The sequence below is a fragment of the Heterocephalus glaber genome, unplaced genomic scaffold (assembly GCF_053883595.1).
Source record: "Heterocephalus glaber isolate CG9 unplaced genomic scaffold, H.glaber_assembly_v1.0 deba00001504, whole genome shotgun sequence".
In the NCBI taxonomy this organism is placed as follows: domain Eukaryota; kingdom Metazoa; phylum Chordata; class Mammalia; order Rodentia; family Bathyergidae; genus Heterocephalus; species Heterocephalus glaber.
Window position 1 is genome coordinate 72601596 of NW_028258324.1, and position 67369 is coordinate 72668964.

The 67369-nt window shown below is 55.0% G+C and overlaps 5 protein-coding genes across 23 annotated transcripts in view; 4 read left to right on the forward strand and 1 right to left on the reverse strand.

Moving 5' to 3' along the window:
* The window catches only part of LOC101717781 (putative serine protease 45), an 8371-nt gene extending 5377 nt beyond the window's left edge, over positions 1-2994 (forward strand). For 3 of the 4 annotated variants that reach the window (XM_087186844.1, XM_087186846.1, XM_087186847.1), the window contains 4 exons: positions 391-541; positions 975-1249; positions 2056-2219; positions 2520-2994. In XM_087186844.1, coding sequence (XP_087042970.1) covers positions 391-541; positions 975-1249; positions 2056-2219; positions 2520-2771 — 842 coding nt within the window. In that variant the 3' untranslated portion in view covers positions 2772-2994. The remainder of the gene's footprint in view (positions 1-390; positions 542-974; positions 1250-2055; positions 2220-2519) is intronic. The other variant, XM_087186845.1, reaches the window with a different exon arrangement.
* An 8783-nt stretch (positions 2995-11777) lies between these two features.
* LOC147825448 (serine protease 46-like) lies at positions 11778-29755 on the forward strand. Its single transcript, XM_087186848.1, has 5 exons — positions 11778-11924; positions 14247-14424; positions 14618-14877; positions 15608-15768; positions 28052-29755. The coding sequence occupies exons 1-5, from the start codon at positions 11840-11842 to the stop codon at positions 28307-28309; spliced, it is 942 nt and encodes a 313-aa protein (XP_087042974.1). The 5' UTR covers positions 11778-11839; the 3' UTR covers positions 28310-29755.
* Positions 29756-30130: 375 nt separating this feature from the next.
* Prss50 (serine protease 50) lies at positions 30131-33679 on the forward strand. Its single transcript, XM_087185991.1, is given in 6 exon segments — positions 30131-30245; positions 30318-30509; positions 31276-31438; positions 32129-32412; positions 33113-33279; positions 33374-33679. Coding segments are annotated over 6 exon segments (1203 nt in total). The 3' UTR covers positions 33656-33679.
* A 743-nt stretch (positions 33680-34422) lies between these two features.
* Tmie (transmembrane inner ear) lies at positions 34423-45039 on the reverse strand. Of its 2 annotated transcripts, none has more exons than XM_087186859.1 (5): positions 41049-45039; positions 40639-40935; positions 38197-38314; positions 35498-35647; positions 34423-35376 (listed from the first exon to the last, which is right to left on the reverse strand). In XM_087186859.1, exons 2-5 carry the CDS (start codon positions 40717-40719, stop codon positions 35276-35278), a joined length of 450 nt encoding a protein of 149 aa, XP_087042985.1. In that variant the 5' UTR covers positions 40720-40935; positions 41049-45039; the 3' UTR covers positions 34423-35275. The 2 variants fall into 2 exon arrangements, with proteins under 2 accessions (XP_087042985.1, XP_087042984.1); XM_087186858.1 differs by having other exon boundaries at positions 34423-35395.
* A 433-nt stretch (positions 45040-45472) lies between these two features.
* On the forward strand, positions 45473-60031 carry Als2cl (ALS2 C-terminal like). Of its 15 annotated transcripts, none has more exons than XM_021257094.2 (28): positions 46337-46599; positions 46925-47061; positions 48211-48341; positions 48529-48639; positions 49252-49450; positions 49649-49714; positions 50060-50225; positions 50403-50534; positions 51192-51311; positions 51744-51802; positions 51902-51968; positions 52050-52246; positions 52931-52996; positions 53251-53349; positions 53434-53595; positions 53883-53994; positions 54469-54546; positions 55050-55180; positions 56508-56666; positions 56748-56844; positions 56925-57082; positions 57495-57560; positions 57788-57916; positions 58735-58777; positions 58992-59053; positions 59151-59300; positions 59515-59611; positions 59739-60031. In XM_021257094.2, the coding sequence occupies exons 4-28, from the start codon at positions 48537-48539 to the stop codon at positions 59817-59819; spliced, it is 2799 nt and encodes a 932-aa protein (XP_021112753.2). In that variant the 5' UTR covers positions 46337-46599; positions 46925-47061; positions 48211-48341; positions 48529-48536; the 3' UTR covers positions 59820-60031. The 15 variants fall into 15 exon arrangements, with proteins under 15 accessions (XP_087042977.1, XP_087042976.1, XP_087042975.1 ...); XM_013072593.3 differs by having other exon boundaries at positions 46338-46599; positions 57743-57916; XM_087186851.1 differs by lacking the exons at positions 46337-46599; positions 46925-47061 and adding an exon at positions 45473-45613 and having other exon boundaries at positions 57743-57916.
* Positions 60032-67369: the final 7338 nt, after the last annotated feature.

Sequence of the window (67369 nt, forward strand, 5' to 3'; positions counted from 1 at the left end):
TGAGCTTTTCTTGACTCAGAGCAGTGTGGAGACCTTTCACATGAAAGAGATGCAGCAAGCATTGTAGCTTTTCAGGAGCAAGGTACAGATGTAAGACATGCATATTCTGGTCTTGGAACTCCCGTTTCTCCCTTGTTAGAGGTCCTGTGCCGATGATCTCTGTGAATCTCAGCATCTCTCTCCTGTCTTGATGTTCTTATCTCCGTCATTGTCCCTTTCTGTCTATGGTCACTGCCCTCTTGGAGCATCCTTAGTCTACTCCCTCCCTGAAACGGGATAAGTCCCTGCCTTTACAGCTCTGTGTGGCTTGGCCCTGGAGGGCCCCTGGTCCTGATTATTTTCATCCCTCTCTGTGGTCCCTCTGTCCCTCTGGCATGCTTATTCATGAAGTCTGTAGTGAGCCCTGGTGGTCAACGGAGCTGGACATGACCCGCCGCCACTGGCCCTGGGAGGTGAGCCTCCAGACAGAGAATGAGCACGTGTGTGGAGGGGCCCTCATTGCCCCCGTCTGGGTGGTGACTGCTGCCCACTGCATCCAGAGGTGAGTATGGCCATGCGTCCAAGGCCTGGGGACCCAGAGCTGTGATGGGTCCAGCCAGGCTCTGGTTTCTCTGTGAACCTGGGAGGAGGGATGAGGAAGAGTGGGAGGAAGAGCCATGCTTGCAGGGCATAGGGGCTCAGCTGGGGCAGGAGCCCTGACCAGCAAAGCCAGGGCAACAAGAAAACCAGAGCACCTGCCCAGCCTTCCCAGAGCATCCGTGTGCACCAAGACCCACCCACCTGCAACAGCAGACAGACAAGGCCGCTTTGAATCCACCTGGAGGAGACAGTGCTTGGACCCTGAGGGCCCCCAGGAGAGACGAGGGAAGCTGGGTGGGCAGAGCAGACCAGGCAGGACTTCTGATGTAGGAGAGGCAGGTGCCTGCTTGTGTGGAAAGCTGGTGTCTACCAACGGGTCTCTGTGTTTCCTGCAGCACCAAAGAGTACTCAGTGGTGCTCGGTGCCTCCCAGCTGCAGCCCTTGAACCCCAGGAGGATCTTCTCGGTCCCTGTGAGGGACATCATTATGCATCCCAAGTACTGGGGCCGAACCTTCATCGTGGGTGACATCGCCCTTCTCCGTCTTCCTGTTCCCGTCACCTTCAGCAAGTTCGTGCAGCCCATCTGCCTCCCAGAACCCACCTTCAACCTGAAAGTGGGGACACAGTGCTGGGTGACCGGCTGGGGCCAGGCCAAGCAGCGCTTCGCAGGTGAGTGGGGCAGGACAGTGGCCCCTTCTTTCCTGCCAGGCCTTCCCTGCTGGCCTCCTCATGGTGCCACTCAGGAAGGCTGTGGCTGTCACCCCTGCCCCCTGGTTGTTTGAATATGTTAGGACCATTCTTCACATGGTGACCATTGCCACTGTCACACAGGCACCTCATTCAGGCTGGCAGTGTCAAGCTTGGCACAATCATCTGCCTCTTATAGAAACTCCGAACCAGGAGTTCCTAAGTTCATTCCCTCCCTGGTTCACTCATTTGACACACTCTGAGCATCTGCCCCATGCTGAGCCCTTGGCATTGGAAAGACCTGCCCTGCCTGGAAGGAAGTCATGATGTGGGGTGGGGTGGGACACAAGCTGCCAAGGAAAGTGCAGAGACCTTGTCAGGTCTTAGGCTCGAGCTGGGGGGTCACTGGGATGACTTCTCAGCAGAGTACCTGAGCGGCTGGACGGAGGCACCAGTGTTAATTGGGGGGAAGAGGGAGTGGCTAGTGCAAACCAGGTTCACCCTGGAGAGAAGCAGCACATGGCTGGCCAGGGTCCCCCCTTATAAGTGGCTGCATTGGAACTTGATGCCTGCCTGCTTGGTTCAGCGGCAAAAGCTTTCTAGAGAGGATCCCAAATCAAAGCCTTAGAGGGAGTGGGTTGGCAGACAGGTCTAACCTCCAGGGCCAGGAGGGGCCTGGTGAAGGAGGGCTCAGGCATGTGATAGAGTGTGGCATGGCTACATTTTGAGGTGACAGGACCCTGGGCAGAGGTTGAGGTGTCATTGCTTACCCTGCTGAGTTCTTCCAGGCAACTCTATGCTGAGCCCAGAGCTGCAAGAGGCCGAGGTGTTCATCATGGACAACCAGCGGTGTGACAAGATTTACCGAAAGCAGTCCTTCTTACCCCGAGTTGCCCACCTCATCCTGGGAAACATGGTTTGTGCCACCAATTATGGAGAAAACTTGTGCAATGTGAGTTGTAGGGATTCTGGCAGCTCTTCTGCTGGAAACAACTCCAGGGTGGGGGCCGCTTCTGGAGCAGGGTTTGCATGGCCTCCCTCTGTGTTACCATCACCAGGCTCTGCTCTCATCTTCCCTTGCTGGTCACTTTGACTTTGACTGTTACTCTGGGCAGAGTCCCCAAGGCAGAGCCAAAGGAGGCCCAGCTAAGGGAGACCCTTGAGGAGTGTGTCTTGTGAGCAGCACTCCAGGGTGGGCACCTAGGTTCCCAGGGGCCCAGCAAAGCCCCCTCACTCCTCTCTCCTTGTCCAGGGGGACTCTGGGGGACCGCTGGCTTGCGAAGTCGAGGGAAGATGGATTCTTGCAGGGGTGTTGTCCTGGGAGAAGGCTTGTGCCAAAGCAGAGAATCCAGGAGTGTTCTCTCGCATTACCAAGTATGCCCAGTGGATCAAGAAGCAGATGAGAAATGACGTGTTCTCAGCTCCCGGCTGCACCTCCTCCTGGCTCCTGTTCCCCACCTCACTGCTTCTCCCTACCTTGCCCTTTGTGTTCTGCCTCTGCTGAATGGCACCCATGGAGGTTTGACCATGGTTGTGTGTTCAAATTAGCAAAAAGTGGGGAAGGGGGAGACGTGGCCCCTGGGGACCAGGTCCTGCTTTGGCATCCCAGTGAGGACAGGTGTGGTGGGTGACTGGGCCAGGAGACCAGGAGAAAGGGAGGGAGAATGGGTCAGAGGGTTCTGGAATCTGGAACCAGGATAGCAGAGATTAAATTTGTGCAGATATGAGCTGGCTGTTTTTTTCTGTTCCCTGGAATGGCCCTTGAAGATGTGGGTGGGGGGAATGCAGAGCTTTGTGACATTAATTCTACCAGGAGGCTCCACAGGGTGGGGGGTGTGATGTTCTTTGCTCCATCTCTAGTGCTGGGGCATAAAAAAGGGGCCTGGGTCTTCAGCCTCAGTTTCTTCATCTATAAAGTGGGGCTCTCATAGAGGAGCTGTCAAAAACTGCTCTGCAGGTGGACAGTGGGGCAACCCACAGAAAGTGCTTCCAACTCAGCTTGCTTGCTCACTCTCTCTTTTCTTTATAGAATTCATTATAAAAGCAATGCATGCTCATTGTAAATAGGAAACTAGTAAAGCCTAAATAAAGGAAAGACCCCTGGAGTTCCAGAACAAGGGAGGTGCCCACTCTTCATTTCAGTGAATTTTCTTCTACAGTTTTATTCTTGCGGGGGGGCCGGTAACAGAGATCAAACTCAGGACCTAAATCCCCGGCCCTACAGTTTCATTCTTTTTTTTTTTTTTTTTTTTATGCTTACAATAAGTACCCAGCTGAGAAAGCAGTGAAGCTATGTGTATGCTGCTATGCATATGTTGGATGCTTCCTACTGAATTAGTGTTATCTAAACCCATACAGAACACATCAATTGCTGCCCTGGCAGTAAAGAAGATTTCAGGTTCATTTTAATCCCAAGATTAAAATGCTACAGATGCTGAGAGATCTTCAAGTTCATCAAGATTAGGCTTAAACTGCTCCAAGGAGAACAGAATCCAACCTCTTTATTCTCTCTAGGGAAGGGATTTTCAGCACCCTCTGCTGTCATTCTTACTGTTGGGTATCATTTAAATTCTTAGATGGAACTCTAACCCGAATCATTTCCATTGCTATTTCCTGTCCATCCTTCCACAGGAAACAAGCACAGTTTGCATCTTCTTTGTCAATGAATACTTTAAGATTGGTTTATTTATATATTATGCACGTGACCTTGAAACCTAGATGTATTTGCTGGACAATTTATGGGTTCCCCCTGTGTAACTGTTTCTATCCTAGACATTGTGCAAACAGAAACAATAGGGCTCAAATCTAAATTGTAAGCCAAACAATGCCATCTTTTACATTTGTACCCTTTTATGGTTTACAAAACTGCTTGCATCTTTTAGACAACACACAGACTTTATAAAAAAAACTTCCAATAATTTTCAGGATTACTAAATCAGTTATATCACCCAAGATACAACAAAGAGGTGAGGCATCTTATATGTTAGACTCCTTGTTCAAGGCTCTTTCCATTATGCCATTTGTATGAAAATTACTTTAGCAATGAAATTCTTTCTGCAGTGAAAACTGAAGCAATAAACCCATATATCTAAAACTCAAGTCTGGGCCTCATTTCTATATTGAATCCAACCCGACACCAATCTTACCATCCAAGTTATTCATCTTGCACATTCATAATAAAAAAGATACATATCCAGTTTAGTGAGTACTATAAGTAGTCCAGTTGTTTCACGGGAAAATAAAGTCATATACCATAATTTACTGAAAATGGCATTAGACAATTTCTCCAAGTGTTTTGATGGCCACTTAATCAGTCATTGGCCCTTTTTTTCACCCGTCTGCCTTTCCCTCTTGCTGTCCCTTGTTTTCTTTGCTTTGATGCAGAACTACACACATAGCCTGCTTTAAAAATCCATGCTGTCCACAGGTGCTGCTCACTATACCATGCAATTCTCCTGGCAGGTGCAGTCCATTTCCCATTTTGAGTCAACTGCCTTAATTAGGGATTAAGTTGTAAGCAAAAATAGCTTCACACTCCAGTTACAGGTTGAAGAGATGGTCAGTATTCACACCCATTTAGTCAATTACTCACCGCTTCAATCAACAATATAACTTCTCACTCTACAGAAGAGTCCATGGAGCAGAAAGGGACCCCAAACATAGTCTGGGAAAAGACAATCTTGTGGTTATTTTGTTGTTATTGTTTGTTTTGTTTTTTTAGATCAAGCATGATCTTTATCTTTTCCTTTAGGATCCTGTGTTTTCTAGGGAAGCACCAGACTCAGAGGAGGCTCCACTAAGGCTGAGGTTAGGAACTCACTGGAGCGAGTGCAGTGGCCGACCCTATAGCCATTGGTTTGTTGAGTTCATTGCATACTCAGCAAGCTTCTCCAGGAAAATCAACAGCCTACAGTTTCATTCTTAAAAAATAAAAGATTAGGGCTGGGGATTTAGCTCAGTGGTGCCGCCGCCTGCCTCGCAAGCACAAGGACCCGAGTTTGATCCCCGGAACCAAAACAACAAAACAAAAGATTACATGCATTATCTTGATACATTCTTGTAATTTACTAAAAAAAATCAGAAATATGTGTACAGATCTTCCCATCTGACCCTACCACCAAAACTGCTACCCTCTCTAGAAATAATCATTATTAACATCCTTAAAGAAATCTATAATTTTAGAAATAAATGATGCCTTATATGTATATTATTAATAACCCATATTTTGAAAAAGACGATTTGAAAGCCTTTCTAATTTGACATTATTCTGTGTGTTCTGTGTGGTTTAGCCAGTGCCAATTTTTGGGTGGCTTCTGACTTTCAACCTTGCAGCAGCATTCCATAAATACACTCCCGAAGGCCGGGGATTAAGCTCAGTGATTCCAGCGCCTGCCTCCCAAGCCCAAGGTCCCAAGTTCGATCTCTGGTACCAAAAAAAACCAAAACAAAACACTCCTGAGTATGTGGGTTGGGAGTCACAATTCTGCATGAATTCTGTCAAATTTACCTCCCCATAGAACTAGTTGATGGCACAGTATATGACAGTTAATATTTCTGCTTTTGCTAAAAATAGTATCACTGATCTTTTTTTCTCATTAAGTTTATCGATATATTTTAGGTATAAAATACAGTTACATTCATCATTGGGATCTTATACCTTTACATGAGTATCTTGGTTCTTTTTTTCCCCCCTTCCCCTGCCCTCCCTTCACCCCCTCCACCCTTCCCTATTTGCAAAGACTTAGTTTCCATTTTTTTCCTTTTCTCATATTTTTTCTTTTCCCTTCTTTCCTTTCTCCTACCCTTCCCAATTCCCCTGCTCCTTTAGACCTTTTCATCCTATTACACAATATCAATTATATATTTAAAAAATTATAATATCAAGATCTAGGAGACATTACCACAGAATTTAAAAGGATATAGAAAGCATATTACAAAAATCTTTTTTGAAATAAATTTGACAACTTCTAAGAAGTACCTTGGAAGACAAAGTAATGAAACTAACTTTGGAGGAAATATAAAATTTGAATAGCACCTATTAAAGAAAGTATATTCCTAGCTTGAAAACCTTTCTATATGACAACAGCAGGCTCATATACATTTTAACTGATAAATTATATCAAACATTTACAGCAGAAAAAAGAAGGAACACTTCTCCCCTCATTTTAGGAAATCAACATTGTGCTAATCCTAAAACTGGATAAAGATAATAGAAGAAAAAAGTATGAACATAGATAGAAATTTGTTTAACAAAACAAACTATTAGAAGTCAGATCTGGCAGTATGTAGAAAGTGGTTTTGTTATAGGGATGGCAGTGTTGTTTCAGCATTGGAAGATCCACCCCTAAAAGTCATCATTTTAACAGAGGAAAGGAAAAAGCCATATGATCCTGTCAGTAGTTGGTGAAAAAGTATTGGACTAAATTCTACAGCTGTTCATGGTAAAAGCTATCAGGAGACTAGAAGTAGAACGGAAACTTCTCAACAGATCAAAGACATGTACTCCATACTTCCAGCAAGAATGCCTTATATGAATGGAGAAGATACAATGCTTTGTCCTTAAGGTGGGGAACAAGGGCAGATATGCTTACTCTTTATCTGTCCATTAAACTTTGAAACCTAGGCCCAACCAAAATAGTCTGGGAATACAATGACACAATTAGGATAGGATTGGCAAGGTAGAAGCAAAATCTTTATACGTAGATGAAATGATCATCTAGAGAAAATACTAAGAAATCTCTAGGAGACCCTAGAACTTGTATTTGAATTTAGCAGGATTAGAAAACATAAGGTATATATAAAAATTCAGGTCTATGTATACTTGCTATAAATGAAGAATTGGATATTGAAATTTAAAAGTTATGTAGGAGTACAAAGGACCTAGAAAAGTTAAAAAAAAAAAACAAAACAAAACGGTGTTGGAAGGCATTTAGTACTTAATTTTAAGACTTCTTCTAAAGCTACAGTAATCAAGGCAGTGTTGGTGTATGGAAAGACATATAGATCATTGGAATAAAACAGAATCTATAAATAGAACTACACATATATGGTCCACTGAGTTTTGAAAGATTATTTAACATTAACATTTTATAGAATATAAACTCAGTTCAAGAGCCAAGGAAGAGATAGTGTTTTCAGCAAATGGCACTAGAACACCTGGTATCCGTATATGAAAAATTAACTTCAACCCTTTATTTCCACACATGAAAATAACTTGAAGGGTTCTATGAACCTAAATATGAAAGCCTAAAAGTATAAAACTTTCAGAAGAAATTATAAGGGAAAATGTTTATGAATTTAGGGTAGGCAAGAACTACCTAGGAAACAAAAAACATGATGTATAAAAGAAAAAAATTGATAAGTGAGATTCCATCAAAATTTAGAACTTTAAATGACATCATTAAAATGAAAAGTAGTCCTTAAACAGACCATATTTACAATGCATATAACCTATGAGCAGAATATGTAAAGAATTCTTAGAGCTCATTAATAGACAACCCAATTAAAAAGTAGACATAAGAAGATGATAAATAGCCAGTACAGCACAAGGAAAGGTGTGCAACTCTAGAATCAGAAAAATACTAATCAGTACAATAACAAGATTGAATTATACACTCATTAGGGAGATGAAGTTAAAAGTTTAAAAGCCTTGTCACGACTTTTTCTTTTTGTTGGATTCTCCCCTTTTGTGTTTAATTTGTCATGCTCAATGGATTCATTCTGCTGGGTTTCCTGGGGTTCTGATCCTCACTGTCTTTTCCTAGGGTATTGTCTAAAATTTTTTGGAGTCCCGGTTTGACATTCATGAAGTTCCTTAGGTGCTCTTTATCATGAAAGTATCTTATTTCTCCATCAATTTTGAAAGATAGTTTTGCAAGGTACATCAATCTGGGTTGGAGGCTGTTTTCCTTTAGGGCTTAAAATACATCACTCCAAGCTCCTCTTGCCTAGAGTGTTTGCATTTAGAAGTCTGCTGTGATTCTGATGGGCTTTCCTTTGTATGTGATTTGTTTCTTTTCTCTCACTGCTTGTAGAATTTTGTTCTTCTGTTGGATTTCTGGAATTCTAACTATTATATGCCTATGTGTAGATTTTTTCTTTTTATCAAGGCTAGCTGGAGTCCTATATGCCTCACTTATCTGTATATGAAGTTCTTTTCTCCTCCTTGGGAAGTTTTCTGCCATCACTCCTGTGAACAGTTTTTTTTATGTCATCTGCACTCTCTCCTCTTTTTTCATTGACTCCAGTCAGTCTTATGTTACTCTTCTTTGCATCGTCTAGCAGCTCCTGGATTGATTGCTCGTGTTCCTTTACAATTTTAAAGCAATTTTTCTTTTCCTGGTCACTAATTGCAATCTTATCTTCTATATGTGAAATTCTATCCTCACATTGGTTCATTCTGCTGCACAGACTTTCAATAGAGTTTTTATTCTCCTGGAAATCTATTTGCATCTGTTTTATGGATTCCATTTGTTTCCTGTTGGGATTCCATCATGTTCCTCAGATCCTCTATTTTTTTTTATCTGTATCCTCTCTAAATTTATTAATCATGTCTTGCACCATGAGCACAATCTTTGCTGTTATCTGAGTAATTATTTCTGATTTCATTTTTCCCAGATCCTCTTTTGTTGCCAGTTCAGGGAGTCCAGGTGGTCGAGTATCAGAGTGTTCCATCTCGTTTCCTTTTGGGGTTGCTGTAGGTGATCCAGAAGTCTGTTTTTGAGACTTGTTTATGTGTCTTATCATTTCCACGGGGTGGAGGGTGTGTCTGGCACCCACGCGGCTCAGCTTCTCTGCCCTAGGAGCTTGGGATGGTGGCGGGAGAGCTTCCTTCCGGGTGCTGGGACCGGCTCAGCTTCTCTGCCCTCCTTGGTGGATGTTTTATGTGTGTTTAGAATGAAAGTGTGTGTTTTGGAGCAAAGTTTGAGTAGAACTGATTGAATTAGGCTTGTCGATCATGTTACTCCAACCCTTTCAACACCTCTTGGGTGTGTGTGCTCACTGTGTTGGCCACAGAAGTCAGCTTTGCCCATTTCTTCTTGCAGTCCTTACACTCTGGCCATACACATTTTAGAGCCGTGTTGCTGGAGGGCAGGGTTTGAGCCTGCTGCAGCACACTATCGACATGACTGTGCCCTGTCTTACCAAATAGGGCTTGGTTTTCAGATATCCGGGTGATTCTTCATTCTTCCTTCTGAATCTTCTTCAAATTGATTAAAGTATCATTTTCTATTTTGTGCTTGTTTCCTGCAGGTTTTCCTTGAGTTTATTTTGTGCCTTTTGTAGTTTCTTTGATCTAAAGATTTAACGTGTTTGTTTTCTTCTTTGCTGTTCAATAATAAATGCCTTTAAAATTGGGAATTTGCCTTAGACATGCCCAGTAAGTTTTTTTTAAACAAATGTATTGCTAAAATTGTTAGTATTTTCTAAAAATTTATAGCATACTTCTTATTTCCTCAAACTAATTTCACAAACTTTAAAGGTTTATTGATTTATTGATTTATTTATGCCAGGTATTGAATGCAGGGTCTTGGGCACACCAACCATGTGCTCTACTGCTGAGTTACACCCCTAACCCCAACAAAGCTTATTTGTAAAGTTTTCTTTTTCTTTCTTTTATTTCTTTACACCACTAGGGTTCAAACCCAGAGCCTCATGCATGCTGAGAAGCTCTGTACTACTGAACTAAACTCCCAGTCCTATTTTTAGCTTTGCAAATGATTTGGTTTATTTCACTTACTCTTTTATTGTTAAATCCTTGCTTCCTCTCCTTCTGGTAAAAGATGTGGTCCTGACCCATCACCATTAGGGGAGTTGTGGTTTTCTTCATAGTCTAATGTACAGTTGATTTTTAAAGCCAGTCCAGCACTCAGAGACAGAATTGGAGGGGATTCTTTTGGTACAGGTGAGGCTTCAATTTGACCATGTATTGCAGGGGACTCATGTTGCTTGATGCCTTTGATGTTTTATTGGTGGACAGAATTTTATGACATTATATATTCATTATAATTATTCTTAATATAAAACAACTTCTTTTTCTGCTTAAAGCTTCTATCCTGAATCATTTTTGAGATTAACATTGCTATTTCTATTTTTACTTACATATACCTTATATATGTAGAGTTGTATTATTATATAGATAATAATATATATGTATGTATAGAAACTATATATAGTTTTTTGTAGTTTGTAGTATTGGAGATTGAACCCAAGGCTTTTGCACTGGGCTACATTCCCAGCTCATTTTAATTTTTCTTTTTTCATTCTGAGACAGAGTCTCATGTATCACTAAGTTGCTAAGTTGCACAGGCTGTACTCCAATTTAGGACTCTTCTGCTCTAGACTCCTGGAGGGCTGAGATTACAGATGTGTGCTACCACATCCAGTTAAGGATCCTTGCCTTTTAGAAGCAGAATTTTATGTATTTGCACTGATTGGGATAACAAGTGTGCTTGATTTTTATTCCGTTAACTTTATTTATCTATTGGTAATTCCCCCCACAGTATTATTTTCCTCAAATGTGGAAGAGGAAACGGGGGTTCTTGTCTCAGGATAACTATATCCTTGATTTTCTACCACAATCCCTAAAAAAGAGTTTGTTTCACCTGTTTTTGAACTTGACACAGTGTGTACCTTCTGTGCCTGACCTTCACACAGTGTTGGGGAGGTGCCCCATGCAGCTCTGTGTGACAGCCGGCTGCCATCTCCATGCCAGAGTGACCTGGGCATCTGTGCCCATTGGGCGCAGGTGGGCAGTGTCCAGCGAGGCTTCCACAGCAGCCTGCTGCTAGTGGTCTGCGTGTCTCCTGCAGTGTGTGAGCTGCTGCAAGGGCACACACCATGAGTACAGCTTCGGGTTGTGGGCTGGGGCGGTTCCTCCTCTACTGAGTAGCTCCAGGTTTCCTCCATGGTCCTCACGCCAGGTCATGTCCCTCGGCAGCATGGGGACAACTCACCCACACCCTCAACAGCACTGGTGTAGCAGAAGTGAGCTGCTCTCGGAGACAGTTTGAAGAGCGTGGGAAACGTCAGTGGGGAAGAAGGGGGTGTCCTGGGATGTCATTTACTCCGCTGATTCATGCAGACCCAAGTCTGCAAGCTGCTTCTTCTCAGGAAGCCACCGTCCCTCTTGGAAGTCACCTTCCCAAGCCAGACACACTTGCCTCATACCCACAAGCTGTGCTTATGAAAGCACGGGTCCCAAGGAAAGGGAACTCTGTTGCACCATGCATGCTGCAGGACGTAGCTACTCCTCACTTACTGTCTGGCTTCTACACCTCCAGGTCCTACCAGGGCCTTCCCAGGCCCAGCACCTGGTGCTGTCGTCAACCAGACACGTACCACTGTCGCAGGCTCAGAGTAGTCCTGGGTCAGGGATCGCCTGTAGGCCCTGGCAGGGCCTCACCACGACCATCCACCACCTCCTCAGACCTGCAGTCGAGGCCGGGGAGCCTTAACCTGGGCAGAGCATGAGCCACCCTGGAGTTCTAGAACCCTGGCACAATGCAGGTGCCCTGCCCCCTGCCCATGTTACCCACCCTGCACCATCCCACGGACTGACACCTGCTCTCCATGGCATGTGGGGCGGAGGACCTGCAGGCCTGCACACCCCCACTGCCCTCTGCTGGGCTGGGGGATCAGCCTTACAGAATGGTAGGTCCTCAGGATGGGCAGAGGCGGAGGATGCCTGGGGGCCTGCGGGGCTGCACCATCCATGTTCTGATGGAGGGATGGGTATGGGCTGTGACCTTACGGGGACCCGTGTGACCTTTATGACCCACATGATGTTGAGGCAGTTCCAGCTTTCAGGGTGACCGTGAACACATGCGTGAACAAACTGACCATGGGATAGATGGGCGGGGTTGGGAGGATCAGCACCTGTGAGTCAGCGTGGACCCTGAGGCGCCCGTCAGGCACTGGTGACAGTGGTGAGGACATCATCCCACAGTGGGAAACCCCTAGCCCCAGAGCTTCTTGGCTCTGAGAGGAGGAATCAGGAGTCAATGCCAGCTGTCAGTAGACCTTGGAAGTGAAAAGTTTAGGGCCACACTGAGCAGGACCTCCAGGCTCCCATTGGATCCTGCCCCCCACCACGGTGCTTTTGTGGTGGCAGCCCTGCCCCGGATGACCTGCCAACTGCCCATTCTGTGCTTGGCAGAGAATTAGCTGGGGTGGTCAATGTGAGCGGGGGCTCTGTCATTTTCTGTCACTGTGTGACAGCCCCTCCTGGATGAGTGCTTTGCTGAATGAGTGAGTGAGTGAGTGAGTGCTGCCCTCCAGTGTATGTGATGTCCCTGGCGGGTGGGGTGCATGAGGCTCCTCCTTGAGGCTGATGCCTGGGCATCTGCTGGTGTGGGCGTTGGTATGGGCTGTGACCTTATGGGAACTCGGTCCCAAGGCCAGGATGTGTCTTCTGGTAGCCACATGTGAGTGTGGGAAGGTCCTGCTTGTAAGTGGCAGTGCTCTGACCTGGGACACTAAGAAAGGGTGGAGAGCAGGGTATGTTGTGGAACCCAGTTGAGCAGCTGAGGGTCTGCCATGGATGGAACGGTGACGAGCCCGGGGCGAGGTTGATCTGTGACACCTTGCACCCCCGAATAAGCACTGGCGACTCTCTCAGATCTGTCTTCTGTACTTCGTGCAGAAACATCCCCCAGGGCAGATCCTGCAAATCCTGTGTAAGGTTTGGGGGAAGGAGGTTGAGCCACCGCTGTTCAGGACCCAAGTTCGGAGGAGCCCACTGTGTGAGTTCCTTCTGCAGAACCCTGGCCAAGCGACCCTCGGCTTCATGAGCAAGGAAAGGGCAGGCTCCTGGAGGCCTCTCCTTGCTCCTGGAGAGGTGGAGCATCTTGACTGGGGAGGGCTATGATCTGAAGTGAAAAGGAAGCCATAAACCCTCCACCGTGCATGAGAAGGGCCAGAGATGTGGCTCCCTGGTCAGCAGGGGAAAGGGACAGGGAGCATCTTGGCAAGGCAGCACTCTGGAGGTTAGGGCTCTGTGGAGGCCGGGGCGAGCGTGAATGCCTCCAGCTGTGGGAGTCTGCGGCCCCACTGGCCCTTTGCTTCTGGGAGCAACAGACAGGAGCCGGGGGACACACGGTGTGAATGAGCTCAGATGTCCACGGCCCACACTCGTCAGCCTCGTGTTACAGGGACACACCCGAGCCAGCTGCTCAGGAAGTCCAGGTGTATCTAGCCACATATGTGGAGGCCCAGCATCAAGGTCTGCTGGGGTGGTGGGCTGGGTGGGGACCGTGGCTTTGCCTGCTGGTGAGGGCGGAGGTGGCAATGGCAGGAGCTTGTGTCTCGGCAGTCAGGGCTTACATCTCGAGGGCAGACAGAGAGGCCGGCTGGAACCCCAGCAGTTCGTGATTCCGCTGTGTCTGCTTACTGCCCTCCCACCATCCCCACCCACCCTGGCATCCCCCAGGAAGGGCAGCTCGTGGCCTCCCAGAGTGTGTCCAGCGGCGCCTCTGCGGGAGGTCTCCAAAGCCATGGGACAGCTCGTTGGCGGCCTGGACTCGACAGCAGGCTGTAAATAAGAAGCCCTTCACTGTTCTTTAACCTTGGTCTCCAGCCCTTGCTGTAGACTCTCTTCGCCTCTTCCCCTGGATGATGTGTGGTCACTAAAGGAGGGAATGGCCATCGTCCCTGTCCCGAGACTGCCCCCCAGGGCGTGGTCCTGTCCGGGTGGCTGCAGCCATGTAGGGCTTCTCTGTGGCCACAACCGACTGGCCGCCCTGCCCAACCTGCCCGCCCCTGGCCTGCTGCTGACAGCCCACTCTTCGGATGTGGGCAGACATGCAGCGGGGGTGATGGCTCATAGCAAGCCTGGCAAGGGTCATCCGTGTCCGTCTGGTCATCCTGTCTTTGGACTTCTGGCTGCCAGTTTGGGGGAGTGAAGGTCCCTCCCCATGTGTGCAGGTGGCAGTAACTGCATGTGACGCTCCCTCTGCACCCCCTCTGCCTCTTTCCCCAGAGCCCTGGTTCTGGGCATGCGGTCAGACCCATGTGGCCTGCAAGGTGATGCAGGGGAAGCCGGGGGAGGTGGGCAGGCGGCCCTGGCAGGTGAGCATCCTTTTCCTGGGCATGCACATCTGCAGCGGCTCGCTCATCCATCGACAGTGGGTCCTCACAGCTGCACACTGCCTGCTGAGGTCAGTCAGGCCTGGGCCGGGGGCTTTGCTTTGCGGCCAGGTCTGTGTGTGTGTGGGGGGGGGGGCGGGTTGTGGTGTTGGTGAATCTGGGGATCTGGAGCAGGGGTTGTAGCTAGGTGACCCTGGGCTCAGCTCTGTCTCCTGGACCACACCTGGCCTCATGTCCACCCTCTGCCTCCTCCTGGCCCTGCAGATCCAAGGACCCTACACAGTGCTCCGTGAAGGTGGGAGCCCAGCACCTCCCGGATGACAGCTCGCAGCTTCTGGTTGCTCACACCGTGATTCATGAGAATTTCACCAACCTTGTGTTCCAGGACATTGGCCTCCTGAAGCTCAAGGACCCCATCTCCTGTTCCCCCCCGGTGCAGCCCATCCGCCTCCTTACCTCCCATTCCAAGCCAGCCATCGGGTCCGTGTGCTGGGTGATTGGATGGGGAAGGCCAGGGACTGAAGGTGAATTTGGGTGGGTAGGGTCCTGAGACACCTTCCCTTCCAGACGCAATCCCATCACAGGCTCGTTCTTTCATCTCTTAATCTACTCAGTCACTGTCTGCATCCCCTTCCTGGGTGCCTGGATGTGCGTCATGCTGCCCGGGCCCCTGTATACCAAGATAACCACAGTATTCTAGCATCAAAGAGAAGAGTGGCCTGTATGGACCTAGGTTCCCCGAATGAGGGTCAATCCAGTGCTGAGCCCTCACCCTTGCAGCATGGCAGGAAAGTAACCCGTGCCTATGAAGGGGGCCCCATGCTGCAGGTTGCACCGGGGCTGTGACCTCAGGAGGCTGAGGCACTGAGGAAGCCTTTCTGCCCTTCATGCACACTGGTTACCTGGAGAGACCATCATTCCCCGAGGTCTGGCACCTGTTGGTACTGCCCAGGGTCCTGCCATCTGGGAGCCTTCATGGCATGCTGCCTTCCAGGGTGGGAGCACATCTGGGCTCCGGGTCTTGCTGCCTTGCCTGGTGACCCTCACAGATCCTGAAGTACTGGGGAAATCTCTCCTCATCCTCACTTGGTGCCTGCCTGCCACTCCAAGCCGGGACCTTTTCAAGTCAGGCTCTGAGCTCTTGAGGGCTTCATACATCCTCATCCCAGGAAATAACCTGCCTCTCATATTAGGGAACTCCGACAATCTGAGCTGGACATAGGCGATGCCAAGACAAGGTCTTTCCCTCCTCAGGGGCCTCAAAGGACCACTACCATCTTCAGGAGGTGGCCACCAGGATCATAAACAGTTGCATCTACAATCAACAGTACAAGCTCCTCTCGAAGGGCCGGAAAAAGTTCATCGGGGATGACATGCTGTGTGCCAGCTCAGATGTGGGCTTGGCCATGTGCCAGGTGCAGAATGCGTGCAGGGGACGAGGAGGAGGGCTTCTGGGGCCATGCCTGCCTTTGCACGTGGCGTAAAATCTCCTTCCGCTGGGCTTCAGTGTCCCAGTCTGTGAAACAGGGACGAAATACCTTTGCTAGAGTCCACAGTGACTGTGATAGTGGCAGTACTTCTCAGTCACATGTCTAGATCTGGGCCGGGTCCTGGCCTAGCCAGTTTTTCATAAATGGCATCATTCCATAAGCAGACTTCTGCACTTACATCTCCTATTCAGTATTGTTTTTGAGACATATCCATGCAGCTGTAAGTCGTTAGCAGTGCTACAATATTTTCTTCAGTCTCGGCCACAGTTTACCCATTCTCTTGTTTAAAAGAGATTGAAGGGGTTTCCAGTTCTTTCCTATCATAAGCTCTCCTGCTCTGGATATTCTCACACACATCCTCCCATTTACATGTGTGGGATTTCTCAGCAGGATCCCGCATGAATGGGTCCTAGGTTGTGTTCACCTTCATCCATCTTTACTGCCAAGTTGTCAAATTGTTTCCCAAAGTGATGATATTAACCTCAGTATCCTTACCGCCAGCTTTATTGCCAGACTATGAAATGTTTTCTGTCCTGGTGGGTGAGAAAGAGCACCAACTGGGCTTGTAATGCAGTGGTCCCCAGTTATTAGTTCACTTGTTCATCTTGTGTGTTTATTCACTATTCACAGTTCCTCTTCTATGAATATTGCTTACTTGTATACTTTGCACATTTCTCTGTTTGTCTTATTATTTTATTGTACTCTGGATACCAATTCCCTGTTCATTATATTTATTGCAAATATCATCTCCCAGCTTTTCATTAATCTTTTTTAATGCTGCCCTTTGCTAAAGAGCAATTTAGATTTATTTTAGTCAAATATATCATGTTTCCTTCTTGGTTTATACTTTTTGTCTTTTAAGAATTTCTTCCTTTTCCTGAGGTTCATGAAGACATTCTGTATTTTGTTTCTAAAGGTTTGGAAATTTTGGTTTCCATATTTTGAATCATTTGGTGAAAGGTGAAAGATAGGGATCTGTTTTCATTTATTTCTAGGGTGGACTACCAATTGTCCCAGCCCCAATCACTGGAAAAGAATTTCCTGCGTTAAGGGCTGAGGATTTAGCTCAGTGGCGCTGTGCTTGCCTCGCAAGTGCAAGGTCCTGAGTTCAATCCCCAGTACCGCAAAAAAAAAAAGAATTTCCTGTGTTCACTGTGCCGTCTGTCATGTGTCTGCCTTGTATATCAGTCTTCTATCTCACAGGGGCTAACTTCTCAGTTAGACACTTAGATCATGCGTTGTTAGTCCTTCTTCCTTTCTAATACAAATATTAAGACTGTAAGTTCCTGCTAAACATTGCTCTAGCTTCATGCTAAGCAAGTGAGTAGTGTTTTTATTGCTATTCAGTTCTAAACATTGTATATCATTTTCATTTGGTTTTGTTTTGACCTGGGCATACTGTTTGTTGTTATTGATTTTCAACATCTTCCCGGTAGTCATAAAAATAGTTCTGTAATGGGACATGTGCGGGACATGCTGAAACTTCTTTGGTTGCCTAATATGTGGTTATATTTTTAATGTTTATTTCATTATTTTCAGTTTCTAGTAATTTGATTTCCTTGGGCTAGGTTTGGTTTTCTTTTTATGCCTTTTTGAAAAGAAAAATTTATTCTTTATAGTTCTGTGTTTAAAGGATATATGGTTATGAAACCACTCTTGAATTGAACTTTTAATTCCTCTCAAATTTTGTACTGTTGTGATTCCATCATCACTACTTTAAAATATGTTTTGTAATTTGGAAGGAAAACACACATTTTGTTTAAAAATAACACATAAAGGCAGAAATTAGAAAATGATACTTTTCCGTAATCAAACTACCTAGAAAATTCTTCTTTAAAGTGCTCATTTTATGTCCCTAACACTTCTTTCAATACACAAAAAAATCCAAATATATTTTTGGATTTTTCTCTGGTTTTGATTTTTTTTTCAAGACAAGTTCTCATTATTAAGTCCAGGGTGGCCTTGAACTTGTGATCCTCCTGCCTCAGCCTCCCCAAGCCTAGGATTACAGGCATGTGCCACCACAGTTGGCTTTGGGGGTTGATTTTTAACAAAAGTCTATTATATAGTTTTATTACTCAACTTTTAAATTTTCTCTCAAAATATATCTTGGATTTCTTTCTCTGTTTATACATTTAAATAGACTTCATTGTCCTTGACTACTGAGTAATAATTCTTTCATACGACTCATACGACTGTGCCACAAGCTATTTAACCAACCTCTGGTTGGTAGGCATTTGAGCTCATTTCAGTATTTTCTTTTACCAAGCCAAAGTAAAAGTCTTTTTCTTCCTTTTCTTTTCTCCCCCGACGCTTTTCTCTTTCTTTCTTTTTTAATGCAGTACTGGGGATTAAACCCAGGGCCTCCACACTGAGTTACATTCTCTGCCCTTTATCTTTTATTCTAACACAGGTTCTCGCTAAGTTGCTAAATTGCCCAGCTTGGGCTCAAACTTAAGAGCCTCCTGCCTCAGCCTCCCAGACTGCTGGGATTACAAGAGTGTAACACCACACCTGGCTCAGAGTAGTTGTCTTTGTTTGTGTATCTTTTTGCATTTGTTCAAGTATTTCTCTAGAATAAATTTTAGAAATTTAACTGCAAAATGAGTTGTATGTAAGTTTTAATAGATATCAATACATTTGCCTCTCCAAAGGTTTAATCTGTTTCCCATAATCCAGTGGCAGATGAGTGCCATTTTCCCACATTGGCACTAGCATTAAACATTATCTTTATTTATTTATATTTATTTATTTATTTATTTATTGCAGTACCAGGGATCGAACTCAGGACCTCAGGACCTTGCACTTGTAAAGTAGCCATGGCTCCACTGGGCTAAATCCCCAGCTGTTTATTTATTTTTATTTTTGGTATCAGGGATCAAACTCAGGACCTTGCACTTGTGAGGCACTCATGGTGCCACTGAGCTAAACCCCCCCACAGCCAGCTATTTATTTTAACTTTATTTTTTTTCCACTGAGCCACACTTTAGCCCTCTTTTAATTTTTGTCCTTTTGGTAGACTAAAATTTGTATCTTATTTTAGTTTTAATTTCATGAAATCGATCAATTTTATAAATTGCCTATTTTTTAAAAAATCTTATTTTATTGGTACATTTTAGGTATACAATATAATGACATTCATTGTTGGAAATTTGCACCTTTACATAATCTCTCTTGGTTCTTATTTTTCCCCCTTCTCCTGCCCTCCCTTCAACCCCTCCATCCCTCCCTATTTACAAAGACTTTGTTTCCATTTTTTCATTTTCTCATATTTATACCTTTCCCTTCTTTCCTTTCCCCTACCCCTCCCACTTCCCCTTCCCCTTTGCCCTTTTCTTCCTATTTCACATTATCTATTATACCTTTTAGTCCTTATTTACACTTTCAGTTTCTCACACTAGAGAAACTATTCGGTATTTACACATGTGTGTCCTATTTATTTCACTTAAGAGTATTACCTCAATGTGCATCCATTTAGCTATAAATGTCTCTAATTTCTCATTTTTTATGGCTGAGTAGTACTCCATTTAATTTTTTTAAAAACCCCATTTTCTTTATTCAGTCTCCAGTTGATGGGCATTTGGGCTGCTTCCAAGTTTTAGCTATTACAAATTGTGCTGCTATGAACATGGGTACACATATATCACTGTGGTATGATTCTTTTAATTCTTTGGGGAAGATCCCCAGCAGGGGGATAGCTGGGTCAAAGGGACTTCCAATTCTAGTTCTTTGAGGTATCTCCATACTGATTTCCACAGTGGTTGCACCAGTCTGCACTCCCACCAGCAGTGGAGCAGGGTTCCTCTTTCCCCACAGCCCCGCCAGCATTTGTTATTGGTTGATTTCTTGATAGCGGCCATTCTTTCTGGGGTGAGGTGGAATCTCAGCATTGTTTTCATCTGTATCTCTCCAATGACCAGTGATGTTGAACATTTTTTCATATGTTTCTTTGCTATTTCTACTTCTTTGTCTGAGAAATGTCTGTTCATTTCAGATGCCCATTTTCGGATTGGGTCTTTAAATTTGGGAGGTCTCTGATTTTTAAAAATTCTTTATAGATTCTAGATAGTAGACCTTTGTCTGAGGAACAACAGGTGAAGATTTTTTCCCACATTGTGGGTTGTCTCTTCACACTGTTGGTGGTGTCTCTTGCTGTGCAGAAGCTTTTTAATAAGAAGAGATCCCACTTGTTGATTGTTTGTGCTAGTTCACGGGCAACTGAGGCTCTGTTCATAAAATCTTTTCCTACACCGATGTCTTCAAGGGTTCTACCTAACCTCTGTTCCAGCTGATTCAGAGTTTCTATTTTAATATTTAGATCTTTAATCCATTTTGATTTTAGTTTAGTGCATGGTGAGAGATACAGGTCTAGTTTTAATCTCTGGCAAGTTGAAGCCCAGTTTCTCCAGCACCGTTTATTAAAGAGGCTATCTTTCCTCCAGTGAGGGTGTTTGGCTCCTTTGTCGAAGATGATATGGCTGAGTGTATCTGGAGTCGTTTCTGCATCTTCTAATCCATTCCACTGGTCCTCAGGCCTGTGTCTTTGCCAGTACCATGCTGTTTTTATCACAGTAGCTTTGTAGTAAATTGTCTATTAATAGGCAACTAAATGGGAAATTTCAAAAACAGTATCAAAATACAATCCATACCAGAATTCAGAGAGTTGTGTAACTGATGTCCCATGCAGTGTGTAGCCAAGAGGGTGGTGTGGCAGGTGATTTTGTGAGGAGGATTTCCTAGAGAGAATTTCTCCTCCGATCTTATCCTTCTCCCTTTAAGGGACTGCAGGTGGGGTGCCTGTCTGCCCTTCAACCAGAAGAAGGGGTTCAACAGGACCCTCAAGGAGCATGGTGTACCCTGGAGCTGAGGAACGTCAGCTATCGGCCCCTCCAGGCCAGGGCGCCCATGTGGACGGCTCCTCCCGGTGCTGTAACCCGAAGGCCAGGCTAGCAGGACGGCTCCTCACTGGCCTCTGGCCAGGCTGCCTGTTGGCGAGGGCTGCGGGCAGCATTTCTTCAAGAGTCTAGCTCTGTGATTGTTATGTGGAATGCACATTGTGATTTCTGCACTGAGATGTTTATTCGACAGTGTAATCATAGTGAGCAAAGACTTCTGGTTCTGCCAGAGTTTTCACCCAGGATTGAGGAAAACACTGGCCTTCTCGATACATTTCAAAGGGATAAAGGGAGCTCAGGAAAGAGGCTCCCCCTTGGCTGAGGGTTCCCTTTCCGCTGTCCCCTGTGTTCCGCCCACACCCTTCCAGCAGACCCTGCTGCTTCTATTGGACCCTAAAAGCTGTGCGGGATGCTCCGTGGTCATGAGTGGTAAAGAAGCACTCTGTTTTTACAACTTCATTTCAAATGGCTTATAAACGTTTAACTGCATGTGTATGTATATTTAATATGGGGAACATATAAAGCAAAGATGTTAACACTGATATAGTGAATCTGGGTGAGAATATTATTCTTGTGCCTTTTCTGTAAATGTCAAATTATTTCAAAATAAGAAGTCATGAAAAACGCTGAGTACTAAGAGTTTTAACCCTTTGTAAAATGCTTGACAATGTTTATCCTATTCGTTTGTCATTTTGGGGGGGGGGTTCCCCCCATAGAATTATATAATATTTTTATGTTGCATGTTTATCATTATTTCCCTTGATGATTTTAGAGGTTTTCCCCCTATGCTTAGAAACACTTTCCACACCCTCAAACTATAAAATTATTTAGGCATCATGTTCTATTTCTTTTTAAAATATTTTGACTTTGATTTACTGGAAGACCGAGAGAAAGAATCCAGTTTTATTTCTCTCCAAGTGACTAGTTAGGGTAAACATCTTTTATTGGACATTAATTTTTTGGTCGTGAATTAGAAGTGATCCCTTCATTATATTCTAAATCTACCTTTGGCCTATTTCTTCCCTTCCATTCTCACCTTTATAGCGCTATCTATCTTTTTGAACTGTTGTAGTTTAATTATAATTCTTGTTTGTTTGTGGTAAGGCAGGTCCTCCATTCTTCTTCTTTTAAGGAATTTACTTGACTGTTTGTTTTAGTCAAACAATCTTAAATGGTGCGGTCCAAAGGAAAATCACTTGAAGTTTTTGGTGGAAACGAATAGATCAAAAACCGACTGTCTTTTGCCCTTTTGCTGTCTCCCTAGAGCAGAGTTGGTAACTTTCTCCATGTCATTACTGCTGCTTCTTAAGTTTCCTCCTAGGCATCACACATGTTGTTCTTATTGTGACCCCTATGGTTTTTTTGTTGTGTTTTCAATTTGTATTATAGATTTTGTGTCCACTTTGTAATAAGCCACCCTCCTGAACCTTATTGTTTCTCTTCAATTTTATAGGCCCAGAGACATATCGCCAGCAAACGATGATGAATTTGCCCCTTCTTTTCAATGTATTTGTCTCTTCTTTCTTTTTCCTGTCTAATTGCAATGTCCAGAGCTGATCTTCCAAAACAATTTCTGTCTTTTTTTTTTTTTTGTGGTACCAGGGATTGAACTCAGGACCTTGCACTTACAAGGCAGGCAACAGCATCACTGAGCTAAATCCTTGGCCCAACAATTGCTGTCTTTAGGAGACGTTGTGCATGTAATTTAGCTGTGTCTCTTGTAAACAGCATAAAGCCAGTGTTATCTTTTTATCTTTTTTTTCCCCAACACTTCTGAGAGACCATCCTTTAATCCAGTAATCAAGATTATTTTTTTGTTCCTCCTGCCTTGCATTTTGGATTGAGTGTTTCCCTTCAATCCGCCTATTTCTTTTAGTGAAGTAGAAGTTACACATGTGTTTCACGCTGCTACTGTTTACCTGTTGTGGTGTGAATGTGTCCTTGGGCCCCGGATTGGTACTGGTGGGGGACAGCAGACCCTGTAGGAGGTGGGGCTGGGGAGTCGGAGGTCCCTGGAGGTGCATCCTTGGAAGGCAATTCTCAGGCAACCCCCTGCTTTCCTGCAAGAGGACTGTCAGAAGCGGAGTGTGCTGGCCCTAGCGGTCTCCGCTTCCTGGCTCCAGATGTGTCAAGATCTGCCACCCCCTCATCCAGCTGTGCTGTCCCCATGTAGGCACTGTGCTCTTGCACCTCCTAAGCTGTGAGCTAAAGAAACCTCTTTCCCTCGTGAGTAGGCTGTTAGGTGTTCCACTGCAGTAACAAAAAGCTAACTAACACGTAACCTTTCCTTTCCACACACACATTTAAAACTGAATTAACACCAAGAGTTCGTCCACGTCTATGGCCTCCTTAGCAGCACTGGCACCTTCCTGCACCCCCAGACTTCCTCTCTCGTTGAGAACACCCGTGACTCAGCTCATTGAGCTCTCCTTGCATCTGGAGTCCTCAACAGATGCTCCTGGGCTTGCCAGGCCCTCTGCAGACAGGCTGCCATGCGCAGTGATTTCCCCACTGCCCAGGTTCTTACTTTCCTCCGGCTTTGAGTCTTGCTGCCCCAGACATCCTGGAATCAAGTGCTGCTTTTGTTTGCTGCTGACCTTCACAGAAGTGCTCCCCACAGTTTTCGGTGAGCGTTGGATGGAGCTAGCTAGGCTCTTTGCCTGTGAGGAGAGAGCACTTCTCTCTGCAGCATCACGGTGTGCTCCTCCAGGAATGAATATCCCACAGCTGTGGAGGCCGCACTGGGCTGGAGGTGCTGAAGATTCCGCTGACCTCCCCTCTGCCCTGCCGGTCATCCCTCGTGCTCATGCCCAACTTCGACTTCACTCATCTGTTGGATTTAGATTCATATCTTTTTTAGAACATATTTTAATTAATTAATTATGCTTTAAAGCCTTTACTATCCTGAGTGTAAAAGACAGCAGTTTTCTAGGTTGTAACAGAGTCCTCTATGTGAAAATATTATTTTTTATAAGTGAAAAAATAAATACCTTTCAGGATAAAGGCTTATATAAGAATAGATGCCATTAAAAAGTAGAGTATTGGTTGGGCTGGGGATTTAGCTCAGTGGTTTTGCCGCCTGCTGCTCAAGCGGAAGGCCCCGAGTTTGATCCCCGGTACCAAAAAAAAAAAAAAAAAAAGTAGAGTATTGGGCAGAAATGTCAGTGCTGAGACAGGGATCACGAGCACCCAAGTGCTCTGTTAGGTCACTGTGGAAGCAGGCCGGGAGGTTGCAGCCAAGGGGCAGTGTAGGTTCCTGGCTTTCACTAAGCCTAAGGATCGTACCCCACTGGTCATCTAGGGACCCCAACACCCTAGAAAACCCACTAGCTCAGTTTAATTTATTTACATCCAGCAGCCATGGTGCACTGGGTCCTGGAATAACATCAGTCCAGTCCAGGAAAGGAACTGAGCTCCGGAACACACAGTACCTCGGAGCATGAGCCACATGGCCTTTTGTCCCACCAGGCCAAGGAGTGAAGAGGAAATCCCATCCCTCCCTTTGTCGAGTTGTAGTATCAGGAATATCTATGCATCACACGAAAAATATTTGTCCATGTTCTGGAACATTTGAAATAACATAAATTATCTCCTCCTTAAACACTGACTAGACGTTGCCTACGAAACCACAAAGCTGGGTTTTCCTTTGAGTTGCTGTTCTTGGGCAATATTTTAAGTTGTTTTGCACATAGTTATTGGGCTAGTCAGGCTTTCTATTGCTGTTTAAGTTAGTCTAAGTGATTTGCATTTTCTTAGAAATTATTCATTTCATCCAGAGTTTAAATCCACAAGGAGAAAATTGTAAACAGTCTTGAGATTCTGAGAAAATATATTTTACTTGACTGTGGTTCTGGTCTCTATTTGACTCCAACCACAAAGTATTTGTATTTTTCTCTCTCGTTTTATAAAACTTACAAGGTGCTTATCTATTTTGGTCTTTTTTAAGAACATTGATTTAATTTCCCAGCTCCATGCTTTTTGTGATTTCTAATGCACGAATTATCTCCCTTTGTCTTTCTAAATTCATTCTCAAATGGCTTGAACTGGATGTGCAGTGATATATAATTGTCAATAATAATGAATAATTTATTTTCATCCTCTCTCATCTGATACTAAACTTTATTTCAGACCAGAACTACACTTTGTGCAGTGTAGACCCATATCCCTTGGGCTTTGTAATATGTGGTGTTCTTATGTTTCTATATTCTAATTATAGATTTTAATTCTAGTTTTTACTTTAACATTTGTGAAAGTTGATTTTTAGTTTCCACGGAGGCAGTGGCTTATATTTTGTCACTGAGTTCTCGTTTGATTTCACTGTGGTAGAAAAATGTCCACATATCATGATGTCACTTCCCTGTTCTCTTTCCGTGTGCTTTCTGTTCACTGAGCCTCTAGAGTCTCCTCAATCACTTATTTAGGCTCAGGCCTTCACACTACAAATGCTGATTTGATTAGCACTGGCTTGGTATTTCTCCTCCATCATTCATGTTCCCTCCTCCTTTAAAGGGGTCTATGGCCGGGCATGGTGGTACACACCTGTAATCCCAGCTACTCAGAAGGCTGAGTCAGGAGGATCCAAGTTTGAGGCCAGCCTGGGAAATTTAGTGACTGTCCCCAAATGAAATTTTTTTTAAAAGATTGGGAATGTGACTCAGTTGTAGAGCACTCACCTAGCATGTGTGAGGCTCTGGGTTCAGTTCTCGGCACCATGTAGAAAAGAACATCTATCTACTCAAATCTATTTAATACACATCTTTAAAGATGTTCTTATCTTTGAACAATACGTGGTGTGCTGTGTGTTAATTTGCATACATGCTCCTGTGCTACGTATTCCCACCTACACTTGTTTATGCAGGAATTTCAGTTTGTTTGGATAGTCCCATTAAGTGCCTTTATTCTTTGAAATCTCTGCCCCACATGTCCTGTGTCAAATCTTCCTTCCTCACCCAAACATCATCCTGATCAGAATTCACAATTTTCATTCACTTTGGTTATGGAACTGAAGAACTGATTTGATTACACTGCACTTCATCCGCCCCCTCCCCAGCTCTCCTGCTCTGCTTGTCACTTCTACCAGTTCCATAGTTCATCTATCTTCAACGACATCTAATTCATCATCTACCTTCCTGAACATGTGCCCTTCATTTTGGTGTAATTAAGCTGGACATATTTCTCCTCTTCCAGTTTGTGAGATTTGAATTTTTTTTGTTTGTTTGTTTGTTTTGAGACAGGGTCGCACTACCTAGTCAGGCTGGCCTCGAACACACCATGTAGCTCAGGCTGGCCTTGAACTTGCAGTGATCTTTCTGTCTCAGTCTCCCGAGGATTACCTGTGTATACCACCCAGTCCAGCTTTCAATCTTGTTTTTAAAATATGCTTTATGTCAGGGCATAAAGCCATGGCCCTGTATGCTTTCAATGAGCTTTTACACTTTTCACATTTAGAGCTTTACTTCCTCTGGATTATTTTATGGTAGGATCCAACTTCATTTGTCTCCATCTATCTGGTGAGGCAGTTTTTCCACCATCTACCTCAGAGTCTTCCTCCCCCAGGGACTTGATGCCTCCATAAACCACACCAAGTCCCTTCGTGGACAGTCAGCTTATGGCTGTTCTGCTGCCCCTTGGTCTGTTTTCCTGCTTCTATGCTGGTCTGCCCTGTTTCTGTAATTATAAGTGTTGAATCTGCTTGGTGAATCTGCTCCAGCCTGGCTCTTCCAATTTTCTCTTCTTTCTCAAAACTGACCTAGTTCATGGGCTGTTTTTCTTCAACATTATTCTAGGATCAGACTATTGAGCTCCTGAAAAAAAAAAAAACCCTGTTCCAATGTCAATTAGAAATGCTTGATCTTTAGAGATTTGTGTAAGAATGAACACTGTTGCAATTTTTTTTTTTTCAATTTGGGTCCTTGCACTTCCTCAGCAGGCGGCAGAACCACTGAGCTAAATCCCCGGCCCATACTGTTACATTTCTAATTGTTTTGCTCTATATTGGATAGAGACAAAATAATATTCATAAAATAGGTATGGAGAATAAAGAACAACACAACCACCACACTCTCTCAGCCCTGAGAAATGCCTTACGCACATGAGGCCCACGGGCCAGGCCCCCGTTCCAAACCTCAGAGGCTCCGACTCTTGGTTTCTCAGAGGCTCCGACTCTTGGTTTCTCAGAGGCGCATGGGCTCATGGTGCCTCGGTTTCCTTGTGCACAGTCTTGGAGGGCTGAGGACGTGGCCTTTCGAGTGTTATCTTGGGGATGCCTTGAAAGGTGCTTGAAAGCAGGCACCAGCTGCCAGGTGCCAGGGCACAGCCACCACTTTAAACGCCATCCATCCTCAGCTGAGGCCTTTGAACCCCCCAGACAGTGCCAATCCAGGCTGAACATTCACACCAGGGCATCTCCCGATGTCCTCGGAGGTGTCCCCTCCTACATGCCCTCCTTGGGCAGGCTCTGGGTTGTGCCTCCATCCCTGGCACCCAAGAGCAAAGCTGCACTGGAAGCTCAGCCTCACTGGGTGTGGCCCAGGGCCTTGGATTCCCTTTGCCCCTCTGGATTCCAGTCCTCACTTAGTTTGGGCTCAGGGGAGTCTACTTTCTCGTCAGCTCACTTGTGCATTTGAAATGATCATTTTTGGAATCCCACCCTTTTAGCTATCACATGCAGCAAGCGGGTCGGTGGGGTACCGTCTTCCATTCTGCAGGAAGCCCAGTTCTGAGTTGATGTTTCGTGCACCGCAACCTCCCCTCTGTGGAAAGCGGTGTCTGTACACTATGCAGGTGTTCCTTTATGATCTTAAGAATCTCCTTATTATTTTTTTCCTTTGGTGTCTTGTGGACTTTTGATTAGATTTTGTCCCATAAATATCAGTTTGTATTACATCAGACAAATAAATCTAAGGAGCTGCTTTTCTGACTCATAACATTTTCCAGCATTACAGAAGAATGTAAAGGAAGTTCAAAAATCATAAGAAACCCAGCATTACTGGAAATAACAGCTATTACGTTTTGATGTATGCCACTGTGAATATTATTGTGATACGTGCACTTATTTTTGTAAGAAAAGAGGGGAGCTGCTTTGCATTTCCAAAAGCTCTCTCTAAGCAGGCTGCGGTGTGTATGTGTGTGTGTGTGCTCGTGTGTCTGTGTGTTTGTGTGTGTAGCCACATCTTGGGGACCCCACTGGGGTTTATAGGGTGGGAACAAGAGGAGAGCTTTTGTACCAGAGCGAGTTCAAGGCTGAGCCTGCCCTGTGGTGGGTGGGTGGGGGGCTCCCGCGAACCCTGAGGCCTCCCTCTCCTCCTCTGCAGGACATCTCCAGCAGCTCCCTGGTCTGCCAGGTGAACAAGACCTGGATTCACATGGGCGTGGTGAGCAGCAGCTCTGGGTGCAGCCAGCGGCATCACCTCCTGAGCATCTACACCAGCACCTCCCACTTCAGCTGCTGGATCAAAAAGCAGATCGGAGGCCTAAAGTTCAGCAGCAGGGTCTGCCACAGCTTCCTAAGCCAGCTGCTGCTGGCTGGCCACATCCTGCTGGTCTCCTTGGGCTCTCTGTGGCTTCTGTGAGCTGTGTTTCAGGACAGCACCCCGGAGAAGTAGAGACCACTGGCTACAGAGGATATCGGGTGCAGAGACTTGGGGGAGGCCCTGGCCCCACTGTTTCTCTTCAGTTCTTCAATGGAGATGCTCTGACGTTAACCGCTGACATCCTCTGTCCTTGACTCTGGCCAGAGCCCGGCAGACCCCTCGTCTGAGGCCTGCCCCCACAGTCTGGCCCCATGTCCGTGTGTGCTTGTAGCGTGAGCTCGGTAACCTGTCCCCTCTCTGGGCGGCAGTTTCCTCTTCTACTCCTCTTCTACTCATAGGTCCCTGCTAAGTCTCCCTGGTCCTCTAGCAGCCCTGGTCCCCAGGGCCTCTGCTGGGCTCCCTGAACATTTCCCCCAGGCCTTCTTGTGAAACCCGTGACAGCCAGATCACAGCCCTGTGCTTGTGGACTGTTCTGGTGCCCTTGGGCCTCTCCCAACCCCTCCTACCCTCCTGAGGGTCCACAGGTTCCAGCAGCCTGGGTGCTGTGGGGCAGGGCAGAGTGCCTGCCTGGATTCATGTGCGGTGACAGTGCCCTGAGCTGCTCAGCGGCCTCTGTGGCTCCATCATACTCCAGAGAGCAGACAGGCAAGGCCCTAACTGGCCAGCCTGAGTGGTGGTGAGGGTCTCAGACCTGGGGGGCCTCAGCTTCTGAGCAGCCAGCCACCCTTTCCCCCCAGGGCACCCAGCATCTCTAAGGTGCCAGTGTTCGTTACTTTTCTCTCATTGTTGAGACAAAATGCCCGATACCCAAAGTTAAAGGGGGAAAGGTCTATTTAGCTCACAGTTTGTAGGGGTTTCAGTCCATAGTCTGCTGGCCCCCAAGCAAAGCGGCTTGGCAGAGGAGCGTCGAAGAGCACAGTTCACGGCAGATAGATGGCGGTAATGCAACATGGGACCCTAACGTCTCTCTGTCCCTTTCATCCCACCCAGATACCGGGGTCAGGGCAGTGCCAAACCAGTCACTCACGTGCAGTGGCTTAATCACAGGCCCTTAACCCCAGCATCACACATTCCAGATTCAGCCACCTCTGGAAAAGAACGCCCCACCTCATCCACATGAGGCTTTGGGGGACATGGGACACAGCTGTAACAGTGTGCTCACCCTCCTTCCAGAGGGTGGAGCACAGAATGGCGCTCAGGCATCTCTCCCAAGACCAGAGGCCTTGACACGTGTCAGTGTGTCCTAGCTCATTCACCTCATCTTTTTTTTGGTACTGGGGATCGAACTCTGGTCCTTGCTCTTGCGCAGCAGGCAGCAAAACCACTGAGCTAAATCCCCGGCCCTATTCACCTCATCTTTGATGAGGCTGGAATCTTCCGATGGCTTTGTGCTCCTGGAAGGATTCCCCAACACTACTTTTTAAAAGCACTACCCCTTTGTGCCACCGAGCCACGCCCTCCCAAACTCCAACGTCGGAAGTGACCCCTTCCCGCGCTGGTCCCGTGAACCACACTCTTGGCAGTGGGACCCTTCCCCCGGGCCACCTTTCCTGAGCAAATGGATCTGAATCCAGGACATCGCTGGCCTGGCCGGAGGGGTGGGGGCGGAGCTTGGAGATGCAGGGTGCCCGCCGTGGGGGCTTGGGTTAGGCTTCCTGTCACTGGCAGGGTTGCCCGCAGAACAAAGACAGACTCCCGTCACTGGCCGAGGTGCTGGGGAGCAGGAAGCGGGCAGGGCGGGGACAGGGGCTCACGCCGGTTGGCCGCTGGGGGCGCAGTCGCGGGGACCTGGCCATTCAGGGCGGCGGCCGGCAGGGGGCGCCGTGGTCCCGATGACACCGGCTGGAGCCCTGCTGGAGGATGCTGACCGGCGGGCGGGGTCCCCACGGTCCCCGTGGAGCCTGGGGTCACCGTGCGCGCGCCCCGGCCCAAGCTTGCGTGCTTCTCCTGGCGCTGCCCCTGCTCCTGCCCCCGGGTGAGACCACCCCCCAGCCCATCCTCCGCCCCAGCCCCCGCACCTGCCCCGACCTCTCTGTGTCCTCTGCAGGCTGTCTGGGCAGAGGCCACGCTCCCAGGGCGCTGTCCACTGCTGCCTCGGCCGACCCTGGTGAACTCTGTGCTCCAGGAGCCACCTGTGTCCCCAGAGCCGCCACCTGTGCTCCCGGCAAGCCTCGCCTTCTCCACCAGGCCCCAACCTCCCGGGTGCCGCGTTCTGCACCCAAGCCCACATTTATGCCCTGTGAGTACTTCGGGGCGAGGAGGGATGGAAGGGAGCCCCGAGCGGCTGTGAGCGCTGGTGTTCCAGGCACAGGTGCGGGCTGTGGGCTCCGCTGAGACCCACAGTTCTCAGCCTGGACTCCACGCTCAGCTGTGCCTACAGAGGCTGCTGGGGAACACGCAGTACCTGGCCTGCCTTGACCACTGGGGTCTCCCCTGTTACCCTTTAAAACTCGATCAGGGCTGGGGTGCAGCAGTGCAGGCTCGTCTAGCATGCCTGAGGCCCTGGGCTCTGTCCCAGCACTGTGCAAAGGAAATGAACAAATAAATAACAACACTGGCCGGCCACTTACACCAATTATGCCAACCACTGATCCGTTTGGATACACCCAGGAGCTGAACCACTGGGGTGCCAGATAGGGCATCTTCTATTCTAAAAATACCCCCAAAGTGGCCGCAGCGGTTGGCACTCCCACCAGCAGCAGGGGGAGTCCAGGGCCATAACCCTCACCATCCTGCAGGTTAGGCAGGCGTGGGCCAGAACCTCGGAGCATCTGTGAGGCCAGGCAGCTTCCGGGCCATTTGCCACTGGCCTTTCCCCCACGGGACAGGGCTGCGGTCTGCCTTGCCTGTGTGTCTGCCGGGTCACAGGAGGGGCTCCCAGAGAAGGGAGAGAAGCCGGTGGGGTGGGGCCTGGTAGCCGCGTGGAAGCGGCTGTGAAGGGTCCGGTGGAGTGGAGGGGACCCCGGGCTGCCTGCGCTCCCGTCAGGCTCTCTCTTCCTCCTCAGCCTGGGGCTCCTCCTTTGAACCAGACCCCACGCTCCGAGACGCAGCAGCCATGGCCCAGCGGGCACCTTGGATGGTCAGCGTGCGAGCCAACCACATCCATATCTGTGCAGGCAGCCTCATTGCCTCCCGCTGGGTGCTGGCTGTGCCCCACTGCTTGACCCAGTGAGTTGGAGTCTGAGGGTGATGGTGGAGACTTGGAGGGTGCCCGTCCCAGCCCCAGCTTTACCCCAGCTTTGGGCAGGTGGCAGCTGCATCTTGCAGACGCTGTTGAGGCCTGACCTTGGCAGTGCACTCGCCTTGTGCCCTTCACCTGGCCCTCGGGTGCTGTGCAGTTGTCCGTGACAGGGAATGGACCGTTGGAAGCCATCTGTCTGGCCTCCACCACCTCCTGGGTCCTTCCCTCCGCCCCTTTATTTCTTCCTCTTCCCTCCCCAGAGCACTGAGGGCAGAGGGGGACGGGAGGGGAGGCGGATGGAGACAGAAGCTCAGTCCGGAGACAAGAGAGTGGGTATCCCATGTTCTGGGGCCCAGGAGTGGCCTTGGCAGTGGAGACATGTGCTCTGTGTCCACACAGGGACCCCAGGGGTGCCCCAGGGAGGGTGGCCTGAGAGCCAGGCAGTGGACTACTGCACAGGGCCTCTCCCACCCACCAGGGCACAGCACAGGATGCTGGGGAGTCCACACACAGGTGCCAGCTGTGCAGCCCTGAGCGGGTCCCTGGGCTTCTGCCAGCCTCAGTTTCCCCTTTCATTTTACGGAAACAGGGAGCCCTGTTCGCATCTTTTGTGAGGAGCGTGCTAGGGGGGGTGGTTGGAGCAGAGCTGATGGCAGACGCCCCCTTGGGTCCCCCAGGCAGCACGTGAACTACATGGCGAGGGTGGGGAGCCCATGGATTGACCAGGAGACACCAAGAAGTGCCGATATCCCTGTGGGGCAGGTCATCGTGAGCCCCAGGTACCGGCCCCAGCGCTTCTGCTCCTGGATTGGCCAGGCCAACAACATTGGCCTCCTCAAGCTCCAGCACACGCTCAACTACAGCAAGTACGTGTGGCCCATCTGCCTGCAGGACCTGCACTATGAGCTGGAGCCCGGCTGCCGCTGCACCGTGATGGGCTGGGGTCTCTCCAGGGCCGATGGTGACCCTGGGGACCCTCATGGACCATCCTGATGGGTCCTGGAGTGTCCAGGAAGTGCACACATCACGGCCGCTTGGGCCTCGGGGACCCCAGGCCAGGCAGATGGGTAGAACTTTCTTGAAGGCCACACCTGACCAAGGATAGTGTCTGCCGGGAGGCCAGCAGGGCCCTGTATCTGCCCCTGGGGGCCGGGGGCAACTCAGCGTCTCTTTGGGCTCCTCCCTCTCTTTGGGAGCCACTATCCCTTGTTCCAACGTGAGGCAAAGCCTCCAAAGCAGGCATATTCTCAGGACCACCTGGGTGCCCCAGGAATGTCCACTCCCTTGGGGAGCCTCCCATTGAGAGGGGTGCCCTTCCCTGTGTCCCCAGGGGACCATACCCCAGAAGAGCCCATGCTGGGGAGTAGCTGGGAATGGCCAGGAGTCTCCTTTCCTGGGACACACGGGGGAAGGGATGGGGTCTGGGGAGGCTCAGGTACAGGGGGCTTCATCCCCGAACATGGCCTTGGGCGAAGAGGCACGGCTGACTGCTGGAGTGGGGTGGGGGAGACCCAGACTCCTCAGGAAGCAAGGCCAGATGGCGGGTGGTGGCTGGAGGGTCAGACAGGCTGTGCCCACTGTGTGACACGTGGAAGAGGCCCGTGGGGACAGACAGCTGGTGGCCGTGAGTGGCAGTAAGCCAGGCCTGTCCCGTCCCGCAGGCAAGTGGCCCCAGTTCCGAACCATCCAGGAGAAGGAGGTCAGCGTCCTGGACAACAAGGAGTGCGCCCAGTTCTACCACATCTTCTCCACCATCTCCTCTCTGGTGTGGATCGTCACCTCCCAGATGATCTGTGCCACGGACCCCAGCAGGGAGCACTTCTGCCAGGTGAGCACCCCGCCCTCCCCTCTCCCAGGGACCCCTGGAGGCGGAGGGGCGGGAGGACAGGGAAGGGACTGGGTGAGGGGAGCTGGGGGCGGAGGAGGGAGATGGGGAGGGGGTCTGGGGGTGTCCCTGACCCTGTGTACCCGCCCCTGGTGAGCCCCTGGTCTGCTCCTCTGAGGGCACCTCATACCTGGTGGGCTTGGTGAGCTGGGGTGCAGGCTGCAGGAAGAAAGAGGCACAGCCCATCTTCCTCCGAGTCTCCCCCTACCAGTCCTGGATCGGAGCCCAGCTTGGCGGGCAGCCCCTGGGCCTGCGCGCCCCGTCCCGAGCCCTGCTCCTGGCCCTGCCACTGCCCCTCAGCCTCCTGGCTGCTCTGTGATGCTTGGCTCCATTAAAAGCTTCTCTATCCTCATCTCCTGCCCCACTCTCCCTGGGCTGGCTCTGGGGGGCTCTGGGGGGCTCCGGGATCTGCCTCAGAACTTGGGGGGATCATGAAGAGTGGCACGGGGTCCAATGACAGGGCCTTGGAATGAAACTGCGGCTGCAGGGACCCCAAGCAGGATGGAGCTGCATCGCTGGGGTGGGAGGGGAGTGGGCTCCTTCCATGAGACCTTATCCCAGGTCAGAGGGGCACAGGCATCCCCAGGCTGGCGCTGCGTGGCCCTGCCTGGAACTTCCCCTGCCTTGCACACGGGAGGCTCTGACCTGCAGGGGACAATGACCTGGCCAGGCCTCTGCAGAGGAGTCCATGGCTGCATCTTGAGGGGACCGGGCAGCAGCTGCCCCTGTTGGGGGGCAGAGTACCCAGCTCCCATGACAGGCCCCTCTGTGATTCCCCAGCCCCTTCCTGTCCTCCTGGATCACTCTGCTCCTTGTAGGAGGCCGATCTGTGAGTCCCCAGCCCCAGGCTCAGATGTCAGAGGCCCCTGGGAGCCGTGGGCAGAGAGGGGAGACAGCCTGGAGAACCTGCATCCTCCCTGGTGCCGGGGCTTCCTGCCTGGCCAGCCTCTGGGCCCCCCTTCCTCTGACACCCTCATCATCGGGCCGGGAGAATCCAGGGAGGGAGGTACAGCCTGGCCCGAGCCACCTGCCGCTGCTGCCTGCGTCACCTGCACACAGTGCCCCAGGGACAGCACACCCGAGGGCTCTGAGAGGACTCAGCTTTATTTACAAATCTGCAGGCTGCTTTTCCAGCAGCGCCCCAGCTGGGAACCTCCTGTGCTGCCTCCTGAGTCCCCAGGCTCAGGTCGGAGCCGGAGCCGTGGAAGCCCCTGCCCCTCTCCCTTCCCCAGGGCCAGCCCCCTTGGTGCAGTCAGAGACGCTGCTGTTGGCAGTGGGGAGGGAGGAGGCCACCCTACAGAGCAGCTGGAAGCTGGCTGTGGCCCTGCTTCGAGCCCCTAGGACCCTGAAACCTCCGGCCACTGCTGGCCGTAGAAAGAGCTGCCACGGCGGCTGCACATCCCTGATTCTCTGTACCCCGAGCCCACCTAGGAGCTCGGGGCCCCTGGGCCTTACATCAGTGTCTCCCAGCTCAGCTCAGCTCCATTGGGAGAGACGAAGCAAGTGCACGTCATGGTGTGGAGGTTGGGGTCCGCTGGGCCAGGGTCTCCTGTTTCCCGCCCCCCTCACCCCAGGGACAGGACCCCGCCAGGCTTGGGGCAGGCTCCCCGTCATCAGGCGGCCTCTCTCTGCCTGTGTGCAGCCGGGGGTGGTCTGTCACTCCAGCCTGTCGGTGCAGAGGAAACTGCTCCCGCCACCACCTGGCCACTGCTGCCCCCAGCAGCAAGGGTGAGCGGAGGCGCAGCCGGGTGGGGCCAGCAGCCCTCGGAAAGCGCCAGGGGGCGGGAGGCCGGCACCTGTGTGGTCTCGTCCCTGCACCTGCCGGGCCATGCGGATTGGCCGCGTCCTGAGGACACAGCTCCGTGGGCCACACCTGAGCTCAGAGCCCAAGCTGCCCGGGTCCCGGCCTGCCAGCCCGGCTGCCGCCTCGCGGGGCTCCTCATTTCTCTCCTTTCCTCTTTTTGGCCTCGTTCCTCTCGTCTTCCTCTACCTTGATGGCCACTGTGTCCACGCCGCCCTTCTTTTTCTTCTTCTTGTCCTCTGTGGGGAGAGAAAGAAGCTGAGCGGGGATCACTGTGCCTGTGACCCCGGCGCAGGGGGAGGGCAGGAACAGGGTGACTCTGGGCAGCAGTGGTGCCAGGGCGGGGCTGGGGCTGCTCACCTCCAGGGACTTCCGTGAGCTCGTTGAGGGGCGGCACGGTCTCCAGCTTGTCTGTGTACATCTTGGCTGCCTTTCGCTGTAGGTACCGGGCTTCGATCTCCTTCCGGGTCCGCGGCACGCGGCAGTTGAAGATGCAGCACAGGGTGATTACTGTGGGGAGGGCAGAGTAGGCTTGGCCGGGGCTGGGCCTCAGGCGGCCCGGAAAGGCACGAGCCATGGGCTCTGCTCCTGTCTTTGGCCCCGCCCTGTGCACCCTCTGCCCGGTGCTGGCTGGAGGGAGGCCCGGGCTGCACGGCACCCCAAGCTGGGTCCTCCCCCAGGCCTCTGGGCCGCTCCTGTGCACCCGCTGTCCTGCCAGGCTTTGACATGGCCAGTGTGGCCTCAGGGGACATGGTTGAGTGTCCCCTGGGCCCCTGCTGGCTGAGGCCTTACCAGGGAGGGGTCCGGACCCTGCCCAGGGCGTTCACCTCACCAGAGCTATTCCAGGAGTGGTTTTCCACCGAGAGCAGCTGCGCCCACGCCAGTTGGGCCAGGGTATGGCACTGGCCTGTGCAGTGAGGGCAGAGCAGGGGGCGGCTGTCAGGACCTGGCTGGACTGAGTTTATTTTTCTAAGGCTCCCAGTCTGACCACCTTGGCCCTCCATCCAGGGGAGGGGGGGAGATGGTTCTTATTATAAATCAGATGGGCAGACCACGCTTCCTGGCTGACTCCTGGAGGGCGGGAGGACCCAGGCTTCACAAGCCAGGCCTATCTGGAGGAAAAGCATCAGACCTAGGTGGCCTGGGCTGGAGCACCCCCTAGGGCCAGTGTGTGCAGCCCAGCCGTGTCCCTTCCTTCAAGGACCTCGGCTCCAGTCGCAATGAATGGATGAATGAATGGGATGGCCCCAGAGCTCTGCTTCGGGGAACAGGACTGGGCCTGAATGAGCAGACTGGGAGCCAACAGCACTGGGCTCCCAGGGTGTGGCCAGCAGGACTCTGCACTCGGCTGAGCGGAGGGCAGCACTTCCTCGTCCAAAGGTGGCCAGCCCTCTCCGTGGTGGGTGAGACCTGGGCTTGGTCCCCCACCTGACCCTACTGGCTTGGACCACTGCTCCTGGCCACCCACGGGCTCCCCCTCAGGACTGTGTCCCCCGGGCCGTGGGCAGGCAGCCACTGGCAGCCAGAGCAGGGCTCAGTGTCTGCCCTACTCTGGGCCCGCCTGTCCGGACCCCGCCCCGCCTGCATGCTTCTCTTCAGAGAAGGGGAGAAACAAAGTGCTTTGGGTCAAGTTCACGTCCAGGGCGGCAGGAAACCTGGCCAAGCAGCCTGGGGGACAGAGGTTTCCTACCCACCCTGGAAGGTGTCGGGTTCCTGCCTGCCTGACCTGGGGCTGACCCCTGCCCTTTCAGGAAACCAGGTAGGGTCGGGGCTGCTCTGTGTGGTTCACATCCAAGTGACACTGTGCCCATTGCTGCTGTGGCCCTTGGCACTGCCACTGAGGGCCGGGCACAGCCAGTGTGGGAGGCTCGCAGCTTCTCCCCCTCTGTCCTTGGGGTGACCCAGAGCTGCTCCCCAGACCTGTGCTCGGGGCTGCTACTGGGGGTCCTTGGGGAAGATGGGTCCCCAGCCCTGCCCTGGGCTACAGGCATGGGCACCTGTCTATGCTGGGCCTCGGTGATCGGCCTGCTTCTGGGCCTCAGCTGGGAGCAAAGGCCGCCTCTTAATCAGAGGGGAGGGAGGAGGGCACACTTTCTCTGGCCCCAGGAGAGGCACATGGGAGTCAAATGTCTGTCTTCCTTGGAGCCCCTCACATCTGGCTGCTGGCCTTGAATGTCCAAGGCGCGGGCCCCCTGTGGGCCGTCCTGCCCCTGGACATCTCCTCTCGGGAAAGTGCTGGAGCTTCAAACAGGGTGCCCTGGGTTGACGGCCTGCTGAGACAGTGGCCTCCCGCTGCTGCTCACCCTTCCCTCCTGCTGGTGCCTTTCTGGCTGACCTTCCTGGCACAGCCCCACTGCCCCCTCTGAGGGCCTGGATGGGGGAGTGGGTTCCCCTCCCTTTCCACTGCACCCCCACAGGCTTTCCCTTGTGGGACCCTCGGTCAGATGAGTCTACCTCGCACCCCAGCAGCCTCCCACACCTGGCCTGGATTTCATGGGGATTTTCTGTCCCCTTCCAGACTCCAGACCCCGACCCAGGAAAGGGCCGATGAGGGGCTGAGGCTTGCTTGGCTGACTGCACAATGCTGCACGCAGACCCCGGGGAGGCCCGGCCTCCTGCTTTGATTTGAGTCACTCCCCGAAATGGAATTGGACGAGGCAGTTTGAAGCGGGAGCCACATCTGCCAGGCATCTGGGGCGCCGCTGGTGGGGGGCGGCCTCGCTGGGCCCCTGGGTGTGGGCCCTGAGAGCTGGCCAGGCTGCAGGAACCGCCTGAGGAGGCCGCAGGGAAAATGACACGTCCTGCCCTCGGCGAAGGCCCCTGTAATTACCCTAACTGCTGTGTGGTTGCCTCCCGCATCCAGCAGCAGAAATCTTCAGGTCAGCCCTCCCCGAGGGCTGTGTGCTGCTCCGGAAGTGCCAGAAGCCACAGTGGGGGCCCTTGCGGGCTCCTGGCCTGCATGCACTGCCCAGAATTGCTGCTCCCAGCTGCGGGATGGCAGGGCCGGGTGTGGGGTGCAGGCCCTGCAGCAGCTGGGGAGAGGCGGGGTGGCTACTCACTGATGGACAGCACGAAGAGCGAGAAGATGCCCACTACGTGCCACAGCCGCATGTCCCAGAACACCACGGTCTCCTTGGTCAGCGGGGGTGGCTTGGGCCTAGGCGGGGCGGTGCTGGGCTGCGGAGAGAGAGGAGTGAGGCAGGCGGAGGAGGCCGGCAGGAGGGCTCGGAGCGAGAGGTCCAGGTCTCAGCGAGGACTCAGCCCGATGTCAGAACCTCCTGCAATCCAGCCAGCAGCATAGACCTCAGGAAGCTTGGGCTGAGAACCGGAAAACTGAGCCGAGCCCCGGACCATACATGGATGACGTGGGGGACAAGGGCGGCTGGCGCGTGGGAAACTGGGGCAGCAGGAGCCAGCCTGGGCAGCGGGTCTAACCAGGCCCAGGGCCCTGTGGACACCTCCTGCCGTCCAGGCCACGGCCTGGGGCTCAGGACCTTGGCCTGTGCTGGGGACAGGGTTCGCTCTCCCGTAGGGACCCAGGCCGTGCTGCTCTGCCCCGGGTCCCCACCAGGTGGCCTCACAATGACCTACAGAGTCCTCGCAGGACAGGAGGAATAGCGGTAATACAGCAGCGCTGCCGAGAGGCCGAAAGATGTGAGCGCAGCTTGGCAGCCTGGATGGGGTCCCATCCACCCCCGGCCACCTGGGACACCACCCTGCCCTGGGCCCTGCGGGGACCTGACCCTGCCTGGGTTGCTAGGAGACACCGGCCCGCCCCAGGTCTGAAGGGACAGGATCCTTCTCCAAGGCATAAAGGGACCCTGTCCCGCCTTGTGTTTCTGGAGGACACAGTCCGACCCCAAGGGACAGGGGACCTGAGCCCATCCTGGTGTCTGGGGACGCAGCCCAGTCCCCGGGTCTTGAGGGGCTGTGACCTTGTCCTGAGTGTCTCAGGACACGGCCCTGCCCTGTGGAGTCTGAGCAGAGCCATTCTGACCAGGAAAGGCCCTGACCCTCTCTCGGTCACCAAGTTTGGCTGAGGGACAGGAGTGGGGTCAGTGCTCAAGGCAGGGAGGACCCTGGGCCTCTGTGCAGCACGGGACCCAGAAGGGACAGGCTCCAGGAGCCCCCTGGCTGCCCCCGATCCCCTCGCCACCCGCTTTCCTCTGGACCTCAGCTTCCCCACCCTGCTTGGCCTCGGGCCGCTTGGGAAAGCCCTCTCTACCCAACCCGCGGTAACGGACAAGACACTGCGTGGGGTCAGGCACGCCGTGGGGTAGGCACAGGCACGGGCACCGGGGCCGGGCTGCGGGGTGGGCACAGGGCTGTGGTGCAGGCCTGTGTGTGGCTGGGGCATGACCAGGGCGGGGGGCGTGGCAGCAGCAGTGGTCTCTACTTCTGAGGTCCAGCGTGTGGCCTGGCTGGGCTGTGAGGCCCAGGTGGAGTCCCGGGGCTCAGAGCTGGCAGCGGAGGGCTCAGCCCGACCCTTCCTGCCCAGCCTGTGGTGGGCGGAGCTGCCCTGGAGGGGTCGGGGCCCCACTGGGGTCCAAGTTCTGAAAGTTGGGTGGGTGACGTGGACCCAGCCCTGCCCATCCCTTGGATGCTTCCGGGGTGGCAGGGGAAGGGCTCTGAAGCCAGTCGCTCTGGTGGGGGGGCGCAGACCCGTCCCTGGGGGTGGGGGGGAGTCCTGGCTCAGAATCGAGCACCCCCGCCCTGCCTTCTGCTTGCACCCAGGCCAGCTCGGGTTCTGTTCCCCGGGCCGCTGGTGAGGAGCCCAGGTCCACTCCAGGGGCTCAAGCCTCCTGGGTCCCCGTACAGGGACCCTGGAGCTGACATCGGACCCAGCTCGCTCTCCTGTCACGCCCCCTGGCCAGCAGCAGCAGGGACAGGCGAAGCGGGAGTGTGGGGCTCTGTCCCATGTCCCCCGCAGACCCTGCAGTTCAGGGCTGTGTCCCTCGGACACCTGGGTGTGGCTCTGTCCTCCCGGCGCCCTCCTGTCCCCCAGCATAGCAGCCTGGGGGCCCCTGTGTACCTCTCACTGTCTCTTGTGCTTCTGTCTCCCTGCGGTCAGCACCAGGACCCAACCAGCCCCTCCCACAGTCCAGTCACCCCCACCTGGCTGAGCCGCTGGCCCCCACCTGACGCCTTGCTCCCAAGGGCAGAGGCTGCGTCCCCCAGAGCACCCCGAGTTCAGGGCCTGCCTCCCCATCAGACTCAAGGTCAAGGAGACCGTCAGCTGTCCTTCCTGCCCAGGAGACCACCGGTGGACGAAAGGAGCCCTCTCCCCATCCCCCGGGGCAGGGCTGTGTCCCCAGGTGGACAGGGGTCAGACAGGAAGCGACCCCACCCCGACTGGTGCTCGTCAGACCCCGGACCCCAGGGCCGAGTCCTCTCCGCTCGGCAGCCCCCACTGGCCAGGCCTCCGGGTCAGAGGAACAGGAGAGCCAGCACTCCCACAGCCCCCACTGGGCCGGGACCCCTGCCCTCCGCATGCGCCTCACCTCCACCAGCTGCCCGGCGACCCCGGCGAGGCACAGCCCCAGTGCCCACAGGGGCCCCGTGCCCTGCCGCTGCCCGGCCATCTTCCTGCAGCTGCGGCTTGCAGAGACCGTGGCAGGCGGTGGGCCACTCGGCGAGTGCCCGGCTAGTGGTGCTGGCGCTGGGTGGCGGCTGTCCAGGAGCTCTGGCTGCGGCGGGCAAGCAGCATCATTTATTCATTGTCAGTGTCGGGTTCCGGCTGCCGGCACATCCCCGCCTGCCCGCTGTCCCTCCTGGGAGATCAGACTCCGAACCCCTCCCTGGCCCAGCGAAGGGGGGAGAGAGAGACAGACAGACAGCATGGGGGCGGGTCCTTAATCAACAGGTGCCCCCTCCATCCACCCTTTCCCCTCTTGGGGCTCAGTTTCTCCACCTGGGACGGAGGAGGGGCTGGCACTGGCTGATCTGGGAGGCCCTTCCCATTCTGACGCTCTGAATTTGAAGAAACCCTACTGGACCTGGGCTGGGGTGGGTGTGTAGCAGGCACATTGCCATGGTGACAGGCGCTCAGGGATGTCCTGGGCTTTCTGCCCTGGCTTCCTGCCCAGAGGCGGCTCTGGTCACCCTGGACACCAGACCCGGATTGGGGGCGGGGGGCCAGAGAGCGGAGCAAGGCTCGGCCAGACCTGCCGCTGGTGCCTGGAAGGTTCCGGAAGGAGCTGACATCTTCTGCCCTGCCATGGGGGGCTGCCCCTGGGGGTGCTGGGGGGCTGCTATCTGAGCCTTCCTGACGGACTTTAGCCTGGACACTGAACCCCAGAGAAGTCCGCCCTCTGGCTCCCACCCAGCCCAGCCCTGAGGAGCCAGGGGTGGGGGGTCCAGAGGGGCTGGAGTGGAGGACCCTCCTCTCCCATCCATTATTGACTTTCTGCCTGCTGGGCGGTAGGGGAAGGGCCCAGGTCTCCGGTCACCAAGGGCACAGTGGACAGGGGGTTCGGGGAGGGGCCCGGCTCCCCTCGGCAGGGACTCCGGTCAGAGGTGCAGGGCTGAACTGGGTCAAAGCAGGGGCGTCTGCAGCACCGTGGCAGGGCTGGTGGCACAGGTCCAGGGGACCCACGAGGGGGTCTCTCTGTGGGTCTGGGGGGGCTGGGATCCCCCATCCTGGCCAACAGGAACCCTGCCTGGCTGACACCTCTCTGTCCCCTGCTTTCTCAGTGGCCCCAGGCCAAGCTAGGGAGAGTCACAGCGACCAGCCAGGGGTGACCCTCAGGACATGGGGTGAGGGTGGCCGGATGTACTGGGGCTAAGTGAACCTGGCTGTGAGGGTCGCTGTTTCTGCTAAAACGCTGATTCTTTGCTTGACCCTATAGAGGTCCGACAGGTGAGTAAAATGGGATAAACCCTTGGCATCTGTCTTCATCTTGACTCGGATTTTCCTCAGTGCTGCACACAGTCGTGCTGTTCATCTGAAAATGCATTGTCCTAGCATTCTGGGAGGCTGAGGCGGGAGAATAACAAGTTCGAGCCAGCCACTTAGTGACTTAATTGAGATTAAATCAATATAAAATATTTGTAAAACGTTTTGTCCCAAACTATAATACCAGGTTAATCTGGCCTACTGTCCATCGGAGCAGGTATGTTTCCTTTTCTTTCTGTCACCTCTTTGCTGTCCCTACCCGGTGCAAAAACACAAGAGGAAGTTGACCGAGTTCGTCCCAGGAAGAAGCAGCTTTGGAAAGCTTGCCTGGCATGGGAATGGCCTGGTGCGCTCTCCCCGCCCCCCAGGACTGCAGTGCGCAGCTTGATCCCCTACCCTCCGCGCCCCTATAAAGCCTTGCCTACGCAGGAGTGAGTGTGCTGGCAAAGGTCCACCCAGTCTCATTTCTTCTGTTTTTGGGTCAAGAGGTGCCCCTCCAGGGTCAAGTATGCTTCTGTCACAGAGGATTTGGGTCCAACTGACTCAGTCTTAAATGACAGAGTATTCTGAAAGTCAGTGCAGTTTTACACTTTAATAACCTCAGGAGGGCCGGGGATTTAGCTTAGTGGTTCCGCCGCCTGCCTTGAAAGCTCAAGGACCCGAGTTTGATCCCCAGTCCCCCCCCCAAAAAAAATATAAACCTCAGGAGTACAAAGCTATAAATTTGCAAGAAGCACCATTTGAACATTTAATTATTTAACTTTCTTTTTTGCCTTCTGAAGATGACTAAAAAGAACTGTTAAAATTAGCTTGTAGGAAAAAAAAAATTAGCTTGTAGGGCCGGGAATTTAGTTCAGTGGTTCTACCACCTGCCTCATAAGCACAAGGTCCTGAGTTCGACCCCCAGTATCAAAAACCCCCCTAAAATACCTTTAATCCCAGCACTCTGGGAGGCTGAGGCAGGAGGATCACAAGTCCCAGCCCAGTCTGGGCAACTCAGCAACTTAGTGTCTCACAATAAAAAAAGGGCTGGGGATGTAGGTCAGCATGAAGGGCCTGGGTTCAATCCCCAGTACTGCAAACAAAATAAAACCAAAACCAAAACCAAACCAAACTAAGACAAAAATAAGACAAAAATTTTAATTATTCAAATATCACACAATCTAATTAGCATAAAGGAAATTTAAATAATCAAACTTTCAAATTATGGTTCTTGCAAATGTGTAGCTTTAGGGCCAGGGATGTAGCTCAGTGGTGCTGCGCCTGCCTGACAAGCACAAGGTCCTGAGTTCAATTCCTGGTACCAAGAAAAAAATGTGTAGTCTTATTCTTCCTAACTTCTTTTTTTAATTTTAATTTTTTGTTGGTCCATGTTTGCAGTATATTGTGATCCCATCCTTGTGGGACGCTACTGCATGCACATAATGCATCTCGGCTCTGTCTTCCTCCTTCCTCCTCTCTTTTCGTCCTCTCATAACTCCTGAAGTTATTAAAGTTAAAACCGCACTGCAGCCTCTGGGGCAGGCTCAGACTGTGACCCGCTGGTGTCAGCCTAAACTCCCCAAGCTGCGGCCCTTACCTGCAAAATAGGTCTAACCACAAAATCACAGCCCCTGTGAAGCACTGTGATTATTGTCACACCTGTTAAAGGTTGTGTAACATTATACCACATATAATCCAAACTATACCTGTTCAGTCAATGCCCTATTGTTGGGCATTGGGTGTTTCCAATTCTCTAATATTACATACCGTGTTGAAGCCGGGCATGGTGATGCATGCCTGTATTCCCAGCACTCAGGAAGCTGAGTCAGGAGAATCACTAGGAGTTTGAGGCCAGCCTGGGCTACATATTGAGACCCTGTCTCAAAAACCCCAAACAAATAAATACATCCTGAAAGTTAAAGTTTTTCACACCTCTGAGGGCTTTTCAGCACTTGGTACAACTCTTCCCTCCCATTTCCTCCTGAGGGACCCACCCCGAAGAGGCGCTGTGCCCTGCATGAGGTCACCCAGGAAGTGGGACTCCGACTCAGCCTATGGCCTACAGCTATCATCTGCCCTGTCTACACTTGGGTACCTCAGAGGGGTCCAGCCAGCCTGGGGTGGGGGAGCTCAGGAGTCAGCGTCTCCCTCATGCATAGTGGCCCAAATACTGGCTACAGAACACTGCTTGTCCCTCCCATGCTATTCTTAGCTCCTGTGGGTTTCCTGTAGGGACCCAGCCCAGTCTCCAGGGCCTCTGGGTTGGAACTGATGGCCAGGCAGTGGGCAGTGGGCAGTGGCCAGGGGACCCTGTGAACAGCTCTCCCCTCCAGCCAAAGGTCCTGGGGCTCAAGGTTTATCTCCGGAGCCGTGGGGAAGCACTGGGGACCTTCTGGTCACAGAGCCAGTCTGGGGTCCAGGGTGGCAGGGACTCAGCCAGGGTGGGGGTGGGGCCAGCCTGGCCTTTGACACGGCCACTGGGGCCTGCTGGGAGCTGGCTGCGGCTAAGCTCATTGGCCCCAGGCCCGGCCCAGAATAGCTCAAGTCCAGGCCTGCCAGGTCAGCCCTGTGTGTGCATGCGCGTGTCCTGGCTTGCACACATGGCCCAGTGGGTGCAGGAACAAGTGTCCTGGAGTCTCCAGAATAGCAGGCCACTGATACACATGTGCACCCCGAGAGCAGGGAATGTCAGTCTGTGTCCCTGCCTCCTGGGCAGCACGGAGGCTCGGGCGCAGAGGGTCCATGGGCTGCACCTGCGCGCTCATCTTGGGGGTGGGGCATGGACCCTGTGCTGCAAGGAGCCAGTGGAGGCCAAGGAGGATCCGGGAGAGGCAGGGTCAGCCTTGCCCCATCCGGAAGATAACAAGACTGGTTTGCCAAGGCCATGAGGCCTCCTGGTGAGGGGCTGGGGGTGGACTGGTCCCCAGCCCAGGGCTCTGTTGCCTCCTCAACCCCCTGGATGTGGCTCAACAGGAAGCCCGGCCCCAGGGAGGAAGCTGGGAGAGAGCTTCCTGTCTGGCCCTCCTTGGACCCAGCAGAGCTGCCTCCCCTCAGATGCGTGCTCAGCTGTGGAAACTGAGGCCAGAGAAGAGAGGCACAGGTCCAGAACCTAAGCTCTGCCCTGTGACTTGGCAAGGCAGCAGAGGCGAGCAGGCCCAGGCCCGGTTCGAATTGGAGCAGGGGCTGCCAGGCCACCCTTTCTGCCCGTCCCCAGCCACCTCTGGGCCTTGTCGCTTCAAGCTGATCACCGAGAGCCAAAGCAGCAGCTCAGGGAGGCTGCTCAGCTCCTGCAGCCCAGGAAGCAGGGGGCACTAGGTGACTGGCCTGGTGGCCAGGAGGGGACCAGGAGCAACAGCAGGCTCTTTCATTATGGACCTGGTCCCTCCTCCCCAGACCTCTGTCCGTCCAGTCCTCCGTCTGTCGGAAGCCTTTCCAAGGTCTCAGGCCCTGGCAGGAAACGCAGACTTGGGCTCCACCGGAAAGTGGAGGCAGGACCGTCCCCAAGGTCACACCCAAGGACACTCGGCCTGACCAGCCGCGGGGCCAGCCCCTCTCAGCTACAGGTTCCACGAATCCACCGGCCTGGGTGCTTCAGAGAGGTCAGCAAGGTGACGGGGCTGCACCCCAGGCCAGGGTGTGGCCATAGGGTGCACTGGGGTGCAGGGCTGAGCCCGACTCTCCAGCTTCGCCCCGCGTGGGGTTCCAGCAGCCCTCGGAGCTCGGCGGTGGCCCGGGAGCCCTGGCGGGGGACCCTAGGTGCCGCGCTCCGCCTCCTCGGAGGCCCTGCCCACGACGACACGGGGGGGTGGGACGGGGACACGGGGCGGGGCGTGCGCGGCGTGGAGCCCGGGCCGCCCTGCAGGTAAGGGGCGGGTCCGCCGAGCCCCCACTCCCCCACTCCGCTGCCCTGTCCCTGCGCTGCGCTGAGCTCCATCCTGAGCTCGCCTGGCCGTCGGGGTTTGTCCCAGCGCCTCTCGGACCTGCGGGGACCAGCGCCGTCCTCCCCACCCGTGGTCGCCCACGTGGGTTTCAGGCAGCTTGGGGATGACAGTCCCTGGCTGTGACCAGAAGGAGGAGGGACGCCGGCCGGCGCGGGCAGAAGGGCTGGACGGAGAAGCAGGGTGGTAGTGGTGTCCTGGGGCCGGCGCGGGCACCCACTTGACAGCGGGACAGAGTAGACGGGAGGAGGCGGGGCAGGAGGGGGACAGAGGCGGAGGGTGGAGGCGGAGGGCTGGCGGCAGCTTCAGCGGCTCCTCCCGTGCCGTTGACAGGGGCCGGCGGGAGCACAGGAGGAGCTGTCCAGACCAGGAAATACCAGAGCGAAGGCCAGGGCAGGGTGCGGCCGGGGCGGAGGGGCCGGGCAGGGGGAGCAGGAGGCCCGGTGACCTTAGCGGCGCCTACTGTGGCCAGAGGCTGGGCTTGAAGAAGAGACAGCAGGTCTGGCAGTGCCGAGGGCCACAGGCAGGAGGTGACTCACCTGTGCAGGCCAGGACTGGCCGCACCCACCTGCCCCAACACCAGACACCAAACCAGCCTGGGGAGCTCGGGGAGGCAGGGTCCTGCCTGGAACTCGCTGTGCGTTGAGGTGAGTCACCCAGCCTCTCTGAGTGCCTCCAGGACTCTTATCCTTCTTGAGCCTCAGTTTCCCCATCTGTGCATCATGCACGGTCTGCCACTTAAGGGGACTTTGAACTGGAGGAAGGGCAGGGCAAGGAGGCTGCAGCCTTGACCAGGGTGGGCTGGATGGGGGCGAACTCCTGCTAAGTCCTCCTTATGAATTCCAGCACCTCATCCTGTCCTTGAGACACACACGCAGGCACACGCAGGCACACGCGTGCAGGCACAGGCTCGCACATGCATCTTCGCGCCTGGCCTCGCCCCTGCCCATACACCCTACTCATCTCTTCCAGGATGAACCCCAAAACTCCCTAGCCTGTGGGAGGGCCCCCGGCCAGACTCCCAGCCTCAGCTGCAGCCGCCCCTCCCTGCCCCTGGTCGGCCACACCCAACTTCCTCAGTGTCAGGGCCCTGTGACTTGCTTTCCTGGGTGAGTATTGCATGGGCACTGGCGACCTGGAAGGACCCCAGAGTTAGTGGCTGCCAACCCAGGTCTGTGGGACTCACTCTGAATGGTTCACAGGGGCTCAAGAGCCAGGTCCCCACCCCAGTAGTTCCCCCCACAGTTAGTTCTTTTGAGGGGAAAGCTGTGATCCAGTTGCACCCCCATTTCACCAGGTGGTGACAGGCTCAGAGAGGAGGAGGGCCAGGCATAGGCTGGGGGGTGGAGGGACACCAGGGCCCCGTCTCAGGAAGGTATGGGTGACATGGGGTAGTTTGAGGCGGTAAGGACAGGCTGGAAACATGGGTGGGGAGGGACCACTCTTGCCTTGGACCTGGGGGCTGGGGTCAGCGGTGCTGGATGTCCAGCTGCTTCCCCTTCCTGCCTGGCTCTGCTACGGGAGCAGCAGCAGCAGGGGCAGGAAAGGTGGGGCGGGAATGAATGCTGGGCCCTGGGCCAGGCTTCTGCTGCCCTGGGAGCCCTTCGCTCTGGCGAGGGAAGCTCGTGATGCCCATGGCGTCCTTGGGGTGAGACCCCTCCCATTTGTCACCCGCCTAGCCATTATCGGCTGCCCCAATGATGTCCCCACCCAGACCAGCTAACTCCAAAGCCTCAGTCAGGATCGGGGGAGATGCAGCCCTGGCAGCTTGGGCTCAGAGACCCTGGCACTCTCCACTCAGAGGTTTCTTCCTGGGTCATTTGGGACCCTCACCTCGCCCCCTCTGGCCCGACACTGCATTCCCAGTGATCCCTGCATGCTTGGAAGCCCCTCGGCCTCCTACAGCATCCCACTTCCTGAGCCTGCACCATCTCCTCCATGGCTGTCCCCAAGTCTGGCTCTGGGTCTGCTGCGACCTTGCTGAGGCCCTCATGGCTCTTCGTAGTGGACGGAGGCGAAGTCAGGCCTCTGTGGGCCAAGTGAAGAAGCCAGGCCTACAGGCCCTGAGCTCCTGCGCTCTCCCACCTGCACACCGCCCTTTCCTCATTTCTTGCCCGACCTCCATGGCTCCAGCCAGAAGCCTCCGACTCCCCTGGTCCCATCAGGCCTGCTCTGGTTTACTCAATCCTGGTGGGTGATGGATTCTGGGGGTCTTGAGGACAGGACTGGCACCTCTGACAGCATGTCCCTGTTTCCAGAGACCCCAGGGTCCCTGAATGATAGCAAGGCAGCTGGGACACAGCGACACAGGCTGTCCCCGGGACACTTGGGAGCCATAGCCAGTGTTGAGCAAGGGAATGAGCAGGCTGGAGCTGAGCTTGAAGAGCAGGTACCTGCAGGGACAAAGGGACGCTCCCCTTGGCAGTTCTGAACCCTCTCACCCACTCTTGCTGCCTCCGCTGGCCTGGCCAACCCAGGGACTCCTCAGGGGCATGAGCCAGGTTCCCAGCTGAGTCCCGGTGTGGGTGGCTGTGGGCTGTGCTTCTGGGCACTGGCTCTGACCTGTGCCCACCCAGGAGGTGCCATGTGCAGCCTGGAGGAGATGACCCTGCTGCGGCTGGAGGAAGCCTTCCTGGCCATGCTGGCCCATGTTGGCTCGAGCATCCTGCAGCCCTTGCTCTTGGCCGGTGGGTCCAGGCTCCCAGGAGGTGGGGAGGGGACCAAGGAACGGTCCCCAGGGCGGGAGGCCCCTTGCCGGACCCTCTGAGCTGCAGCTTTCTCAGTGTGAAGTGGCATTTGGTGTCCTGAACGAAGGGGGCCGGCTGTTCCCTTCCCACAGTGACCCGAGGGGCCAGGCTGTGAGGCCGTGCTGATGCCCAGCGTGCCTGGCATGGGCCGGGGTTCCTCCTCTGCAGGCACAGGCCCAGAAGTGGCCCTCTGTGCACCTCTGTCCTCTGCCACTCGGGGCCCAGGGGTGACCAGCAGGTGGCATGCCTGCGTTTTGCTTCCGTCTCTGGCCTCCCTTGTGGAGTGACCTTGGGCAGGTGCTGTCCTCTTCAGGAGCCTGGGAGATGACCCAGGACTCTAGCGACCCTGCACACTCTGCTCTGGATGGGCAGGGACGCCAGGGTCACAGGGGCTTCCCCAAGGTTGTCAGGTTGCCCCTGTTAGCCAGATGTGGCTGTGCATCCGAGTCCTCCTGCAGCCCTGTCCAGCCCTGTCCCCGGTCCCCAGGGACACGGGACCCTGCTGTGGTGCCAGGCTGTGTCCTGCTCACCATGCGGCTGTACCCTGTGCAGGCCCAGAGCATTCGGAGCCCTGGGCCCGAGAGTGCCTGTGCCTCCTGCAGCAGCTGCACAGGAGCTCCGAGCAGCTGCAGGAGGTGACAGAGCAGAGCCTTCAGTCCCTGCAGAAGAGGCTCCACCAGCCATGCACCGCCGGCCTGGAGTCCCTGCTGATGCTGGGCAGTGCTGACCGCATCCTGCAGGTCTACATGGAGTAAGGCAGCCAGGGCAGGCCCGGGGTGGGGCCCCCGGGATGAGACCTCCAGTTACCACTGTCTTGGGGGTCACAACCTGGCAGTGCCCGCAGCCAGGTCCCCCTTGCTCAGTAGGTGGGATCTGGGGTGCCCAGAGGGCAGAGGCTTAGGTCTGGAGCCGGGGACTGGGCTTGCATGTCCCCCTATGCCCCACGTAGGTATATCGAGTCCTACACAAGCTGCATGGTGGTGCAGGTCTTCCAGCAGGTGGCAAAGAGGAAGAGGTGAGCAGGGGTACTGCAGGGGACCCCCGACTGGGTGGGGGGGGTGCAAGGGAGACGGGGTTGGGGGAGCCCCACCCCCGGAGCAGCGGGATCACACTGCGAAGCATCCTTGGCTGTGAGGAGTGTGAGCTGATCCCCATGGGGAAGGGGGAGGCGAGACAGGGTGAGGACGCCCGGAGCCCCTCTGCAAGGCCGTTCCTGTCGGTGACCCTGTAATCACTCTCCCGTCCTGCTCTGAGCCACGGCTGCTAACCCAGCAGACAGCCCAGGCTCTGTGGAGGGGCAGCAGCAGGCAGGTCAGGGCAGGACAGAGGGGACCAGGGTGCTTCGCCTCCCTCTCCACAGCAGGTACTGGCGTGTGCAGTTCGGGCTGCTGCAGAAGCACCTGCCGGGTATGAGCTTCGAGGGCCCAGTGGACGCTGTGCTGGCCCAGGCCCTGCGCCAGCCACTGGTGCAGCACCTGCAGCAGTGCGTGCTCCTCCTGCTGCAGCTCCGGGACGGCCTCGGGAAGGTGGGCACCGGGCACCTGTGGAAGGGAATGAGGGTGAGGGAGTGAGGTGGGGAGAGGCGGGGCCCAGGCTTGGGGACCCAGGCTGGCCCAGGGGGCCGGAAAGACGCAGAGGGCGGATGTGGAATCTCACCCTGGGTGCCCAAGCCCCCCACCCCCCACCGTCTGCCCCCCACACAGAGTCACCCCGCCCAGGAGCTGGTGACGCAGGCCATCACCCTCTACGGGAACCTGCAGTCCTTCCTGCAGCAGGCGCTGGACCAGGCCACGGCCACCCAGGCCCTGTGGCACAGCCTGAGCAGCCGCCTGAAGGTGAGCCAGAGGGGTGGACAGGCCAGGGGGCCCACAGTGGGTGCCAGGATGGGGCTGCCGGGTGGCTTGAGCTGCTTGCTGTATGCTCTCTGCCTCAGTTTCCCCATTTGGAAGGGATAGCCAGATAGCTGTTAGTCATCCGCATCCATCCACTGAGCACCTCATGGGCCGGCCCTGACCTGGCTCTGGGGAAAGCAGTCAGCCAGATGGTGGCCCATGCCTGTATTCCCAGCCCTGTGGGAGGCTGAGGCAGGAGGATCTCAAGTTTAAACCCAGCCTGGGCAACTTATCGAGACCCTGTCTCAAAATTAAACATAAAAAAAGGACTGGGGAAGTAGCTTGTTGCAAAAGCCCTGAGTTCAAGCCTCAGTATGGCAAAAAACTGCAGAGTGGATTCTCTCCAGGGTGTCACCAAGCACCCCTGTCGCTGCCCGGCTCAGTAGACCCTGCCCTGGGGACACGGAGCGCCCCTGTGCCCTGGGAGGAAGAGACAGGCGGGGGCGAGGGAGGGACTGCAGAGCCCAGGTGAGGGCAGACGGAGCCCGGCCCAGGCCCTGAGAGGACAAAGGGGGCGGGCGTTGCCGGCAGTGGCTGTTGCAGACCTGGGGTCCCCCTGGAAGGCAGCTGGGCAGGTCTGCTCAAACCTGTATCCCCCAGGACGCGCTCTGCACCCCGACTCGCCGCCTCCTACAGGACAGCCAGGACGTCCCCATGACGGCCACCCCGCTGCGGGCCGAGCGCGTGCTGCTCTTCGATGACGCCCTGGTCCTGCTGCAGGTTGGGGGCCCACCCGCTCCGAATTCCACACCCATGCCCCGGGGTGCTGCCCCCATCAGTATCGGGCCATCCACCCCTGGACCTTTGCACAGGCCATGGCCGGCGACCCGGGAGCTCCTCAGCCCTCAGGCCTGGGCCTTGTGTCCCCTCCCCTGCTGGCCACCGTGCAGTAAGCGACCTCGCTGGGCTGAGCCCAGGGTCACAGCACAGGCTGTCCCCAAAGGAAAGGACGCCCCCACTCCCCGGCTCAGGCAGGGTGGTCTTTCCCGGTGGCGGTGGGAGGAAGAGTACTAGCCATGTTCGGAGAGGAGGTTTGGGGAGGAGCCCGGGGCTGGGGGTGGAAGTGGAGCCGTCGGGGGTGGGCAGCAGGCGGCAGGGACGGCCAGGCTGGGCCCCGGGCTGTGGTGGGCACTCACGCCCAGCCTCTTCCAGGGCCCCGCCGTCCACACCTTCGACCTGAGGCTGCTGTGGGTGCGCCCCAGGCGGCACGAGTGAGTCTCCCCGCCCGCCCGCCTCCCCGCCCTCGCGCCGGGGCTCCCCGGGCGCCCCCTGCCCGCGGGCGCAGGGACCACTGTCGCCTCCACGTCTAGGTGCACGTTCTGCGTCCTCACGCCGGAGGAGGAGTTCTCCTTGAGCGCCAGGGACCCCCTGGGCCGGGTGAGCCTGCGCGTCGCGTCGGGCGGGGGCGGGGAGGCGCGGGGTCTCGGCGGAGCAGCGACCTGTGCGTCCATCCGCTAGGCGGTGTGGCAGTGGAAGGTGAGCCGGGCTGTGAGCCAGGCCCTTCGAGGGAAGAAGGATTTCCCGGTGCTGGGGGCCGGCCCCGCGCCCTCCGAGCCCCCCGCCTGCCGCTCCGTGGCCTACACCTTCAGCGCCGAGGGCCGCCTCTGCCAGGCCACCTATGAGGGGGAGTGGTGCTTGGCTCGGCCTCACGGCAAGTGAGTGGCGCTGCCCAGGGGTGGCGCAGTCTCCGTATGCAGCCCAGGCTGGCCTCGAACTCACAGCCATCCTCCTGCCTCAGCCTCACGGGCGCTGAGATCACAGGCGTCCCCCCCCCCCCCGCAGCATCGTGGTGGTGTGGAGGGGCCCCCGGGGCAGGGTTCTCACCTCTTGTAAAGGTGGGGAAACTGAGGCCCAGAGACTGGCTGGATTTGCCCTAGGTCCCCGGGCAGGCTGTAGGGTGAGCCTGGCCTCAGTCCAAGGTCTTTGTGGCCCCACGGCTGGATGACCTTTAAAGGACAGGTGGCCCAGCTACAGCTGGGGACCGTGAGTCGGAGCCGAAGGGGTGCACAGGGCTACACTGTCAAGGGTGTCCGTGGTTTTCAAGACCCTGCCTGCCTCCAGAGGGGGCCCGGGGTGGATGTGTGTGAAAGGGCCAAAGCAAAATGGCTCATCAGGGGAGGAGGGGGATGGAGGAGGCTCGGGAACCAGCATGTAGCTTGGGCTGAAGTTCAGCTCTGAGCTTCCTGGTGGTCAGAGCAAAAAGGGAGCCTGGTGTCTTCGGGGCTCCCCATGGGGTGTGGTGAGGTCTCAGGGGGTGGCAGGACTCTGCGGAAACCCGTGGCTGTGGTGGGCTGGGTCTGGTGGCCTGATGGCTGGGGGCGTCATCCACTGTGTTCCAGGGGGACCCTGAAGTGGCCGGATGGGCGGCATCACGTGGGGAATTTCCGATGGGGCCTGGAGCACGGGTGAGGCTGGTGGGCAGAAGCCGGGTGTGTGTGTGGGTGGGCCACGAGAGTCCCCCTAAACCCCAGACCTGGGGCAGGACTGTAGAGACTGGGAGCCAGGTCCCCTGCACGAACAGAGGGAGCCAGATGGCTCTGGCTCTGAGCTCCTGCTGGGGAGGGAGAGGCCCGGCCGGGCAGCCTGGTGCCGGGGACACAGTGGAGGGACAGCGTCCGGGCTGCAGGGTGGCACTGACCGCCAAGCCCTCACGCTTCAGCTTCGGCATCTACCTGGTGCCGAAAGCCACCGAAGACCAGTTTGACTGTTACAAGTGCCACTGGCAGGAGGGCAGCATGTGCGGCTACGGCATCTGTGAGTAAGTGGCCCACAGTGGGGTCTCGGGTTGGGGCGCCCCGGGGCCGTCTCGGGAGGCAGGGCCAGCCATCCGTGCCCCCTCCAGGTACGGCTCAGAGGAGGTGTACAAGGGCTACTTCCGGGCCGGCCTTCGGCACGGGTTTGGGGTCCTGGACAGCGCCCCACAGGCTCCCCAGCCCTTCCGGTACACGGGCCACTGGGAGCAGGATCAGAGGAGCGGCTACGGCGTCCAGGAGGACAGCAGCAGGTGACGGCACCGCTCAGGCTGCCCGCAGTCTCACCCGGTCCCCACTGCCCCTCAGTGCCCCAGGTGCTGGCCAGGCATTCGAGGCCACGCCTCTTCCCCTGACCTCACCCTGCCACGGCCCCTGCCCCCCGGCCTCTGTGGGCCCCTGGACGTTCCCACGTCTGTCACATGCTCCGACCTCCATGGCTCTTGCACCCTCTTCCTGCTGTCCCCACAGGGAAGCCCCCCTGCTGCCCTTGCCCAGCCAGACTCCTGCTCCCTGGCGACGATTCTGGTCCCTCCCCCAGGGGCGAGCGCTACATCGGCGAGTGGCAGGCCAACCAGCGACACGGCCTGGGGGTGGTCGTCACCCAGGCAGGGGTTTGCTACCAGGGCACCTTCCAGGCAGATAAGATGGTGGTGAGTGGGGGGCTGGGTGTGCCCCCATGCCCTGGCTCCCTGGGTGACGGGGAGAGGAGCGAGGGCCCTGGCTCTGCCACCCTCCTACCCTGGCCTTGCCGAATCGCAGCCCCGGCCAGCCTCAGTTTCCCCACAGCAACTCAGGTTAGCAGTATTCTGCACATGCCCCTCGACAGCCGGAAGGGTGTGGGCAGTGCTGATCCCATGGTATGGGAACCCACCATCCTGGATCCCTGGCTCCCCCATCCTGTGGTCCTCAGGGAGACCCAGTGGTGGAAGTCAGTGTCCCTAGAATACAAATGACAAACAGGAAGCTGAGAGGGATCAGTGTGGCCCTGGGACAGGAACAAAGAAGCAGGGGAGCCAGAGAGGAGATGCGTGGGGCTCAGCATCCTGAGGTTGAGGGTCCCTCTTGGGGTCCCCTGGCTATCCCTTCCCACCCCTTACTCCCCTTTCTGCCCTGCGCTCCCCCAGGGCCCCGGCATCCTCCTCTCAGAAGACGACTCAATGTACGAGGGCACCTTTACCAGGGACCTGACCTTCGAGGGGAAGGTGAGGGCCTCCAGGCCTGGGTGGGTGTCAGCTGGCTCCCTCCCGGGGCCCAGAGCTGAGAGCCTGGGCAGAGGGCAGCAGAGTCCTCGCTTGACCGGGAGGGGATGGAAGGATGTGTCTTGTGACCAGAGGGCGCTGGGGTCTTCTGGCTGTGTCCCCTCCCAATGCCTGGTTATCCATGCCTGGTTTGCTGTCCTCTGTATGCTCCTGCCTCAGCTGGCTGCCAGGAGGCCCTGGTGCTGCTGCTAGGGCTCTGGCAGTGTTTGACAGGGACAGGAGGCACTGCGGGCACAAAGGGGCGGGGACCAGGGTGCATGCATGAGAGGCACAGGCAGCCAGGCCTTGTCCCCCCGCCCCTGGTTGCTCCTCCCGGGCTCCCTCTGTCTCTCTCCTCAGTGGGAAGCCCCATCTGTCCTTGGCCTGGATGGCCAGGTGTGAGGCTGTCCCAGGAGGTGATGGACGGCCAGAAATACAAACATCCCTGTCTCTGTTCCCTCTCCCAGGGCAAGATCACCTTCCCCAACGGCTTCACCCTGGAGGGCTCATTCAGCAGCGGGGCAGGTAGAGGGCTGTACACACAGAGCGTGCTGGACACGGCTGCCCTCCCCCCGGATCCCAGCAGCACCCACAAGAGGTGAGCGGCCACCTGGCCAGGGTCCCAGTGGAGTGGCTGGGTGCTGCTGAGAGCCCAGAAGTCCACACGTAAGAGGCGGGGGGCAGGGATAACCTCCCACACCACAGACGTGCAGGGAGCCATGAGGCCGGGCTGTGCTTCAACACCACGGCTTGTTCTAGAAGGGGTACGAGAACTATTGGAAGCTGCACAGTCTTCCAAAGACCTGACCATGGGTGCAGCGGAGGATAACAAAAGACAAGATCTTAATGGATGAAGGGGGCCTGGGACGGTCAGAGCTCTTACCAGGCTGAGACGCTGACTCCTGGAGCTTGCCACTCTTTACTGAACACACAGCTTCTTGGAGGGGCCAGGGGCGGTGCAGGGGACAGCGGAGTGGACAGCACTGACGCAAGCAGGGTCCTAGCAACAAGGGAAGGAGACTGCAGCAGAAACAGCTCATAGAATAATGGGAAATTTTTTTCCCCATAGATTGATGTTTGCTTCTATAGAAGTTTTGCGTACCAGTCATTCTGCCCTGAGCTGTGTTCTTGGCTTGCCATCTGAGCTGTCACAGCATCGAGGATCGCTGTGACCAGTGGTGTGGGGAGTTGTTCCGTTCCCACGCAACTACTGCTCTTCAGGCAACCACTGTGGGCCAATAGGCAGACTCAGACTTTTAATATGAAAAGCCAGTTTGTGAATCTGCAGCTCGCTCAGCACGGTCTCTGTCAGGGACTGTTGACAAACCAGACACAGGCAAGAAAAGAACAAAGAAAAGGAAATCACGAACTGGTCTTAGAAGGAAGGCAGACAGGGCCTGTGAGGGGGATGGGTGAGTGTCAGCCCAGCCCGGGTCCCTGGCAGCCGAGGTGGAGGGGGAACTTGCTGACTGCACTTGCTGTCTCCATGGAGCGGTATTCCAGCGGGGGACAGACGTTTCTTCCCCCGAGGACAGACTTCTTCCATGGGAAACTGGTTCCCGAGCAGCGTCAGAGGGCTCTGTCAGAGGGATTCGGAAGGTGACATTGGCAGGAAGAGGGCGCGGCGGTCTGGCTGACCGTGGCCCTGCGTGCAGCTAGCTCCCTCAGACAGTGGCCCCTTGGAGATGTTGTCGCAGCCTTGCCAAGGGCAGGCCAAGTGTCATCCCCGGTGCGACCAGCAGAGGGCAGAGGCACCCCGGGCTTTGGGCGCTGGACTGTCTTGGGCCAAGACCGCTGCCGGGCCTTCCGGGGCTCTCCGTCCCTGGGTTCGTCCTCTTGCCCCCTCTCTTCGAGGTCCCCCCCCCCGCCGTCCACCCTGTTTCTTGGGCCTGCAGCTCACCTTTGCCACCTCTCGTCCCGCACAGGCAGCTGGGCGTGGGCGCTCTGCCCGTGGAGAGCCGCTGGCGGGGCGTCTACGCCCCCTTCTGGGACTTTGCACACGCCGGCTGCCCCGGGGAGCTGCAGGAGGCCCTGCTGGGCTTCCAGGTGCAGAGCTCGCGGGAGCTGCGCCGCTCCCAGGAGAGGTGAGGCGGGCACAGGCCTGCGGTCCCGGGCGGGCGTGGGCCAGGCCTGCAGGGAGACGACACTGTGTCCGTGCTGCCCAGGGGCTCCCCCGAGGACGCAGCGGGCGGGACGGAGGCCTTCCTGGAGGACCTGCTGCGGCCCCGGCAGCCGGCGGCCCTGCGGCGACACCTCGGCGAGGTGAGGTCCAGCCCCGCCCCGAAGCCGCCCCGCTGGGAAGCGGATGCTGAGTGTCCCCCTCACCTGCGCCCTCCGCCCAGGCTCTGAGCGCCGCGTGGCACCCCCTGGGGAAGCTGCTGCGCACCCTGATGCTGACCTTCCAGGCCACCTACGCGGGCATCGGGGCCAACAAGCACCTGCAGGGGCTGGCGCAGGAGGAGGTGAAGCAGCACGCCCGGGAGCTCTGGGCCGCCTACCGGTGAGCCCTCCCGGGACGGCCTGCCCTTGTCCCTGCAGCCAGGGGTGTGGCTCCTCTGACTCCAGCCCCGCTCAGCAAGGAGCCGGAGGTGGCCAGGGTGCGGCTGCGGGCGAAGGGGACAGAGGTGACAGCCAGGGCTGATGGCTGCTCTGGGCTGGCGTCCGAGGCCCGCCCAGGCTCTGGGGCTTGGAGCCGCTGCAGGCCAGGCTGTGCCCGCCGGTCACTGCAGATGGAAGCCCTGCGTGCCGCAGTCCCCCGCTGCCCGGCTGTGGACGCTCAGGCCCACCCCCGGCCCCAGCCCTGTTCCCAGGGTGGCTGAGGCGCTGCGCTCTGCAGCTCCGTGTCCCTGGCTCCGGGAGAGGCTGCTCTGGCCCGCGGGTGGGGCCGACGGTGTCCCTCTCACTGGTCACAGGGGTCTGCTGCAAGTGGCCCTACAGCACAAGGGTCAGGCCCTGGAGGACGAGGACGCAGAGACGAGGTGACTGGGCCCCCTGGGGGAAGGGGCTGCCGGGGCAGGGCCGGGCGACCGTGCTGGCGGCCACACACTGTGTATTGGTCACCCGTGGATCACAGCCACCTGTGACCTCGTCTTGTGAGCGAGCCGGGAGGGGATGCGCACATGGTGCATCTGCCACCCCCAGCTGTCCCCGTCTCTCCCAGGGACCAGCGGGTGCACGGGCTGATGCTCCCCCTTGTGCTGCCCAGCTTCTACTCGGAGCTTTTTACCCTCTACCTGCTGCTGCATGAGAGGGAGGACGGGCTCTACAGCCAGGGTATCAGCAGCCTGAGCGTGTTCCCCGACACCAAGCTGCTGGAGCTCCTGGATGTGCACAAGTGAGCCTCGCCTGCCACCTGCACTGGCCCCGCTCAGTCTTCAGTGGAACGGGATGGCTTCTGGGGTCTGTGTGCGGCGTGGCTGGATCTAGGTGCTCAACCACTCCACAGAGCCGAGCACCTTCTCTCTTTGGTTTTTTCTCTGGCTCCCCCTTGTGGTGACAAACGTCTTGGCAGCCACTCCAAGGGCAGACCCTCCTGCTCAGGGTCGCATGTCCGCAAGGGAAGCTGGCATTTCCTTCCAACAGCTCTGGTGGGGCCCCTCCATTCCTTGCTGGACTAGCCTGGGCCCTTGAGCCCACCTGAAATGCTTCATCACTGACTAGGCCTGCCTCCATGTCCGGCCAGGCACTGGGCATTTGGACAGAGAGTGGGGACAGGAGGGCCCTGAGGAGAAACTGAGGATGCCCCTCTTTTTTTTTCTAAGACAGGGTCTAGCTCTGCAGTTCAGGCTGGCCTTGAACTCTCAGTGATCTTCCTGCCTCAGCCTCCCAAGTACTGGGGTAGCAGGTGTGAGCTACCATGGCACCTGCCATTGAAAATGCCCTTTCTTCTTAGCAACTCTGATATGTTGATGACGCCAAGTGAATTATTCCTTCCCCCATGGGGTGCACAGCCACTCTGCCACCACACATGGGCCTCCTTTGTCACGAGGTGCTGGGGGACCACTTCCTTAGGGGCCTCCTGGCTTCCCCTGCCTCTGGCTCCGTGTGTGCACCGGGAATGGTGGTGGGGCCATTTCCTCCCCTGCTTGTGCTCTTCCTTCCTGTGGGATCTGGACACTGTCCTATCCCATGAGCTCCTGTTTCCCATTCCAGGCACCTGTGGCCCCTCAAGGACCTGCGGCTGACGAGCAATCAGGTGAGCGTCAGGGTCCCGGTCACCCAGCTGTCACTGTGATTACTGGGTCCCCCAGCCCGGAGCCCAGCTGCCCATAGTGGCGGCCTGGATCGAGGCCTGCAGTGTAGCCAGGGCCACTCTGTCCTCTGTGTGGGCTGAGTGTGCCTGTGATGGTGGAGAGGTGGATGGCAGGGGCTTGGTGCTAGGACCCTGGTCTCACCTGGCCTCTCCCCAGCGGAGCTCCCTGGTCAGGGACAAATGCTTCCTGTCGGCCACCGAGTGTCTGCAGAAAATCATGTGAGTCCTCCAGGGTCGGGTGGGGTGGGGCACGGGGGCGTGGGGTCCGGGGTGGGGGACCCCAGGGCCATGACCTGGATCTGGCAACCTGCTGCAGCACCACTGTGGACCCCCGGGAGAAGCTGGAGGTGCTGGAGAAGACTTACTTGGAGATCGAGGCCACCGTGTCTCGAGTGCTGGGCCGGGAACACAAGCTGCCTATGGACGACCTGCTGCCGCTGCTCGTCTACGTGGTGTCTCGGGCACGGTGAGGACCCCTTGGGCCACCCACGGGCCCTAAAGTCTGTGGACTCGGGGGTCATGAAGGGGAGGCAGAGGCCCGGAGAGGAGCCCCCCAGGGTCCTGTGGGTGCCGGAGGCGGAACAAGGGCCACACCAGGGTCCAGCCTCCTCCCCTGCATGGCGCTGGTCCCCAACGGCCCGCTGCTCTCTCACCGTCTTGGGGGGCGGGGTGTTCTCCAGAATCCAGCATCTGGGGGCTGAGATCCACCTGATCCGGGACATGATGGACCCGGTGCACACAGGCGGCCGGTACGACTTCCTGCTCACCGCCCTGGAGGTGAGCCCAGGCAGGAGCTGGGGATGCCCTCCCGGGCACAGCGGGAGAGGGGAGCCCCACATCCCTCACAGAATGGGGCCGATGAGTGGCGCCGTGCGTGTGGCCCGAGCCGCCTCTCTCTCCCCAGTCCTGTTATCAGCACATCCAGAAGGAGGACGTGAGGCTGCACCGTCTGCCTGGCCACTGGGACCTCAGGGACCTCCGGTAGCTCTGCACCTGTCTCAGTGCCAGGCGTGGGCCGGGCTGGGGAGGTTGGTGTCCTTTCTCTCAGGAGACCCCCACTGCCCTGGCTGGGTGAGGGCAGCCGGTCTCTGGGGACCCCCGAAATGGGGTGAGGAGCCCTCACTTCTCTTAGCCCGAGCTTTGTGGGCCTTGGAGCCACCCTCTGTAAACGGGGGCGATGGTCCCCAAGGGCCTGTAGCCACTTGCTGAGTTCTGGAGTCCTTTCTGCGTCTGCCTTCAGTCTGTGGGTGGTGCCGTCACTGAAATCATCCCGTCATTCAGTCTCGTCACACATGTCCCTGCTGCCGCATTTCCAGTCAGGAGGCTCCAGGCTGCAGCAGGCTCTGGCCCCGGCAGTGACCCTGAGGACCTGCCTCCTCCCTGACTCTGCCCCAGGCCCGTGGGCCTGGACTTGGAGTCCAGGAGCTTCGTCTGCTCACCTTGTGTGCCAGGACCTTACCTCACCACCAGCAAGTCCCACGCAGCCAGAGAATGACAAGCTGGCCACCTCTATGGGCTGTGGGGAGCACAGCAGGCTCCCACGAGGCCAGCCTTGGGCTCAGGGTGTGGGACCCTGGACTTTATTTAAATGGTGGTTCTAGTGGGGCCCACCAGATACAGGAGCTGGGTCTTGGGACAGCTTTGTCCCTGCAAGAAAGCTGCTCACAGTGAGCCAAGGCTGGGCTCCCCTGGCAGCCCAGGGAAGGCCCCCCAGGGACCACAGAGCCCCGGCTGCCCCTTCATGGCTCCTCCAGAAGAAGCGGGAGAGGCTTCTGGTCTCGTTCCACCCAGTGCATCGGTCTGAACACAGGGCCAGGGCTCTGGTTCTGCCAGTGGAGTCAGCTTGTCATCACTGTGGCCAAACCCCTGAGAAGAGTGACCTAAAGAAAGAGAGGTTTATTTTGGCTCAGGGTTTCAGAGGTTTCAGTCCATGGTCAGCCAGGTACATTGCCTTAGGGCAGTGGCCAGGCAGAAACATCACGACAGACAGTGTGGCAGAGGAGAGCTGTCGCTTCATCGAAGCCAGGAAAGAGGCAGGAAGAGGGAGAGGGAGAGAGCGGAAACTGAGGCCAAGACACGCCTTCCCCATTACCCCGCAGTGACCTCCTTCCTTCAAGCTGACCCCACCTCCCGAGTTTCCACCCCCCAACCGTGTCATCAGCTGGGGACAGCTGTCGACACATGAACCTTTTGGGGGACATTTCAGATCCAAACCATATCAGCCAGGAAGCTGTGGGATCCCCAAGAAAGTCCCTGGGTGGGAGGGAGGATTTCCACACACCCAGGACTACAGTGTGTGGAAAGCCACTACGGAGGCTTCAGTCCTCCAGCTGTTAGCAGCTTCTTCCTGTCCCATGACAGGAAGAACCTCTACCCCTGTCCTGCTACGCTGTGGTGACCCCAGCACCTTTCCAGCCTGCTTTGGGATCGGGGAGCCCTGTCCCCCACCCACCTTGCCCGACATGGGTTCCAGTGGCTGTTGCTGAAGTCAGGCCCTCCCTTCCTCCTAAGTAAACCCTGTATTTGAGGGGTGCTTTTCTGGGGAATTACTGCAGTTAGAAACCGCTTATTCCATGTTTGTAAAGAGTCCATTTCATCTTTTAATGGTATCTGCTGCCTGTGGGCCATGGGGAACACTACGTGTCTCACAAATGCCTGGATAGCCACCCTTGGCTGGAGCCCTGACCCTCATCTGCCTGCTGGAATCAGGGGTTCAAGTACATGTCTGTACATCAGGGTTGCAGCCTGCTCTGCAGGCGGGGAGAAGTCTGTACTGTAGCCGATGCCCAGTGCTACTCTCGGGAGACACTGCCTGTCAGAACCAGACCACAGCCTTGCAGTCTTGACCATGGAGCTAGCAGTCAGGCATGTTTGCCAGCCTTCCTGGGCCTTGTGTGCTGGCGTCACCAGGCATTGATGTGGATCCCCATGCTGGCTGAGGCTGTATGCAGGTGACTCTGGTCCTTACCTGGCCTCTGCAGAGTTGGTCACCTTGCTGCTTCCACCAGTGTCCACTGCTAAAGGGTCCTTTGCCATGGAGATCCATGTGTGTCATGAATAGAGGGCACAGCCCGTCAATCTGCTGCCCAGGATTTGGGCAGATCATGAAGTCATCCCATGGTCCACGCCAGCCCACTTGGTCAGTCCATTGGCCACTGGCTCCAGTTGGAGAAGTTGATGCATTTTGGAGGGAAAAGGGGTTTTCCAGGTATCTTCAGTTTCCCATTGCTGGACACACTACCTGCCACCCACAGACTAAAGGAGGAGGTTGAGTTGGGCTCATGATATCAGACGATTCAGTCCATGGTAGGCTGGCTCTGAGGCAGGAACATCATGACAGAGCTCTTCAGGCTAATGTCCTAGTGTTTAAAGTGACCACTGTCTCCACACTACTCAGGGATCTTGAGTAGGTTTACAGGACCTGCTGAGCCCAGGCTACCTGAGAAATAAATCACGAGCAGATTACAGGACCACTGGAACGAGTTTTTATTTTAACAGGTCCTGTGGCGGGGCACATGGGTACAGCACACTGGACAGAGCCCTCCTAGACTAACCAAGAATGCGAGGGGAGGCTGCTTATATAGCAGCTGCAGGCCTGTGATTGGTTCAAGTGTAAGTCTGTGATTGGTTCAAATTCGGGTGTTCTGATTGGTCCAAGTACAGGCATGTAGTTGGTTCAAATGAATGGGGCATCCAGGACAGCCCCACTGTCATGGTGGAGGTGAGCTGATTGACTGACACCTGTCACACCTCCCTGAATATTGGGGAACTGAAACTTGATCTTAGCCAAGGCAGGATGGTCCCCTCCTGTCTTCAGAGGTGGCAGCAGTGGCCCGAGTAGGGGAGGGTCACTGCGTCTTCTGGCCACGCTGCACCTCCTGTTGGAGCGGCCTGCCTGGCGCCCACAAAGCAACCTCATGGGTGGCAGGAGGACCCTGAGGCAGGAGGCAAGCTGTCCAGGTCCACTCCTACGTGTGACAGCCATTGGCCAAACCACGTCCCCTCTGGCCTGTGGGTGCCTCTCACCTGCCTCGTGTTGAGCCCCCTGGGGATCTAGGAGGCCTTTCTTGCCTCGAGGTACCCGCCTGCGATCCTGTCCCTAGGTGAGAACAACAAATTAACCTAAATTTGAGCATCAACTTGCTTTTCCCCCAGGGGCTCCATTTTCCACAGCGATTTCCAGAATAGCGCTCAGACCAACGGCCCATGAGATGAGCTAGCTGGGCTTGGGAGCTGTGTGGTCCAGGACGCAGGAGAGGGCAGGAGGAGGCCGATGGTTGATGCCCTGGTGTTGGAGGTTGGCAGTGCTCTGGTTCCAGGCCTGCCCAGGCTGGCTCTGGGTCTTGGCTCAGCTGCTCCCAGCCCCCCACCCCCAGGTGTCCCTGATGGTTCCCAGGGGCCGCCCACGGCATCCAGTCTCTGCCAGCATCAGCCCCAGGTCACGTGCAGTGGCTGTCGTGCACGTGGAAGATGGGGATTTAATATCGTGTAGAAACCGTCATCAGGGCAGACACGAGGTTGGATTCTTTTCCTCTAATAGGTCTTTGATCTGTTGCTCAGCTGGGTTCTATGTTCATCTTGGCTCTAAATATTCGGGCTGTGCCTTTTGTACCTGAGCAGCTGCTGTGAGCAGGGCTGAGCTGTGTGACAAGGGTCGGACCCAAAGGCCCGCTCTGCCTGGAGGTCGGTGCAGGCAACCTCATCCAGGCTCCTCCCTGCTCTGTGACAGTAACGCAGTCACCGTGTCCCCAGCTTCCTGCGCAGTGTTTATCCCTCCCAGGGCTACGGTTTGAGTGCATCCTCCGGTGTTCATGTGCTGGGACGAGGCCGTTAGGTCACACGGGCTCTGTCCTCCTGAGTGGATTAATGGCGTTTTTGTCATTGCCAGATGGGTTTGTTATGAACACGATTTGCCCTCTCCCATGCCTTTCCCATCCGTGCTTTCTTGCTCTTTCCCCTTCTAGCAGGGGATGCTGCTACCCCAGGTTCCCTCACCCCGGGACTTCCCAGCTTCCAGAGCTGTCAGAAGTAAAGCGCTACTCTTTATAAATTACCCGGTCTTGTTATTTTGTTAGTAGCAACCCAAAAGGGAGTAAGACGCCTATTGTGAGTCTTTGGGCCCCATTGATTGCCCAAACTGCTGCCGCGCGTTTCAGGCTCACGATGAGACTCGCAGTGTGGGGCTCGGTCTGCTGTGGAGCAGGCCCTCCGTCTTGGTGGTGCACACAGTCGGTGTTTCTTCCCTCCAGGGTTGGCTGGGTCACTGCCTCGGGCTGGGGGTTTCTGGGTTTGCAGAGTGACTTGCTTTAGGCTGCAGGCGGTGCTCAGCGCCACATTCGGGGCCCAAGGCAGCCACCTGGACGTGGGCTTCTCTGTGCCAAGGCTGGCTTGAAGCTGGTGGCACATTTCCTATGGCCACAGCTCAGAACCGGCCGCCAGTCTTGCCCATGTTCCATTGATTAAAACAGGTCCGGAGCCAAGCCCATCTTTCCGTGGACTTAGAATAAAGCACACAGCAACAATATTTTAAGAGCTTTGCTCGTTTGTTTTGCAGGGCTAGGGACTAGAACCCAGGGCCTCTCAGGTGGTAATCAAGCACTCTACTACTAGCTACACTTTGCTAAGTTGCCCAGACTGGCCTGGAATTTGGGGTCCTCCTGCCTCAGCCTCTCGAGCAGCTGAGATAATAGGCAGGCATCATGCCCAGCACTATTAACTTCTAAATATTAATTTATTTCATTTATCTGGTATTCACAATTTGAGATACTCAAAAATCATCATAAAGTCAGATTTCACTCTTTTGCATTATGCTTAGAAAATCCATCCTGGGCTGGGGATTTACTCAGTGGCACCTCGCCTGCCTTATTAAAAGTGCAAGGTCCTGAGTTTGGTCCCTGGTGCCAAAAAACAAAAACAAAAAAAGAAAATCCATCCTTCCACCTCCACCTAACTCAAACACAGCTCATTTAAGGAGAAAGATTAGGGAAGGGTGGGATGGACATCTTTCTTTCCCCAAGTGGAACCAAAGTCCACAGCACCCATCATGTGTGGTGGGAAAGTTCAGAGGGGAGGACAATTTTCCTGGTTGTTTAGAATGCAGACACCTAGTCTCCATCCTGTCATCATCTTGTTCCTTAAGACTGGTCCTAAGAGGCCCGGGGATTTAGCTCAGTGGTTCTGCCGCCTGCCTCGAAAGTGCAAGGACCCAAGTTCGATCCCTGGTACCAAAAAAACCCCCCCCCCAAAACCCAAGACTGGTCCTAAGAGACCTTTGGGTGCCTGAGGAAATAGCTCCTGTGGCTCATATACCCCTCACACAACCACAGAGAACTCTCCAGAATGAGCCTCCTTGGTCCCTGGGAATTTATCTGTACACCTTCAGGGCATTTCCCTCTACAGCCAATTAGAAAAAGCTGCTATGAAATTTGTCCCTTGTCTTAGTTACTTTCTTGTTGCTGAGACACAAAACCCAACATCTGCAACTGAAAGGAGAAAAGGTGTATTTTGGCTTACGTTTTCAGTCCATGGTTAGTTGGCTCCGAGGCAGGGAAGTATGGCGGAGGACAGCTGCTCACCTCATGGTGACCAAGAAGCAGAGCGAGGAGGCCAAGCCAGGGAAGGAGATGACGCCTTCCAGGCCACGCCCCCAGTGACCTATCTCTTCCAGACAGACCCCACCTCCCCACAGCAAGTCAGCTCTAGCACCCCCATCGCCCAATCACCTTCTGGACACTCGGGCCTTTGGGGGCCATTTTAGATCATAAAATTCGACATCCCTGCTTTTAGTTGATTGGTGACACCACCTCGACTCTGGAGGACATTCAGGGCCGCCAAGCTCCCTGGGCAGTGTTCCTGTGGACGGTGGGACTTCCTCTCTGGACTTCCTCCTTGTAGGCCAAGGTGGAGTCCCCAGAATCACCGGACTTCCTGCCGCCGCTGGATCAATGCCCTGGACAAGAGGAAGTCAGTAGGAAATGTTCAGGGGCAAACTTGGATGGTTGATGGAGTTTTACAGCTGTTTGGGTCAAGAGCCCTGGGTGACACTGTCTCCATCTTGCCGCGAAGTGGCTGCATCCTGTTGCTTGAAGAACTGCTCATGTTTGATTTAATTAAATGCTGTATGAATAAAACTAGGTGAATTGGCCCCAGCCTCTGTCAGTCGAATACATGAGAGCAGCCTCAGGGAAATTCACCAGAAGCCCCGACAGTACAGACAGAAGGCGTGGATGCTGTTGGGATGCGTGTGTGATCAGCACGTGGAAGGCAGAGGGTCTCCCCCTTGGCAGGGCTGCTCCTCCCTGGGACTAGGGCTCGAGGGCAGGTGCAAATGCTAATCCTTCACTCTCTGCCGCTGCAGTAGTGACTGGTCCTCTGTCTCTCACCTGGTTGTCTTACATCGTCTTCCGGTACCCACGAAGCTGCAGCTCAGGTGCCAGCCTTGTGACAGGACAGTGAGCTTCCAGGCCTCTGACCTCGGACTGGTCCTGCATCCTCGACCCCGCTGTTCTGCAGCTTCCGGCTTCCTGGGCTGGACCCTCAGCTCTTCAGCATGTGATGGCCATAGTGGACTCTCCTGCTTCCAGTCCTATGAGCCTAGCTGGTAAGTCCCCTTGCATAATTAGGCACATGGGCCTATTGACTCTGTCCCTCCAGAGAACCCGAACTAATACACCCTCCTTAGCGCTCCATGGGATGACTTTCTTCCCCGACAGTCTTCTTCATACCTAAATAACTTCTTCCCAGAAAGGTCCCCTGGGAAGACCTTCGAGTCAACCACTGTCACATGTCCCTGTATGGTGCAAGGGTTGGTGTGGAATGCAGTGTCTCTTGTCACGAAGCAGAATGTCAGGTGACAGCGCAAACCTCCATTGCGTCATTCTCAGACTCTGCCCAGATGTGGGCTGCTTCCAGGGTGGGAGAAACCTCAGCTCCTCCAGGATCAGGGTTAGCATGAGGACCCCATCTTGGCTGAGGAGGACACCTGCCAGCCATGGCCATAACATGGCGGCCACAACAGAAGCCTGAGCAAGTTCATGCTGCCTCAGAAACCCAGATCTAGAGAGGCCCCCACAGACCCCCTCACAACTCAGGGAAACCCAGCTGCGTGGAGGCTGACTGCTCACAGGAAATCAAAGCTGAGCCCTGTGCTGGCTGCTCCCTGCCTATCCTCAGATCCAGCCCCCAGATCTTCATATTACATGGGCCCTGCTGGCTACCTCATGTGGGCTGTGGTGGCCTCTCCTCCTCCTCTGTCTTCTTTATCTGACAAGCCCCTGACAGAAATAGCCAAGCTCAGGAATGAATTCTTCTGAACCCAGTGCAGGTCTTTCCAGAAAGTAGTACTCTCTCCCTGTGTGGTTCACTGCTCCTCAAGCGTGTTGTCCGCCATCTTGATATTCTTCCCTCTTCTTGCCTCAAGTTCCCTACAGCCTCAGGAGCTGTCCTGAAGACAGCCTTCTGGGTCCAGGGAGGCTCTGAGTGGAGACAACTGTCCAGAAATTCATCAAGGAGCACCCACCATGGGGGATAAATTAT

Coding starts and splice junctions, on each gene's coding strand:
- Tmie (XM_087186858.1), bottom strand. CDS start 40,719: ATGGCCGGGCAGCGGCAGGGCACGGGGCCCCTGTGGGCACTGGGGCTG. Junction 35,648..38,196: donor GCTCTTCGTGCTGTCCATCA/GTGAGTAGCCAC, acceptor CCCTCCCCACAG/TAATCACCCTGTGCTGCATC. Junction 35,396..35,497: donor GCTCACGGAAGTCCCTGGAG/GTGAGCAGCCCC, acceptor ATCCCCGCTCAG/CTTCTTTCTCTCCCCACAGA.
- Als2cl (XM_087186851.1), top strand. CDS start 48,537: ATGTGCAGCCTGGAGGAGATGACCCTGCTGCGGCTGGAGGAAGCCTTC. Junction 49,715..50,059: donor CAGGTGGCAAAGAGGAAGAG/GTGAGCAGGGGT, acceptor CCCTCTCCACAG/CAGGTACTGGCGTGTGCAGT. Junction 52,247..52,930: donor TTGGCTCGGCCTCACGGCAA/GTGAGTGGCGCT, acceptor ACTGTGTTCCAG/GGGGACCCTGAAGTGGCCGG.
- LOC147825448 (XM_087186848.1), top strand. CDS start 11,840: ATGGCATGTGGGGCGGAGGACCTGCAGGCCTGCACACCCCCACTGCCC. Junction 11,925..14,246: donor TCAGCCTTACAGAATGGTAG/GTCCTCAGGATG, acceptor CTCTTTCCCCAG/AGCCCTGGTTCTGGGCATGC. Junction 15,769..28,051: donor TGGGCTTGGCCATGTGCCAG/GTGCAGAATGCG, acceptor CCTCCTCTGCAG/GACATCTCCAGCAGCTCCCT.